The sequence below is a fragment of the Otolemur garnettii genome, unplaced genomic scaffold, assembly GCF_000181295.1.
Source record: "Otolemur garnettii isolate 467f Iridium unplaced genomic scaffold, OtoGar3 scaffold00006, whole genome shotgun sequence".
In the NCBI taxonomy this organism is placed as follows: Eukaryota; Metazoa; Chordata; class Mammalia; order Primates; family Galagidae; genus Otolemur; species Otolemur garnettii.
In genome coordinates this window covers 21365280-21437368 of record NW_003852401.1, presented here as the reverse complement: position 1 = coordinate 21437368, position 72089 = coordinate 21365280, and the positions used below count along the sequence as shown (strand labels likewise).

Here is a 72089-nt window from a genome sequence, read left to right as displayed (position 1 = left end):
GTTTTCAGGCTGGATAAATATAAGCTGAGATCATTCTTGCAAGCTTTTTCAAAGTCCAAATGTCTTGGTTATTTCAAGTTTGTGGAAGCATAAGCAACAGGTTGATTTGGTCTAGTCATTCTTTTATTATATAACAGTATCTTTTATCATCATGCATATACAAATCTGTAGCTGCTTAACCAGAGGCCATAAGTAAATGGATCATACTCCCACGTATTACAGTCTGTGCTGGGAGAGAAACTAATCAAGAATATGGAAAAATAAAATACAATAAAATGATTTGAGTCAGTTGGGTTCAGGTCCAGACTGAAATCCAGGAGTAGTTGAATTTTACTGTTTAAACTCCCTCACTTTTGACTTTTCTATTTGGTCTCATGAATTGATGAGAATTATCATTTCCTTAAAAATGCATGAAGGTGCCTGGAAGGCAAATCATTAAGCTCAGACTTTCAAAAATTATAATCTATTTATTTGAAATGGGTGATATGTTTACATGGATCAAAAGGTGGAAAGTGTTATGCAGTAAAATTGTTGCACTAGGAGCCCAATTTGCCACCCCAGAGGCAAGCAGTTTTTTAATCAGTTTCTCCTGCATCCTTCTATATATATAATTTTTTTCACACACACATTCACACATTTTGTAGGCAACTATGCACCTGTAGTTTTTCCCTTTCAAAAACTGCAAAATGTGTACCTGGAAAGATACATAATGTGCATAATATACAAATTAAGTATACACAGTATTCATACTTGGTTACCCAGTATGCAAAGTAAGTGTCCAAAATATGAATGTTCTGTATGGAGTCAGTATAATGATAAAGTGTAGCATACTGTGCTCCTTGTTCTGTATCTTCCCCTTTCACTTAATATCAGTTTCTGATGGCTGTTACCATAGTACTGTATAGCTTGAATATACCACAATATTTTTTTTAAGCAGTTCCCTATTGATGGACATTTGGGTTGTTTCCAGTGATTTGCTATAAATAAAGATACAACAAATATTCTTACATACACACATGCGTATACAAATATCCTCATATATACAAATATTCTTGTATATACACATAAGAAAATACAGCTGTGAGGCTATGGAAGTGGAATTTCTGAGTCATTTATAATTTTGAGAAATATTACCATATTATCCTCTTCAACTACCCAAAGGTTGTACCAATTTACATTCTCACAAGCAGTGAAAAGGATGACAGGGTTTTAGGGAGGTTTTGATTGTTAATTTATCTTTTCTGAAAAGAAAAGAAGCTACTTTGCTGGCCATCAGAGGTGGGCGTCAGAGTCCAGGTAGTCTGGCCTCCTTGGTGATGGCTTCCAGTCTTTGGGATTATCTCCTTTCTACATTTCACCGTACTAGCTGTCTTCTCTCCTCGCTGTCTTGAGACATTTTCCTAAACCCTCATTTTCTCTAACACTTGAGTTATCACTTAATTTTTCATAAATTTATATATTGTTCTCTCAATTAGACTGTAAACTCTATGAAGGCATGAACCACATTGAATATTTCTTTGAGTTCTTCACAATGCCCAGTATAATGCCAGGCCTGTAGGAGATGCTCAGTGAGTCATTGTGACTCACTGAGATGTTGGTAGGGGGTATGCAAATATACTTCAGGTATTAAAGTGGTACTCAGTGGTACTCAACCCTCCGTGAGTCATTGTGACTCATTGAGATGTTGGTAGTGGGAAATGAAAATGTACTTCAGGTACTTAAGTGGTACTTTCTGGGCTTGGTGCCTGTAGCTCAGCAGCTGGGACATAGGCCACATACACCAAGGCTGGTGGGTTCAAATACAGCCCAGACCTGTGAAACAACGATAACTACAAAAAAACAAAAATATCCGGGTGTTGCGGCAGGCACCTGTAGTCCCGGTTACTTGGGAGGCTGAGGCAAGAGAATCACTTAAGCCCAAGAGTTAGAGGTTGCTATGAGCAGTGATGCCATGCCACTCTACCAAGGGCAGTACAGTGAGACTCTATCTCTAAAAAAAAAAGTGGTACTTTCTGTCTCAGCTTTGGCATGGACGGGTAAATTGATCCTTGGGCTACAAAGAGGGAGAGCAGAGATGTAAGGAAACATACAGAGAAAAATCAGAGTGATGTGTTGAGATATGCCACAGTCCTGCTACAAAACTTTCTTCTGGTAAACGCATTTACTTCTTATCTTGAGAATTCCGGCAACCCAATGCTGGCCGTACAGCACCATCCTAACTCACATTCATAGTCATCTCCAGGGTCTCAAAGCATTGAGTGTGTTATTAATCATAGTCTAAGAATACAGATGAGGAATGCTTTGTTTCATTACATAGTGTGCTTTCTGAAGAGCAGTAGGAAAGCTTTCTCTTTGATCTTAATGCCAAGATGGTTGTTACTCCAAATGAAAAGTTGCCTTGCTTCCCCCTCCAATCAATCTTGGGAATATTATTAATTGTTTAACTGCCCATGGCTGGCTTAGAAAGTTTACTGCCAATTCTATTCTTTCTCCTATCTAATTTACTGAGCATTTACTACCTGCCAAGCTTCAAGATAAATACTGAGGATTCAAGAGGGAACAAAACAGAGATGGTTCTTGCTCTCCTGAAAGTCAGGAGGGGGGCAAGGGATGGATGTGGAACTTTATAATAAATAAACAAATGACCATTTGAGTGCAACAAAACCAATCGGTGAGGGGCCAAGCTAAATGATTAGAGTTAGGAAACAACTTCAAATAGGATGAGTTGACTGGGCACACTGGCTCACACCTGTAATGCCAGCACTTTAGGAAGCTAAGGCAGGATTGCGTGTAGCCAGGAGTTTGAGACAAGCCAGGGCATCATAATAAGACAGGTTCGCACTAAAAAAAAAAATAAAAATTAGCTGAGTGTGGTAGCGTACACCAGTAGTCCTAGCTACTTGGGAGGCTGAGGTGGGAAGATCACTTGAACAGGAGCTAGAGTTTGCAGTGAGCTACGATCACACCACTGCACTCCAGCCTGGCAACAGAATGAGACTCTGTCTCAAAAATAATTAAATAAAGCAAGGTAGGTGGAACAGGGGCTTCTTTGAAAAAGTGACATTTTAAACTAAGCTAGCCTAGCCACAAAAAATGGGGTGTACACCTAGCAGGATATACAAGGTACAGGGAAACCTTGAAGTGGAATTGAGTTCAGTGAGTTCAAGAGATTTAGAAAGGAGGCCAGGGATACCAGAGTGGCGAATGTGGCACAGGGCACCAGATTAGGTTGGCAGCTCTGTGCTCAGGCCCTGGGTGACCATGGTTAAAGAGTCTGGATTCTGTTCTAAATGCAATGGGAAATGGTTGCAGGTTCTGAGCAGGGGAATGATTGATCCCGCTTATGCTAAGAGATTACTTTTGTGGCAGTGTGGAGGGAACACTAACTGGGCATGGAAGCAGGGAGAACAGCTGGTGCTGAGGGGCCCCAAGCTTAGAAAACACTGATGGTAACGCCAGCGCGTCAAGCCCAACAGCCAGCATACCTTCCTGGCTTGTGCCCAGGGGAAAGAAGAGATGGTGCTTTTGTCTCTATTCACATTTCCCTTCCCTTTCCAGTCCCATCTCTCATCCGTGCTGTTTTGCTATATGTTATAGACCCTTGTAAACAGCCTTAAATCCTTTCTGGATATCATCAAATCCTTAAATATGGATTCTTTCTTGGTTCCAAAAATGATTTCATTATATTACTCGGAAAGAAAAAATGTCCTTATTGTTTCTCAAGAAGGTTAGCATTTCTGGGTGGGGTGATTGAAAGAATTAAAAGTTATGAAGACCGTTGGAACTTTCAGAGAAGGTGAATCTAGAAAGCCCAAATTGCTACTAAGAAATATTAATACATGTAGGTCATGGAACTCAAAGAAGTTTCTCTATTTTTCCTGGATTAAGTGAATGGGATACCCTGGGAAATACTGTGGACAGAGTCAGGAAAACCTCAGGTTTGGTGGCTATGAAGGGAGGTGTTACCACTGGGAAGCCAAAGGGTAAATGTGGACAAAGTGAAGCAAGACCAGAGGCTACTTCCGCAAAGCTCAGGTCCATTATGGGAATGCTCTGGTTTGAACTTCAAGATGTTACTGGCAATGAGTAAGTACCTACACATGTGTGTATGCACGTGGATGTGTCCACACACACACGCATCTATCAAAAAGAATATACAGCAAACATCTTTCGTGAGTGAGCTTAAAGTCTCTTGCTAGAGAGAAGGGGTGTTGACTGCCCAGTGTGGGTGTGGACAGGAAATGAATATCCTGGCTTTTGTACCCATATGGGAATGCATTATGCCCCTCTCTGCACACTACACTCCTTCCTATCTATCCCCTGCACAAGGTCTTACTATGTCCACTTTTGATCACTTCCAAAAGCATCTCATTCTCTTTGTTCTTAGTCTATCACATCATAGCTTAGATCTATTGGCTGGACCCTTGGAAGTCTTAGTTATCTCATTTGGCCCCAGCTGTTTTCCTGAGCAGTGTCTATCCATAATGATGTTGGAGACACATTGTATGGAGTGAAATGTTTCTTAAATCAGATGACTTAATTTTTTAGAAAGTTAATAATCTGTGTGGACAATTATGTACACATTCAGACACATATACACACAGAGAATGTTTGCATGCAAGAGAGATTAATAGTGGGTATGTCTGTTGGATACGAAGCAGTTACAGCCTATGGAGAAGGGAAAGAAGAAGCAGGGAGGGAAAAGTATAGGAACTAAAGCTGACAAAGAATAAAAAAGCAAAGATGCTCCCGTGCATCCTACTTTCAATGTGAAGTTTATCAGTGTCAGACCATCACAAATCCCCCAGCTAGAATCACATCCTTCTGTCCCTTAAAGATGCCTTTTCTCTCTCTCAGTCCCAGGTCTGGAGGGGCTCCATTTAATCCTTGTTTAATCAGCTTTTGATCACTCTTAAGAGGTTTCACTTTCATCAACCGGCTCAAGGTGGATCCCATTAGCTTCTCTAGAGTTACCCCTGACAATGTATATTTTTTTAGTGATACATATTTATTGTTTGTCTTAGGAGTATCTAGTTAAAGATAGAATCACAGATACAAACACTATCATAATAACAAAGAGAAACAATAGTAAATAAAAGAAACTTGGTCCGATTAGGAGGTTAAATCTGTTCTCCCATTTACTCGGTGTACGACCTTCAGCAAATTGTCTACTATCTCTTTGCCTCAGTTTCTCTATTTATAACATAAGAACAATGAGAGTCCCTACTTCCTGGGGTGTTGTGAGCATTAACCGGATTAATACACATAAAGCACGTGGAACTGCCCCAGCAATATTTAGACCTCTGAGAATGGTAACTTGTATTACTGCTTTTCCTGTCAGTTAGGAATTACCAAAGTAGCAGCAGACTGCACATTCTATCAACTTTCCTGGTCACTCCTCACCCACCCCACACCTGTGTGATGAAATGTTCTAACTCAGAACCACATCTGAGATGGTCAGGTCTGGATGACCTCTGGTTTGGGTTGGGAGTCCAGCAGTTTCCTTCCCTTCCTCCACCCAAGAGAGGAGCCAGCCAAGCTGGCCAAGCCTTGATGCAGTCCATTCCGTGATCATCTCCTTCCTGCCCTCTGTTCATCTTTTACTACTCTCCAGCAGCAAAAACTGAGGCCTTTAGGCCACCACTTTAGCTTGTTCCCCCTCTATTTGCTAAGGAAAATGCTCGGGATTACTGACAGGGGATAAAGAGTTTGGAGCCTAGAAAAATCTCCCCTAAGCCTTGAAAAAAAAATACCCTTGGACATTATACCTTCAAAAGGTTCCTCAAAATTATGTGACATTTTTTAGCCATTTGAACTTCCCTAGCCTGACTTCCTAGAAAAGCCAGAAATTCACAGAAATTGTAGGGTACTGATGGTCGAACAAAGAGGTCAGTAAATTCTCCCATAGAGTCCTCTCAGGAGTCTGAAATATGTATTTGTTCGAAACCTGTGGCCTGGGACAGTCTTCAGATATTTCCCTCCCACGCATTGGCCTTTGGCTTAGTTGCCCTCCCACAGCTAGGTCCAACTCAGTCACTGCGAAAGCCACATCTACATAGGTCCTACCAAACCAGCTGACAAGCTAACCTGCTGCCCCACAAGATGAGTTACTCTCCTGGAGCATGTGTCATGAGGTCTGTAAAGGTTGATCTACTTACAGCAAGTTGTCTCAAGGAAATGATCACACAGGAGTCCAGAACAGACCATGCAAGGTCATTCATGATCTCAATGTTTTGGAATATCAACACTTATTGGAAACAATCTAAATGGCTATTGCAAGGGAATGACTTAAAGAAAATTATGGCATGCCTATATGATGAAATACTTATCAGTCTTTACAAATAATCACAGGCTTTGCAATTACTGACAAGGAAAAATACCCATGGTATCTTTCATGAGTGATAAAAGCAGTTCACTGAACTGCATTCTAATACAATGGCATTTATCAAAATTACATTCATATAGATATGTCCAGAGAGCTATAGAGAATTATGTTCACCCAAATACTAATAGCAATAATTTCTGGAGTTGGATATTTCTGTAATCTTTACTTTCTTCCTTTATAATATGTATATATACATATATATTTTTTAATTTTTTTAACTTACAATGATACAGTGAGTTATTTTGCACTCTAGAAAAACTAAACTTTTTAAAGTTTAATTTTGAAGAGGAAAATTGGCTAAATTAATCACATTTGGGGAATGAGATCTTGGATTGGCCACACTAACCAGGCAGAGGAAAAAATAATGAACCTTTATTGAGCAGGGACTATGTGCCAGTAGGCCCTGCTCTAAATATAATTTCCATATATCAACTCATTCAATCATCAGTTGCACACCAATAGGAGGAGGTCAGGAACCAACCCAACAGAAGTGATTTTCCGCACAGCAGGGTAAGGTGAACAAGCTAAACATATGAAAATCAACAAGCTACGGGGTAAGTCCCTAACCTCCCCCAAGGGGGAGTGCAACAACGCCATGAGGCAATTCTTTTCTAATCCCCATTTTACAAATGAGGAAACAGGCACCACGAGAGGAAGTCATTTGTTTAAGGTCCTGAGGGATTGGTGAGGGGTGAAACGGAGATTTGGGCAGAAAGTCTGCTTCTGTGACCTCTGATCATGACTTCTGTACCCCTAGGCACAAGGCTCATCTGCTCCTGATCTGCAGGGAAGGTGGGAAGGTGTTGAGGTCTGAGGAGTGAGGAGGTGAGAAGACAGAGGTGGCTGCTGCCTACAGGGGCCAGGCCTTGGTGCTCTTCTTACCCCCGCTGTTCCTGAAGACTCCAGTCTCTCATTGGCCACTTGTTTGCTTAATCCCTCTAAGATTCTGTTTCCTCTTCCTTCTTAGGCAAGTCAACTTAGAATTCGTCAGTCCCCTTTCTATGCCACATACAGATCTAGTAACCCCTTCTATTATGGCACATACTGCCACATCACCACCACCACCATTCCATTTTAGGCTGAGTGACACAGACCCCAGCATCCTCCAGAGGGCAAGTGTCAGAGCAGGCTGGAAGACAGCCGGGCATTCTCTGTCTCAGCACTTACCATCCTGTACTATAATTCTGTTCCTTTGTCTTTCTTGCCCTGCACATGAGCCCTGGGGGGCAGAGACGATGACTCCAGCTCCTTTGCATCCCTGGTACATAAATATAACGTTGCTCAATAAATCAGCATCCCCTGTTGAGTGAATAACTGGAAATTACGGCCATGTGCCCCCACCATTCCAGGGTAATAGGCAGGGAAAGCAACAACTTCATATTGATTTCTTCATGTGTTTCTGTTTTCTATCTTACCCGACATAGAGTTCAGAGTGAGTATGGTCTTTCAATAAAGAAGTCACGAATTTTTACCTTGCACTTAAGCAAAAGGCTCCAGGAGATCCTATTTTACATCAGTTACCTAACCCAAGAAATTCTAAGCCTTCTATAAAAATTATAAAATATAATTCACAAAACTCTTGACTTTCAGTTCAAGCGTTTTACAGTCCTGGCTCAGAGCAACCAAGCCACATAGCTAGTTATGACAGCAGCTACTATTATCCAAAATAGCCATTACATACCAGATGCTGCTGCTAGACAGGCCCTGGCAGGGCCAGATGGGCCCAGAAGCCACCATTTGGAATTGTTGATTCACTTACAGGGACTTCTGTCATACATCAACTTAGAAGACTGGACACACCAGGCCTATGGTGCCAGCCAAGGACCCAGTGCACACCGTGCACCAAACATAGTATAAAATGTTAACTAGTTATAAATTTAGTCTAGAGTAGGAATGCTTTGAAGGTATAATCTACTTTTGAAAATAGAAAGATGAAACCTATGTCGGTGGGGGAGGGAATCTGTTTAATGTATGTTCTGGTTATTGATAACATTGCTATTTTCACCCTTGCTGTGAAAATATAAAACTAACAAAGGAAAACAGGAGAGCAGAGCAGCTCTTTGAGGTGATATCCTCGCTGCTCTCTGGAATTGCTGGTTTTCCTGTAAATAAAGTTGTCGATCTCTCATCTGCTTCTTCGTTTATTCCTTAGTCTGGCAATAAGAAGTGACTCTGACCTTGGTGTCAGCTGCGTTTCCTACTTTCTGCATAGCTCCAGCCCTCAGTTACCATGGTTTCTAAAGGCAGACCTGCCATTAACTGTCACCTTAGAATAGATCAGCTTGGCTTGGCGCCTGTAGCTCAAGTGGCTAAGGCACCAGCCACATACACCTAAGGTGGCGGGTTGGAATCCTGCTCGGGCCCGCCAAACAATGACGGCTGCAACCAAAAAATAGCCGGACATTGTGGTGGGCGCCTGTGGTCCCAGCTACTTGGAAGGCTGAGGCAAGAGACTTGCTTGAGCCCAGGAGTTGGAGGTTGCTGTGAGCTGTGATGCCAGAGCACTCTACCCAGAGGGACAGCTTGAGGCTCTGTCTCAAAAAAAAAGAATAGATCAGCTTATATCTGAGTGCTTCCACTCCCTCCACTGAGGCTGGTAATATCAGCTCATTTTAGTGAAAGAAAATCTAAGAAGCATGGACATTCATAAGCCATATCTTGAAACAGCTAAAGCTTGTTCTGGGGTTCTCACTTTCCTTTTCCCCCTCCTGCTCACTTCCCTTAAAGGATTGTGGGCACCAGTGTCATCAAACCCAGGGATTCCCACCAATTAGAGCAGGACTAGTTATTTCAGAACCACTGAAGAGTTAGAAAATGCAGAGTCCTGGACACACCCCTGGAGATTTTGAACCACAAAGTCGGGGGTAGTGCCCAGGCACCCCTATGTTTCTCAAGTTCCCCAGGGGATTCTGATATGCACCTAGGTCTGGGAACCACTGATATGACTCCAAAACATGAGTCAGCTCTTTTCTCTCTCACTCTTAACTGTATTTGAAGAGATGCATCATTATTACACTTTCTTCCTTTTTTTTTTTTTTAACTGAGTTGAAACCAATGAGTAATTGTGAGAACCCCTGATTTCCTCTACCTAAGGTTGAATTCAGGTGTCTCCTTTGCTTGGTCCAAGAACTTTCTCTAATTCTCCAGGTCTTAGGCCAGAGGACATTAGCGCCAGCTTTAAGGGATGGTTTCCTTCCTCAGTTTAGTCCTGGGAACATGCTGTAGCCTTGGTTAGAGAGCTCCCATGGGAACTGGCTGACTCTGGAGGTACAGTGGCTGGGAACCACACCAGGTTCATCTCATAGCATGCCTAGGTGTGGGGGTCCAACAGTCGTGCTTCCTCAGGCACCAGAAGCAGGAAGAGAAGACTTGGGGATATAGTTGACATCTAGAGGCTGCGTCAGCCATTTGGACTGTCAAGACCAAGGTGGGTAGACCTGATGCTGAAGGGCAGGAAGTTGTTAGAATCCATAATGGGCCAGGTATTGTGTTAAGGCAGCAGAAACTCTGAGAAAGCAGTGGCCACAAAGAAGAGAAAAGAGGTTCAAAGTGGAGGGAAAGACTGAGAAAATCAGCAGGTAGAGCTGGACAGATGCAACATGTAGAGACAGGCAGAAGAGACAGACTCCGTGAAGCACCCACAGAAGGTGACCAAGGAAGCAGCTGGTGCTGCTGCTGCCTTGCCTCTGACAGCTTCAGGTCTTGCCCACCCTTATCATACCAATTTGATTGAGGACACTTAATCAAATGTTTTATTTTTCTAATAACTGTTGCCAATAGTCTGCTATCAAACCCTCCTACACTGTTAGGTAATGAGGGACGTTCATCAAAGCTCAGTCCGATTTCATAATTTGCAAATCACTTATAGACCTATTATGACCCAGTTTTATCTAGTCTCATGTTTTCTAATAGCTTTTGAAATACAACTATCCCACACAATTCACCCATTTAAAGCATGTTTTGCAATGGGTTTTAGTGTGTGCCCAGAGTTGTGCAAACAACACTGCATTAATTCTAAAACATTTTCATTATCCTCACATGAAATCTCATAGCCTCTGGTAGTCATTCCCCTACTGCCTCTCAATTCTCCCAGTCTTAAGCAATTATTAATTATTTTCTGTCTCTATGAATTTACCTGTTCTGGATATTTCATACAAATGGAATCATACAATACATGGTTTTTTGTGACTGGCTTTGTTTGCACAGCATAACGTTTTCAAGGTTCATCTGCATCGTATCATGTATCAGAACTGCATTCCTTTCTAAGGCTAAATTATATCCCACAGCATGGACACACTACACTTTATTTGCCCATTCATCAGTTTGTGGACATTTGGGTTGTTTCCACTTTGGGGTTATTATGAACAATGCTGTTATGAACACTCACATAGATAGTTTTTGTAGACCAAATGTACAACACTCTGTAGACAGACAAATGTTTTCATTTTTCTACCTAGGAGTAGAATATTAGGTCACACTGTAACTCTATGTTTAACATTTTGAGGAACTGCAGTCTCAATTAAAATATCAACCCCATATCATTTTCAAATCTCTCTCTTTCACCCAGAACAGGCTAAACTTGTGGTCCTGCCACCTTGGAGTCAGGTCTCAGTCTGGTTCAGTCTAATGGTAGTGGCCTCTGATGAGAGTCAGGCCTCCAGTACCTCTTGCTTTCCTCCCTTCTGGAAGCCACAATAATGGGTCTTTGGTGATCTCTGAGGGCTCAGAGTTCTGGGATGAAGGGTGCCCCCATTAATTCATTCCTAAAAACAACCCTATAGCCCTTCATACTTCCAGGCATAAGACATCCAGTGACCCACCCACCTTCAGAAACTTCAAGCAAGCAGCAAGTGTTAATCTCTACATAAGGCACTCTCAAACTTTCAGGATGTATATCCCGCACCCCCTTCCTGTCCCCAAGAGTGAGAGGGGAAGAGGCCAGTACACATCCCTTCTAGTCCTTCAGAACCTTCTCCCTGCCTCTCAAATCCCCCTCTTCTACTTTTCGTTGTTAAAGGCCAGTGGACCAATTCAATCTCCCTTCTCTACCCTCATTTTCTGCTCCCACCTCTGCACCCGAGAGACTCCCTTAAATTTTTTCTTGCCCTATTAACAAAATTATTTCTTTTTCCTACTCCCTCCAAGATTTTGTCCATATGTACCGGCTTATTATTTTTAACTGACACATCATAATTGTACATATTTATGAGGAACAAATACCACAGTATTTGTTCCCTGCAGTATTTTTTGCTTAGTCATGCATAGCTCTTCTTTTTCCTTTCTTATTCTTATTTTAAATTGATGAATAATAATTATATGTATTCATGGAGTACAGTGTGATACTTCAATACATGTGTATAATGTGTAGTGATCAAATGAGGGTCATTAGCATATCTATCACCTCAAACATTTATTATTTCTTTGTGTTGAAAGCATTTAAAAATCTCTTCTAGCTATTTGAAAATACAGCATGAATTATTGTTAATTATAGTCACCTTCCAGTGCTGTAGAGACCTTTTTCTCAGTAGGGAGGTCTTCACTATTCAGAAGGATGGCATGGGGACAGAAAACTGAGGCAGGAAACTGTACCCAATCAATGACACTTCAACCAGTTACACTTACAATAAACCTTCTATTTTTGAAAAGTTCTCAGTGAATGAGCCAGGCCTAGACCTGCATCCTTCTGAGAACAAACAAGGTCTGGCCACAGCATCAATCTTCACCTTTCCTTCCCTCAACCTGAAACCAGTTCTTCCTTGGCAGGCAGGCTCAGGTGGGATTCTAAGCCACGTATGTGACTTGAAGGATGATGACCAGTGACCGACCTCCAGTCCCTGGGCTGACTGTGACACAAGGGAGGCTGGACCCATGTGAACTCCTCCCTGCTCTTCTCTCTGCCCCCAGCTGCCTGTGACCATCTCCCCACCCACGAGTCCCCTGTTCCCATTGTCAAGAGAAGAGGCTAGCCTCCACTCCCTCTCATCTCACTCCAGATAGACTCGCACCAAACCTTGGTTCCTGACTTTGAAAATGTTGCTAAGGCTGGTTCTACATAACTGCTGGCTCCTCACAGTTTTCACCCCTTCCTCAGCTCTTGCTCTTTGCTCATTTCCCCCAAATTCAGGTGTATTCCACTGTCATCCCCAGGCTGTATGCCGCCCCCCCAAGAGAAAGAGAGATTGAACTTTTTTTTCTGGACCTGACATAGTTAACATTGGTTTGGCACCTGCAATGTGACAAACACTGTTCTGGGTACTTTACACGAACATTTATATCACATTGCATCACGTCACATTACATCACATACATACACTGCATTGCATTACATTTGCATTACACTGCATGGGGGGGGACTGTTTTTGGAAGAAGGGACAGAAGTAGTTGTAGCATTTCTTCCCCCATTTGCCCTGCACTCACAGGGTGAGCTTGGGTAACCTCTGTAATCTCTTCCTCTATTACAAAGTAGAAGGGGCCTCACAGACTAGTTGTATACACTGGTGAGATCATTATGCTTGCTATCATGCAATATTTTATGACCTAAATTTAATTTTCCATTACCAAGTTTCAATGCTATGTTGAGGGGTCTGATTCTACTACACACACACACACATACACACACACACATACACACACACAATTTAGCCATGCCTCTCAGGGATCTTCTATTACATAGGGAACAAAGGTAAAGTGAATAAATTAGAAACACACATAGTCCTTTGCTAAATTCTTAAATTGTTGTCTTGCTGTTATTGTTTAGCAACCTAACCATACTCTCCATTACTGCTTTTTAAAAAATCATCACTGCCTTTATAAAAATAATCTGTGTTTATGGCAGGCTATTTAGAAATAAAGTGTCAGCAAAAAAAGGAAGGAAGAGGAGGAGAAGAAGAAAACTAAAAATTATCTACAAGCCTTGCACCCAGAAATGCCCTCATTAACACTTTGGTATGTTCCCTGCAGTATTTTTTCATAGGCTCATAGATTTATGAGGCAGGCTCATTTGCTAAGATATTAGTTTGAATTTTATTTAGCCCTTTTGTAGAAACTCCTGGGCCTTCCCTTGCTCTGAGATGGGAGAAACAGAGCTGAGCTGCCCAAAAGAAAGAGTGGAGAGGAGAGGTGGGCCTAGACTAGAGGAAGTTTCCCAGACAGAGGATGAAGAGGGCAGCTCACTGCTAAAGAGGGATGGGCACTCTCAGCAGGTAGTATGTGGCGTCCATAGATGCCAAACTATCAGAGCCATGGAGGGGACATATTCCATCCCTCAGCCCCTCACTACAGCCAGGAAGGCAGGGTCAGGTGAGGATGTGGCACCTTCTACAGAAACCACAAGCCTGGAGCCATGGACAGAGAAGCAGGGGCCCAAAGGAAGGACAGCTCCCAAAGACATGACCCCCATTCTTGTGGTCTAGGTAGCCACTCCCATTTGTAGCTGTTCCAAAACTTCTTTCTTGTTTAAAGGATGGAGTAAAAAGAGGATACAGAACAAGAGGAGGAAAGGAGAGCCCTGGTTTTATAGAAGAAAAACAAGGAGGCAAGGGAGGCTTAGAGGGGAGCCAAAGAGGAAGGACAAGAAAACATAGAGAAATGTAACTAAGAAAACCTACTCTGAGCATTGAAACCCCATCTCTGCTGAGATCACCCAAGGAAAATGGGGGCGATGGGGCCGGAAGGGGATTGGTCATATAGACCTGCACTTAATTTGGCCTTTCCTTGTCACCTGGTTTTAGTTTCACCACAAAACTTGCACTAAGGGCACTAAGACCTGAGCTCAAATTCAGCTGTGCAACTAAGAAAATGCTGCTTGGTCTCTGCTCTGTGTTCCCACATATACAATGAGTGTAACAGTATCTAGACCACAAGTTGTTTTGAGAAGGAAATGAGGCTGACTAGTGTTCCCCCCAAAATCATGTCTACTTGGGAATGCAACCTGGTTTGGAAATGACGTCTTTGCAGATGCACCTGGTTTAGATGAGGTCATTCTGGATTAGGGTGGGCACTCATCTAAAGGCAGTGTCCTTATAAGAAGAGGAGAGGACCTACAGAGATATGCACAGAGAAGAATGCCACGTGAAGATGGAAGCAGAGACCAAGTGATGCAGCTACAGACCAAGGAGCAGGAGCCACTGGAAGATGAAGCTGGGAAGAGGCAGGGAAACCTTCTTGCGCTGGAGCCTTCAGAAGGGGGCATAGTCCTGTGATTTCAGACTCAGCTTACTGAACTACAGAATAAGCATCTGTTATGGTTGCCCTGGGAATCTGGAAAAGTTGTCCGTGTGAAGTTCCTGGCACATAGCTAGGACATGCTGGTTTCTTTCCCTCTCTTACTCCTAGATGTGCACTCCCTTCCCTGGAGACACCGCTCAAGGGATCCCTGCACACAGAGAGTAGAAATAATGCTGAAAGTAAAACCAAAACTTCCCAATAGACTCTGCTTCCGTCAGTTCCTCAGACCTAGTTCTGGTTTGAATTATTCTAATGCTATGGCAAAGCTTGAGCTTCAGGGATACGGCCACACCTTTTTTTCTCTTCCTTAATATATCTCAGCCCCAATTCTGGCTGCTTTTCTGTTAGCACCCATCTTCTAATGTCCCGAGTAGAAGGAATCCTGGGTTGGAGGTACTGCTGGATGATTTTGGTTTTGCTGACTGTTTGCTTTGTTGGCTTCTGTAAGGGAATCTGACACAAGAGTTTGTTGCTTTGTTTTTGTTTTGGGTTTGTTTTTTTCCCCTCATCTTTGCCTGAGGAGCTGTGCCAAGTCCTCATGTGAGTATCCAGTGGGTTGAGACTGTCTCTTACTTTGTGAGTTTATATTGTAAACCATGATGAGGCTGCCATGGTGGGGGAAATGCATACCGTCTCTCCACCTCATATGAAGCAGGAGAAATTTTGCCTCAGAAAGTATACTTAAGGGCACAAATTTCCTCCTATGCAAAACTAGTAGGATTTCTCTCACTTGTTTTTATGCTTCTTACTCTTTTTTCCTCCTATGCTTATTATTCTTACTGGGCAGTCTTAGGAGGTGAGATATTTTCTTTACCACATATGTACACTGTAGACAAAGTTAACTATTCTTGAGATTGCCTCTCAGCTTAGAGTTTTTGGAAGGGTAATGGTTAAGAATTTAAAACCCTGCTTTCCTACAACTGACATCTGTTGCAGATTATGCCCTTGGCAGGCAGTCAACACGCCACCCTCGCCTGTGTTAATGTTATGCTCTAAGAGTAAGCTATTCGGGGGAAACTATCATTTTGTTAATTTATTGAGGTACCATTATTTAACAAAAGCCTGATTTGGGGCTCGGCGCCTATAGCTCAGCCGGCTAAGGCGCCAGCCATGTACACCTAAGGTGGCGGGTTCGAAGCCCCAGCCCGGACCCACCAAAACAACAATGACGGCTGCAACCAAAAAATGGCCAGTCATTGTGGCGGGCGCCTGTGGTCCCAGCTACTTGGGAGGCGGAGGCAGGAGACTCACTTGAGCCCAGGAGTTGGAGGTTGCTGTGAGCTGTAATGCCACGGCACTCTACCCAGGGGGACAGCTTGAGGCTCTATCTCAAAAAAAAAAAAAAAAAAAAAGCCTGATTTGGGGCCTACAAAAAGGTTTGTTTTTCCATATACAATAAGTAGAGAAAAGGTAGCAAAATTAAAGAAAACTGCAATTATTGCTATCGATTGCTCACCACCCGGGAACACAAAGAGGAGAGAGAGCAATGGATTCATGTGGACAAGTAAAGCTTCAGTAAGATCAGCAATAATCAAGACTTCTAGCGCTGAAATTCTATGGCTCTGTAGGGAATGATAGACACAGACTGACAAAAACACAAAGTAAAAATATTCAATGTGTGCAATAATCTGATAGTCGTAGCTTGAGTCAAATACTGATAGTCTTAAATGTCCTCTAAGCCCTTTGCCAGCCCGAGTCCATGAGCAGGTGGACAGTATTGCTCTTGCTGCTCTTGTCATGGGTGCCTGGTCTATTCTCCTTCATTGCCTGAGCTCTCACTGTCAGCCAGTCTTCCTAGTCTACTGCATCAAGACACCTTCTGCTCAAATTTCTCCCTTCTCTGAGACTATGCATTGAACTGGAGCTCCTGATAGGCAAGGACCACACCTTTTTAAGGTTCTCTGAGTCCTAAGTGCCTAGCACAGTGCCTGGGAACACACATAAGGTGTTTGTTGAACTAGGGGACTTGTTAACTTTCAATTAATTTATTTGATGAGATGTCTGGAGGATCACCAGAAATGAAATGCTTGTGTAATATACAGTCAAGATTGATTTGAAAAGATGTTGGAAATGTCCTCAGAGACAGCATTGTGGGTTGTGCTTCAGAAAGTATTATGGGATTCGCTTTACGATGCATTGGACAGTGACCCCTGGATTGTTGAGTGCCATTTTTATTCCACATACCCATGTCTGAATCCACCTTGTGCCTACTTGTTGCATAACTGGGTTACCCTATCAGGAGACAACTGCGTTCTCATTCCTCATGTTGTACCCCACTCCACAGCAGCTGGACTCCATCATCTTCCGGTCAACTTACAGAAGTCCAGGATAGATAAGGAATCTGAAAGTTTTTCTAGTGCCAGTCACCTCTATGCCTTCTAGCTGTCTCTAACAACCCTACAAGCAGATTCCCAGTTCTTACTCTTCCCAGCTCTCTATTATTAGCCACTCTGCCTTGGGGATTCTCCCCCACTGGCTGGGAGCTACCAAGGGGAAGCTCCTCATACTCTCCTGGCCACCTTGGCTCTGCCTCCCTCTCTGGTCCTCTGTTCCTTTTCTCTAAATTTTGAGGAATTCCTGAGTTCAGACTTTTTCTTTTTAACCTCTCTTTTTATATTCTCCCCATCAGACAGTTTACTCTTTCCCCAATATCAGCTAACATTTCCACATTAGAAATAACTTCTTTATCTATAGCCCTAAATTATGTCCCAAACTCTGGACCTACAGTTTTCTTGAATGCTTTGCATTACCTCATGACTCGAACTGAACCCATTGTCCGTGCTCTAAAACTAGTTCTTGATTTCTTCTTTCCCACACATCCCTTTGGCTCCAATATCATCATGAGAGTCTAGCCTTAAAACCTCAGTCGACCTTGTTGCTTCTCTTTTTCTCTTTATGACTGATCAATTGTCAATTGTTCTGTCAATCATCTTATAATACGTTTCTTTTTCCTGTCCCTTGCTTCCCTTTTCTGACCCTATGTAAGGGTTTTGTTACCAAATATCGAGATCAATATAATGACCCTCCAGTTGAATGTCTGGCTGTCAATTCTACTCACTCCCAATTCTATACTGAAAAACAAAACCAGGTTTAATCTTTTTCAGACACTCCCCTGGTGTTGTCACTCAGTTTTTTAGTGACTATCACTATTTCCCCCATTAGCAGCTCTGCCTGGCACTAAGCCCTTAACATTCTCATCTCTACTTAAACTTCCAGCCAAGTTAATCTGCCCATTGTCCCCTCAACAAGGCTGTGTGTCTTCACCTCTGAGAACCTGCTTCTGAGCCATCAGCAGTGCCCACTAGAATAGCTTCAACTCCAAATCTTACCAGTGTTTCAAAGGCCCAGTACAAATGTTCAAATCCTACCCCTCTGGAAAGTCTCTCTTTCTCTAGTGGACCTCCAGGATTTTTGTAATCACTCCTTTTATAGAAGTTCTTAATAATTTTTTCATTGGTGCAAATTTTAACCTTCTAACTACATTATAATGTCTTTAGGTCCTTTTCTTAGATGAACACTTCTATGAATTTTACATACTAATATAAAGATTTGCAAAAATGGGAAATCATCATTTATTGACTAAAAAATTGAGATTAACTCAAATTTACAGGCTCCATTAAAATGAATAGACTATCATCTTAAGGATGCAGGTAATCTGTCTATGTGACAGAGGGTCTAGAGATCAAACAATTACTCACATGCCTATAAAAACAGAGCACTGGCTCTCAGATCCCCTAAAACCTCAAATGCCTATAGGGACTGGCAAGTATCAAAACTATGTGAATCCAGCTAACACTTTGGGGACCTGGAGCAATCTGTGCATCTTGTCCAAAGAAATCCAAGTTCAATTTTTTTTTTTTTTGAGACAGAGTCTCACTTTGTTGCCCTTGATAGACTGCCATGGCATCATAGCTCACAGCAACCTCAAACTCCTGAGCTCAAGAGTTCTCTTGCCTCAGCCTTCCAAATAGCTAGGACTATAGGCACCTGCCACAATGCTGGGCTGTATTTTGAGATGAGGTCTTGCTCTGGATCAGATTGGTCTTGAACCTATGAGCTCAGGCAATCCAAGTTGCTAGGATTACAAGTGTGAACCACCTCGCTAGCCTTCCAAGTTCAAATTATTTTAAAACATGGCAAATTACAGTTACTGTCTTGGGCGCTTGGCTTCAAAAACAGTGGTTAAATCAGATATTTTAGAATTGGTATGTATCTAGGTCCTTAAGGATAGCTATGGCTCTGCTAGACACTTAAGGAGTGGGAAGAGCCACAGGAGATAAGACTGAGAATGTTCAGCAAAAATAAAGTGTTACACAAAAATGATACTTTATGCTGGCTATTATTGCACAAAAGAATTATTTGCTAGGATTCTTGAGATGTTTCCATGGAGTCTCTATACCTCAGTTGTTCTATAGGCCAGAGAATTCTTGAAAGCATTGGCTGTGTCTTATTCACCTCTGTATAGTAGAGTTTGAATAGTAAATACCAAGGAAAGGTTGAAAGAAATAAAGAAAGAGAGAGAGTGAGAGAAGAAAAAGAAAAGAAGGAAGGAAGGAAGGAAGGAAGGAAGGAAGGAAGGAAGGAAGGAAGGCTGGCTAAGGGAAGGATTAATGGAAAAGGTGGCCCTGAGTGAGTTTTAAAAACTAGGTAGACTTTTTCCAGGAGAGATCTGTGTGGGGTTAGTGAAAGGAGTGGTCATATAGGAATTCATGAGATTTTTAGACTAAAGATTGCCACTTACCCTTGTGATAATGACAAGGAAGGAAGGAGAAATCAAAGCTTCAGCACCACGAATTTCACTTCATCTATTACTTTGTGAAAGAGGTTTCAACAATGGAAATAGCAAGAAACTTTGCTTATAGCAACCAAGAAGTGAAACTGCTAACAACTACTACAATTTTTGATCTTCTTATAAATTTTGCTTAGAAAAGATTTTCTTATTTTCTGCTTACATACCTGTCCTCAGAATTTACAGATGTTGTCTTGATTTCTCTGGAAACATATAACTTCCTAATGCCATTGAATAAATTGATGTAAATACTTCTTATGTAGAATAAACAGAAAAAAACAGGGCACAGTAGCACAGGCCTATAGTCCCAGCTACCTGAAAGGCTATTGAATAAGAGTATTGTTTGTGGCCAGAAGTTCAAGGCTTTACTGAGCTATGATCCATAGTTCCTGTGAATAGCTATTGCATTCCAGCTTCAGCAACAAGCAAGACCCTGTCTCTGTAATTTAAAAAAAAAAAAGGCAGAATAAGAGCTAAAATTTTACTAGGGAAAATGTTAAATATGAGGCAGACAAAAAACATCTTGAGAGGTACAACTATTCTGTAAACTTTTGCTTGGGAGGCTCAGGGAAGGATTTATGGAAAAGATGACCCTGAGTGAAAAACTAGGTAGACTTTTTCCAGGTGAGATGTGTTTGGGTTAGTGAAAGGAGTGGTCATACAGAAATTCATGAGAATTTTAGACTAAAGATGCCACTCACCCTTGCAAGTGATGATGATAATCTGAAGAATGCTTTACTATTGACAAAATACCTTGTCCCAGGACCCACAAGTATTTCTGTTCACTATCTGTGGTTTGGTCAAGAGAACTAGATGTCAGAGAACTTGAAACTTTCCAATTTCTACCCACTCCCAATACAATTCCCATGAGTATTTCTGTTCACTATCTGTGGTCTGGTCAAGAGAACTAGATGTCAGAGAACTTGAAAATTTCCAATTTCTATCCACTCCCAGTATAATTCAGATGAAAATAACACCCTCTTAGAATAGATATTAAGCGAATTTTTAAAGGGGAGATTAAAGAGGTGGCATGATTGTTTGAACATGTTCATTTTGTCTCCTGGAAAAAAGCCATCATGCTGTTCATTCATCCAGCTTAAGGAGTGCCTTCCACAATGAGTTAATTAATTTTGGCCATGAACTCCCAAAAAGACTCCTTTGGGCCTAGCTTGCCTACGGATAAAAGAATTTATACTTCACTAGCATTAAAGGCTCTAAGAACATACTCCTTCAGAAAATGTGGCTCTCCTAAGGAACCCAGAAGACAGGGATTTTATACAGATTAATCCGTGTTAGAGAGACATTGATGAGAAGTTTGAGATACCTTGAAAATATTCTTCTGAGTAATAACCTTGTACACAATCTTACTGTTGAAAAGAGGTCACCTTCCACCTCTTATGGAAACCCTTGCTTCAACTTAGATCCTCTGACAATACCAGGGATGATGACCTCTCCAGTCCATTAGCAAGCTGTTCCTTTGTGAGTAGCTACTATTGATGTGAAGTTCTTTCTTGCACTAGACCAATATAAACAAATTAAGATTTCTGTTTTTCCTGTAGAGGAAGGAGCCAACTGGAAGCCAGTAGTTCAGATTCCTGAGTGTTACACTAAAGTGTCATGCATGCAACCACTCATCTCTTTGTTCATTCAATAAACATTGTGAAGGCCTAAATAAGCACAAAGAGTTCTTATTCTAGCAGGGAAGACACAAGTGTAATGACCTCAAGGACTTCAGTAATGAGTCAAGTGCCAACATGTGAGGGTAGATACAATTGAGGACAAGGGACAGCCAATCTATTTCCTAACTCAGTAAGGCAGTTAGGAAAGTCTCATGTTGAATGGAGGAGAATATAAGACCATATAATGAGAGATATCTACATAAAGCTCATGAAGAAATTGAGGTAAAGGGTAAATAAGAGCAGAAGAAATAAAAGGGGATTAGAATTCTCCAAGCAGCTATTAGATCCTGTTTATAGAATGCACATGTATTTCCATGTGACCAAGGGAGGCGGGGCCAGATCAGGCCATAGTAAGGAGAAAACTTTACTTGGTAAATAATGTGAGCTAGTGAAGACTTTGTAAACAAGAGTGACACAGTTAAATTTGATTATTTGGGACATTATTCTGCCTGCTGTGCTGTATAAAAAAAGTATTAACTGTATGCATATTTACTGTTACAGGGGTACAGCAGTGAGGTCTCTGCCCTCTCAGTATCAATCCTTATATTCTTTTGGCAAAGTATATGGTATGTCAGATGGTAATGACTACTTTGAGGGGAAACGTGGTCAAGGATTGTTGGGTATGTTGGGGGTGGTGTGGGAGGCTCAGCAGAAAGAGCAATGAAAGTATCTGGGTATAGGGACATGCACATGGCAGCAAGGTCTTTCCTTAGAAGTTGGATCTGGGGAAGAACCCATATGGATGTAAGCAGGTTTAAGGCTGGCAGAGAGGGAATTTCAGTGTTTCAAGGAACTAGATTGTGATGAGTGGGGGTAAGAAGGTCAAGGGCTCTAGATGACACCTCTCAGCCCTGAAAACACCTTACCCTGCTGGGAGGAACACAACCATAGTGAGGTCCTCTACAGCATGGGGCCCAAGAGGGAGGACCCTCTTGCCTGAGCTATCAGAAGGACTGGATTTTACCCCATGTGGAAGGTTGAGCCCTCAAAAGGTTTTGAGAAGCATATTTCACATATTTTTCAAGAATCTTTCAGCCTCCTGTGTTGAGAATTACCTGTAGGAAGGCAAGATCAGAATCACAGAGTCCAGGTGCCAGACTATTTGCAGAAATCACCATGAGAGATGATAATGGCTCTGATTGAAATGGAAGCAGTTGGCTCGGCACCTGTAGCACAGTGGATACAGTGCCAGCCACATGCACCAAGGCTGGCAGGTTCAAGCCTGACCCGCCGCCAGCTAAACAACAATGACAACTGCAACAAGAAAACAGCCGGGAGTTGTGGCAGGCATCTGTACTTCCATCTACTTGGGAGGCTGAGGCAAGAGAATCACTTAAGCCCAAGAGTTTGAGGTTGCTGTGAGCTGTGACACCACAGCACTCTACTGAGGGCAACAGAGTGAGACTCTCTCTCTCAAAAAGAAAGAAAGAAAGAAAGAAAGAAAGAAAGAAAGGAAGGAAGGAAGGAAGGAAGGAAGGAAGGAAGGAAGGAAGGAAGAGAGAAAGAAATGGAAGCAGTGGAAGTGAATGGAAATGGTCAGATTCTAGATGTCACTGTAGGAAGGGACTCTAGGATTTGCTTATGAGACAGATGTAGGTGAGAGAAGAAAGGAGTTAAGATGATTCCAAAGTCTGTGTCCCTTTACCTAACAGATGCAATCAGTGTAACTGGTTCTCTGTACCCTCAGTGAATCCTCAACAATAAAAAATGAAAAAGTTCAAAACTGAAAAAAAGTTAAAGAAAAAAAGTCTGTGTCCTTCACCTCAGTAAATGGAGGATGGAGCAGAGGGAAGCAAGAGAAGGTAAAAAAATAGCAGTGAGGAGGTTTGGGAGTTTATGAGGACAAATGACAGGAAGCTGAATTAAGGCAATGGCAGGAACATGGAAGAAAGAAGGGGCATCATCCACAAAGTATCTAGGAGGTTGAATTAATAGGACTAGGGGACAGATTAGATATGCAAGATGAGAAATGCATAGGTGTAAGATGACCCTCAAGGTTGTGACTTAAGGTGGGTGTTATTATTAGCATTTTAGGAAAAAAAGGCACAAAGAGTTTTCGTAAATTATGGAAGGCTGCTAGAGGCTAATAATTTGCAGAACCAGGATTTGAATTTAGATGTGTCTGATTGCAGAGCCTGAATTCTTAACTGCATGGACTATACTTTTTCCTAGAAAAAAATATGACGAGGAAAGGAGATTTCTGGGTGGAAATTACCTTTATAACAGTATGTGTCCCTCAATTTGCTCAAGGAGGCATTGTACCAAGAAAGTCTCCTTGGAAGGGTGAGAGAGAAGGGGAAGGTAAAGCCCACGGAGAGTGATGCAGGAATCTTTTTTTGTTGCTAAAACTATGTTGTATGCTATCCTTTCGTGTTCTAGAAAAAGGATTGTTGGCATGGCCTGTTGGTGCAGCTTAAGATGATACCTTATCTAGGTATATTTATATTTCAATTAGAAAGAGTATTTTCAGGTCCAGCTGAGGCAGGAGTTCTCAGCCTGTGGGTCGTGATCCCTTTTTTCCATTTGTAACAACGCAGCAATTAGGAAGGTTGAGAACCACTGAGCTAAGTTGTGCAATGAACTTTTCCCTGTGGAATGCACTTGATTGGGTTCTCAAGGTGTTCCATGGTGGGCGCCTGTAGACCCAGCTACTCGGGAGGCTGAGACAAGAGGATCACTTGAGCTCAGGAGCTAGAGTAGCTGTGAGCTATGACCACAGGGCAGTCTATTGAAGGCAACACAGTGATACTCTGTCTCAAAAACTAACAAACAAAAAACAGTAAAACAGCTGGCAGAGGACCTCCCATTGCCCTATATCTACTACTTCATTTCCCTTCTCCCTATTACAGCATTCTTCTCTAAAGAGTTGCTTATATTTGTCTCCACATCTTTACCCCCCACTTCTCTCTCAAACCCATTCAGCTTTTTTGCCTGTACCAAGTTCACCGACACTGTGCATGTCAGGATCATGCTTGACCTCCGCACTGCTGAATTCAACTCTTAGGACCATGTGGCTCTACTAATTGCTCCCTCTTTGTAGCCCCAAGTTTTAAAATATAGATACTATAATTATGAAGTATAGTAAGGCCAACAGATTAAGAGATGATTGCCATGGGAAAGATAGTGCATTATACTCATAGATTCCAAGAGAAGAGGTTCTGCCACACCACAGGGGGCCACACCACCAGGAAGCACTGTGGTCAGCCAGGTGGCAGGGGGTGAGGAGATGTGGGCAAGAGCCTTTATTGTGGTTTCCACAGGAAGGCATGGGTGAGATAGAGTAAACAGATTTAGGATTAGCTAATGTGAATAATTTTAGCAGGCTCTGGGGTTTAGGAGCTGTCCCTAGCTTTCTGGTACTTGGCCCTGCAGTGATGAGGGCATGTGGATAGTGGCTGGGAATATAAAAGTTCCCAGTGAAGGAGGTAGTTGGGGATATGGGCTCTGTTTGTTTGCATTTGAAAGGTGTGCTCATGGGGGAAGTTCTCTACTGTCTCTTAGACTAACCACCTGGGATTGGCAGTCCCTTTTGCATCAGCAAGGTCTGGAATGGTGAAGCATGAGAAAACAGAAAATAAAATACGTGGTTAATACTCACTATTGTTTGCCATTTTACCCTTCCTCGCAATCTGTATCCTGTAGGGGTATAGTACCCCATGCTAAGACATGGCAGTTTAGCTTCATGTGCTCCCCATGGAAAATGGCTCTAAGATGGAATTCTTTTTCTCTGAGGACTTGCGTAGGCCTGCAGAACCTTCATACCAATCATTATGTCTGCAGTTTCCTTTCTCTGTGTCAATGAACAGAGGAGTCCAGGGAACACCAACAGTATCCTGTCCTCACAAAGATCTATAAATGTTGGGATGCCCCACATCTCAGTCCTTGGACAGTTTCTCCTATAGCTCAGTGGGTAATACCATGCAGCCCATGGCTTTAAATAATACTTATAGATTGATGACTTCCAGACTTATGTCTCTGCCCCAAACTCCGAACTACCTGTTGTCCACTTGCCTGCTAAACATCTCAACTTGGATGTGTAAGAGGAATCGCAAACCAAAGCTATAGAAAACATAACTCTTAGTTTCCCTTCCCTAATCTGTGTCCCCTACAGGCTTCTCCATTTTAATAAATTGTACCTCCTTTGCTGTAGTGTTGCAAGCCCCAAATTTTACTGATTTCTCTATTTTTCTCAAACTCTATAGCCAACCTGTCAGCAGTTCCTTTCAGGTCTTCTTTTAAAAATACATAAGCTAAATAAATTGAAAGATGCTATATTCCTGAATTAGAAGACTTAATGTTATTAAGATGGCTATATTTCCCAAATGGATCCATGTATTCAATGTAATACCTACCAAAAGTCTAGTTGCCTTTTTTTACAGAAATGAACAATCTGATCCTAAAATTCATATGGAAATGCAAGGCAGCCAGAATTGATCAAAAAATATATATTGAAAAGGAAGAACAAAGTTGGAGGACTTATATTTTCTGATTTTGAAACTTACCACAAATTTACAGTAACCAAGACTGTGTGGTATTGCCCTAGGACAGATATATAGTTCAATGAAATAGAAAAGAGAATCCAAAAATCAGCCCATATATCTATGGTCAATTGATTTCTTATAAGGTTGCCAAGAAAATTCAATAGAAAAAGATTAGTTTTATCAACATGTTGTACAGAGACAACTGTATGTCCACATGCAAAAGAATGGAATTAGAGCCTTACTTCATGCCATGTACAAAAATTGACTCTAAATGGATCAAAAATCTAAATATAACAAGTAAACATATTAGTTCTTAGAAGAAAACATAGTTATAAATCTTTGTGACCTTAGAATAGGCAATGGTTTCTTAGATATGGCACCTACATCAAAACAATGAAAGAAAAAATAGAAAATTAGACTTCATTGAAATTTGTACTTCAGAATTAAATAAAATTTAAATTACATTAAAACATTTATGCTTCACAGGACTCTGTTAAGAAATTGAAACGATAATGTGCAAAATTTGAGATAGCATTTGCAAATTGTATATTTGATAAACACGTGGCAGTTTCCCAAAAAGTTAAACGTAGAGCCACCAGTTGGCTCACCAAGTCCACTGCTACATGCGTACCCAAATATGTATACAAATTTGTACGTGAATGTTCATACCAGCATTATTCATAGTCAACAACAAACAGAAACAATACAAATGTCCATCAATTGATGAATGGATGAACAAAATGTTGTATGTTGTACAATGAAGTATTATTTAGTCATAAATAATGCAGTACTAACATCAGCTATAATACAGATGACCTTGACAACAATACAGTTAGTGGAAGAAGCCAGTCACAAAAGGCCACATATTGTACAATTACATATATATGAAATGTCCAAAATTAGCTACTGATAAAGACAGAAAGTAGAGTCATACATTCCAGCGGATGGCAGGAGAAGGAAGGGGGAAATAGAGAGTTTCTGCTAAGGAGTAAAGAGTTTCTTTTTGGGGTAATGAAAATGTTCCACAATTAGATAGTGGTGCTGGTTACACAACTCTGTGAATATACTAAAAACCACTGAATTGTATACTTTTAAAATGTGTATTTTAAATATATACACATGCATATATACAATCCTCTTTAGTACATCAATTATACTTCAAAAGAGTGGTTGAAATTTTTTAAAAATAATTTTAAAGGACAAAAAAAGAAATCTTTAAAATCTCTAACAGACCACTTTGTACCTCTACTAGCCCCACTGCCCTAATGTAAGGTGTGATGATTTTTGCCAAGACATTTCTACTGATCTTACTGCTTCTAGTCTTGCCAACCAACTCCCCCTCCCAGTAACAGCCTACTGCCTGCACCAAAGCTGGGACCTCTTTTAAAAATGTAAATGAGGTTATGTCATCCTCCTGATCCAAATCCTCCACTGGCTTTCCATCACATTCAAAGCAGCTCTGCTCGTAACCTGATTTAGGTATATGATTCACACAGATTTCCCTTGAAGAAATCGCTCGGCGACTAATAAAAGTTAGAAAGCCTCTTTGAGGGCAGAATAGCTGACAGTGGTTTTCCCTCTACCTTTTGCTTCAACCATGAAAAGTCCATGGATAAAAAAAGCAAAGGGGAAAGGTGGAGCAGGATCCAGGTGGGGCACAGTCATCAGAGCCAGTTCCTTGCCCTCCCTGTCTAGTCCTTTTAGTAAAAGGGAGCTCAAGCGACAGGCAACCTCAGTCACAAAGAGAACTTGACTACTTTGCCTGCTCGGTCAACTAGTAAGTATTTATCAAGAATATAGTTCTCTTCTGCTGAGCACTATGTTTGAGTATCTAATTCCTGGACTTCCAGTCCCAGTAAAGAAGACGGTGTGCATTATTCATTTGGCAAACAAGGTTATGGGAGTCAAGAGAAAGACAAGGGGACACAGATAACACCAGTGTGCGTGATTCACGAGGACTGAAAAGCCCGTTAGAAAAGGAAGAAGAGCTTCCCACTTGGGTTGATAAAGAGTTCCTCACTTCCTCTTCCCCCTCCCGTCAACCTATAACTTCTCTTCCCAGCTGCCTTCCACCACATCCCCTAAAAGATTTGTCATGTCTCTGTTTTCAAAAGTGAGCAAACAACAAAGTAATGAGACCCAACAAAGATGCATAAGAGACTTTCAATTATCTATTTCAGATCAAGTGCAGAACATGCTTTTCCTACTGCTAAAGCTGAGCCTGGGATTGCAGCTTCATCAGACAGCAGGTAAGAAAGGACAAAGGGAGAGGCCTGAGAAAGAGGAGCAGGTGGTGGCCCTCAGTCAAAGCCAATAATGAGAATGCGGTCCTCGGGCTGAGGGCTTTCTTTGAGAGGAAATGTGATTTCTGGCTATTACAAGCACCAGGAAAAGAATAGTGCCCAGGGTGGCTTGTGCATGTCAATGTCCCTGAGGAAATGGGGCTTGAGGCTATTGATCTGCTTATCACCACTATCTGATAAAGGTGATGACAAGAGCAGACCACGTACCTCTGAACAGATACAAGAGATCAGAGGTTGAGTTTCTCAAAGGTGAGATGCCAAGCAGCTCTCCCTTCCCTTCTGGCAGGAGAGTAAAGAGACATTGGCCGGGGAACTCCATTACCCTGAAGATAATGTCTCACAAACACTCTGCCTATTATTAGATAGTCATGGGAGTTCCTCTTTTAAAAAGCAACAGTAGCAGCCCTTGGTCATTCAGACATCAGTGCGGATTACTTGACTAGAAAACTCAGTCTTCCTAAAGTCTAATGAACAATGAACTTAGATGCATGTCTTTGGACTTGAAGAGAGGAATTCTACTAGGGGATGTAGAGGAAGGAAAGCAATTCTCAGACCATTTGAGGGTAAGAGGACCCTGAGTGCATTATTTTGGATGAACACCAGGAGGTAAGAGAGTAAGACAGAGATAGGGACAGGGAATTAGGTCCTCAGTGATACAAGTCCAAACCTCACTTAGGAATCAGCTAATATTCTACCCTTGATTGAGAAATAATGCCTCCTTTGGAACTTGATAACCTTTTGAAGAGTTTTCTCCACTCTTCTTCTAGCTGGTATGAGACCAATCTTTTCCCAGTCACATTCCTCTCCCTCCTGTTGGGCTTCCCAGTCCGGTACGGCGCTAGAAATATACAGTAAAATTTATTCTTTTTTGTAAAAATATCTACTAGATTTAACAAATGCATGGTTATTTAACCACTACCACAATCACTTGCCAAACAAACAAAAACTCTCTCCTAACTCATAAGCCCAAGCATCCACTAATCTACATTTTGTTCTTATAGTTTTAACTTTTCCAGAATGTCATATAAATTAGGTCAGTCATTAGATACTCTGTTTTGTACATTTGAGATTCATCCATATTATTGTAGGTTACCAATAGTTCATTTATGTTTGTTGTTGAGTATATTCCACTACATGTGTACTACATTTTATTTATCCATTCCCCAGTCAAGAGACATTTGGGTTTTTCCATTTTTGTTTGATAATAAGTAAAGTTGTTATACATCACTTGGATAAATATCTAGGAATGGGATTGCTAAGTCATATAGTAGGTATAGGTTTAACTTTATAAGAACCTGTCAAACCTTTCCATAGTACCATTTTTGCATTCCTACTGTCAGTATACGGGGTTCCAATTGTTCCTCATTTTCTCTAGTATGTGATATTCTTTTCTTTCTTAACATCATTCTAATAAGTGTGTAGATTATATCATTGTGGTTTTAACTTGCAATTTCCTAATGGATAATGATATTAAGTAAATTTTTATGTACTTATTGGTCACCAGTATATCTCCTTTGGTGAAGTGTGTAGGCAAATCATTTGGCCATTTTTAATTGTGATGTTTATTTTCACTGTGAAATTTTGAGAGTTCTTTATTCCAGAAACAAGTCATTTATCAGATATGTTACTTGCAACTATTCTCTGTGGGTCTGTGGCCTTTCTTTTCATTCTCTTTTTTTGTTTGGTTTTTTTTTTTGAGATAGAGTCTCAATATGTTGCCCTTGGTAGAGTGCTCTGACATCACAGCTCACAGCAACCTCCAACTCTTGGGCTTAAAGGATTCTCTTGCCTCAGCCTCCCACGTAGCTGGGACTACAGGTGCCCGCCACAATGCCAACAGGCATTTTTGTTTGTTTGTTTGTTTTGTTTTGTTTTTTGTTGTTGTTGTTCTTGTTGTTGTCATTGTTGTTTAGCAGGCCCAGGCCAGGTTCAAACACCAGCCCAGGTGTACGTGGCTGGTGCCCTAACCACTGAGTTACAGGTGCCAAGCCATATTTTCATTCTCTTAACTATGTTTATACAGAGAAAATACTTTAACTTTGATGATGTCTAATTCATCAAAATATACCCTTACGGATCATGTTTGTGGTGTCATATCTAAAAACTCTTTCCCTAACCCAAGATCTAAAAGATTTTCTTCTGTATTTTATTCTGCACACTTTATATGTAGGTTTATGATCCATTTTGAGTTAATTTTTGTATAAGGTATAAGGTATAGGTTGAGGTACATTTATTTTTGTATATGGATGCTCAGCCCAACTTGTTCAATAACTGCCCTTTCTCCATTGGCTGGCCTTTGAATCTTGTCAAAAATCAATAAGTCATCTTTATATGAGTCTATTCTGTTCCATTAATCTATCCTTTTGCCAATATCACATCTCTTTGATTAGTATTTCTATATTGTTTATATTTTCTTATATTTTTATTTCTAAACCTAAGGACATTTTGTAACCCAGAAATATTTTTTCATACCTTAACAAGTATGAGAGGAAAGAGCAACTCTAATCTTCCTTTTCTCAATGAAGTTTTCCACTTTCTTCATGCTCTAGAGGTGGATGAAAACCAGAGGGCATATGTTGAGGTTTGAGATTACTCTGGGGCAGGGCCCACAGCCTGTGACACTCCACTTAGCCTGTCTTCAGCTCCAAAGCAACTTGTGCTGGCCACTGAGTAATAGAAAGGAGAAGAATCAGGTTGGGGAAAGAATTTCTAAGCTAAGACAAGTCTCCATGCAATGTTCCCCCATTGATCAGACCATGAGCCAGGTACACAGAGCAGGATTTTGTCCTAAGCCAGAAACTTCAGAGTTTTATGAAGAAGGTGGCTGTAGAAAGCAGCCCCACTCCATGCTCACCTCTCAAGTACGTTGTGTAGATAGTCTGAAAAAACTCAGACTTTTTTATTGTTAAATGAGAGGAAAAATATAAAATGAGCTTAAAGGAAAGCTATCTTGGGAGGCAATGCAAATAATTTGTTTTGTGTTTCTGGAGATGTGACAGGTGCTGACTCCCATTGACGCCTGGCTGCAAATGAAAAGCAAACTTCCCCTGAGAATATTCAAAACAGCTCCAGCATTACTCAAGTTAGCAGCTTTAATCTGGCTAAAGGACCTGCTGTGTAGAAGTTTTTTTGTGTTTCCATCAAGTCCTTTGCCCTTTAACTTCAAGCCCTTTGCCTAATAACTTCAGGTGTTCAAAGATAAGTTGAAGTTAATTTAATAACCATGTGGCACATGGAATAGAAAACATATGTCTTTGCTTTAGCATTAAGCTAAGAAAAGTTTATCTCATTAGTATACACGCACTAGTGGATACATCGTCCTATCTGTAGAGGTATTAGCAGCACAGGGATGAATGTGCAGTAGGGCCACAGAGATGAAGTTGAATTCTAATTCCATGAGCTGCTACTCTTTGACCTTGGGCAAATTGTGTCACTTCTTTAAGCCTCAGTTTCTCCATCTGTAAAATGTAGATAGTAACTTCTACTTTGCAGAGTTGCTGGGAACATTAACTGAGATGGTAATGTAAGGGTTAGTGTTTGACTTACCATAGTTGTTAAAAGATGTTAACTATTACTCTACCTCCCAATAATCGTCTAAATGCAGAGCAGTATTCTAACTCTTGTTCTCAAACATTAATATGCATGCAAATCACTCTGACCTTGTTAAAACACAGATCCTGATTCTCTAGATCCAGGGTAGTCCTGAGATTCTTCATTTCTACCTAATTCACAGGTGAAGTTAAGCAGGACACTTTGAATGGCAAGATGGTAAATGATGTTTGCAAATGCAAATACAAATATTTGTCAAACTAATGGTTCTCAATGGTCTGCACATTAGAAGCTCCCAGGAAATTTTATTCTAATTGTTGTTGGTCTTACTCCCAAAGAATTTAATTTTAACAGACTCAAAGTGGGGTCTGTAGTTTTGCCTCCCAGGTGATTCTGGCATAAACTAAAACTGAGGCCCTCTGTTTAGTGATTCACACAAAACTGTCTGCAAGAGTGTTTTGATTGCCTCAGTAATTTACAACAACTAAGAATGTTTTAGGATTTCAGAAGTGTTTTGCATTTCCTAACCCCCTCAATGTATACGAGGTAATCAAGCTCGAAGTTTTGCATGTCTTAGAAGCTTTAACCAGTGCAAAATTAGACCAAACAACAATTGATCTTCTAGTTTTTCTGAGCTGCTCAGATACATGATGCATGCTTGCTAACTGCTCTTTTCTCTTATAAATATTAGAGGGAAATGCCACCTATCTTAGAGTAGTGTGCTTTATGCCTACCACCCCTAGAACATGCTCTGCACAAGGCAGAGGAGGAAAGCAATCAGAAAATGGACTTTTATCAAAGGCCCAGGAAGTACAGAGGGGAGTTCTGCAGTAAGCTGAGGGGAATTCCAGAGGAAGTTACAGGCTTGCCCTCTCTCAAGAGAAGAAAACATGGTGTGGTAAATAAATCTGCTAAATAGATTAATAGAGTCTCTACCAAAGGCTTCTATTCAATCCTTGTTGTCATTTAGACTCAGCAACTAGCCTTTCTTGCAAGCCTCATTTCCTTGACTGTTTGCTATTTTGTCATGTCTAAAAAAAGAAGGAAGTATTATGAGAAGAGTAAAAATAGTAGTAAATATTTTTCCCCACAAGTTTTCTCAGTGTGAAAGTAGTAAACCCAAAAGTGTTTTGCATTTTCTAAACCCCTCAATTTATATGGAACAAGTAAGCTCAAAGTCTTCTGTGTCTTAGGAGCTTTAACTGAGGCAAAATTAGACCCCAAAAAACCAATTAATCTTCTAGTTATTCTGAACCTGGTGCATAGAAGATGGTTAATAACAGTTTTGATGAATGAATAAATAAATGTTATTCTTCCCGAGAAGGGTGGGTTTGGTATCAGGTGGTTCTATCTTAGGTATAACAGACTTAATAACTCAAGTATTTAGAGATGGTTTTTATCCTAAAAGGATCTACATTAAGAAGTTTGCTATTAGGACGGCACCTGTGGCTCAGTGAATAGGGCACTGGCCCCAGATACTGAGGGTGAAGGGTTCAAACCCAGCCCTGGCCAAACTGCAACAAAAAAATAGCCAGGCGTTGTGGCAGGCACCTGTAGTCCCAGCTACTCAGGAGGCTGAGGCAAGAGAATTGCCTAAGCCCAGGAGTTGGAGGTTGCTGTGAGCTGTGACACCACAGCACTCTACTAAGGGCAATAAAGTGAGACTGTCTTCTAAAAAAAAAAAAAAAGAAGAAGAAGTTTGCCATTATAGAGACCCTGAGAGAGTTATCACAAGTGTAATGCAGATTCTGAAAAATGGAATCATATAGAAACCTGGCCCTGCAAGTACAGCTGTGCTTGACATTGTTTTAGGTAGAAGTACTCCCCTGTAGCCCTGTTCCTGCTCCTATCCTGCACACAAGGAGCTTGGTGGATGTGAACTCCTCTCTGTACCATGAATCTCTGTAGAAGGACACATGAATGTGCTGAAATGAGGGGGTAGAGGCAAGATATAAGCTGGTCAGTAATTTTTGATAAATCTCAATTTTGTACATGTCACTATTGTGTCATGTGGCAATTAAGAAGCCAAGTTATGTGATCTCAGGCAAGCCACAGTTTGATGAAAGGAAAAAAGAAGTCCCTATGATCAGGCTCATCGTTCTTTCTTCCTTTTTCTGCCATGTATTTGCAGAACTCTTAACGGAACTTAGTATGTGCTAAATACCAGAGATATCAAAGCAAACTCAACCTGCTCATTGACTTCAAAGACTTACCGGATAGTGGGAAGAAAATCTTGAATTAGAAGAGAATTGCAACATGGACCATTCAAACAGCAAGAAAAAGTTACTTAGACTACATCCTGAGAAATCAGGTCCAGGAATAGATGGGCTTTCTTGGCTAATAAAGAATCACCATGCATTCCATATATGAATTACCACTTTTCCAAGAACAAAAGAAAGGAGCTAATGTTTGCTGGGGGCCCACTATCGCAGACCTAAACACTTCACATCTATCACCTCGTTCAGTGTTCACCACAATAGTGAGAGCCAGACATCAACTTCATTTTACAGATAAAGAGGTTGAAACTCATGAAGGTTAAATGACAAGCTCACAGTCAAAGGACTCTAATCCTAGTACAGTCAAGATTTGGACCCAGGCTCCTCTGTCACAAAATCCTATGCTCTTAGACCATGTTTTATACTAAAAGAACCTCTAGAGTAACTAGTGCTTAGATGAAGCCCCAAATATTCATTGAATGGATAAATGAAGAAATTCATGAGTAAGTGAATCAGGTTCTATGGAACATAATTTGATGGAATCTTCTGTGATGATTTGGAAATTAATTCAAGATCTTTCTATATGTCATTAATAATGGAAATAGCATAATTTGTGAATAGTTTTTCATGCAGACAACACCTTCACTGCTTTTGCCATGTTTCACTACTACTTATGCTGTCATTATTATTATTATTATTATTTGCAGTTTTTGGCCAGGGCTGGATATGAACCTGCCAACTCCAGCATATGGGGTTGGTGCTCTACTCCTTTGAGCCACAGGCACCACCCTATGCTATTATTTTTTATAGAATTATTTAAATCAATTCTAGTTTTAATTTTTTTTTTTTTTGGCAAAGCAGGATGCCCCTGTTGTAGATGGAAAATCAGTATCACTTGTACTGGGAAATAGAGGATTGGAACCAAAATAAATGCAATGAAAATAAAGGAGTGTTATCAAATTCTACCCAGGTACTATTACTTACCTGGTAAGCTTCCTGTTTTATTAAAAAGAAAAATAGCCAGATGTGAGAGTTGCAAATTATATGTAAAAGAGGGATTGAAATAGAATTACAAGGCAATAAATTCCCCTCTGAATAATTGTACTTCCTTTAGGTCTTGATTCTTCTCCATTTAAAATCATCTTACATACTTCTGGTGGTGTGTGCCTCACAGTACAAAGTTTGAAAAATACTTTGTGAGTGGAAACTACAGATTTTGAAATCAAACATCTGGCTGACTGTGAATTTTAAGTTTACTAACTGCGTGTCCTGAAGTGAACTTCTTTGAACCAGTTTCCTTAACTACAAAACCATACTGATAGTGCATATTTCATGGTCATATTTTCAGTATTAAATGATATAAAGTGGTTAGCACAGTGGCTGGCTTGACACATAGTAGGTGTACATTAAATATCCTTTCCCTTTATTTGACATCACTGGGGGCTTGTATGATGTGATAGAACATTTGGCACTTAAAAATACTTGATCTGATCCTGGCTATGCAATCTTGGGAAAGTTGCTTAAACTTTCTATGCCTTGGTTTCTTTTTTTAAAAAGAGGATAGCAGTATTGCTGACCTCACTGGCTTCCTGGGAAGACTAAATGAGATTACCTGTTAGCAGATTGTTTAACACATAGTAAGAACTCAACAAATGATATATGCTGTTGTTACTGTCACTGGTGAGAGGAAGTGATATTTGGCAAGGAAAGATACAAACTGGTCCATATAGACTAGAGACATTGAACCTATGTAATAGGATGTGAAGGCAACTAAGTAAAAGGAGCTCAGACCTTGCTGGAAGGGGAGTCTTAGGAGACATTTTGTTGTCATGTGAGGGGAGACCTGAATGACTTGAGGGCTCCCAGGGAGAGGGTAGGAGAGGCCACCAAGAGCATGCAGTACCTGTCCACCAGCAGCTCTTGCCAGGCTGCCTGAGAAGGCACAGGAAGGCAATCAGCTGCTCAGCTGGGAGTCTGTAGAGGAGAGAACTATCTCAGAGCAGTGGGTCAAGAGTTTCACTCCTGGGGGCAGCGTCTGTGGCTCAGTGAGTGGGGTGCCGGCCCCATATACCAAGGGTGGCGAGTTCAAACCTGGCCCTGGCCAAACTGCAACAAAAAATAGCCAGACATCATGGCGGGGACCTGTAGTCCCAGCTACTCGGGAGGCTGAGGCAAGAGAATCACCTAGGCCCAAGAGCTGGAGGTTGCTGTGAGCTGCAATGCCATAGCACTCTACCGAGGGTGACACAGTAAGACTCTCTCTCTAAAAATAAAAATAAAAATATAAAGAATTTCACTCCTGCCCAGGTGGATGGAGCAAAGGAGAGAAAAGACCCCAAGGGAATGCCCAGATCATGAGAGTCATCTCCTGGAAAATGGGGGGCTGAGTCTCAGCTTCCACTTTGTAAGAATTGGAATGTAAAGTAAAGACAGGCTGTGACAAAATGTCTTATTTTCTTTTCAGCTTTATTCACAGTGACCGTCCCTAAGGAGCTGTACATAGTAGACTATGGCAGCAATGTGACCCTGGAGTGTGATTTTGACACTGGAGGCCAAGTGAAACTTGAAGAAATAAAAGCCATTTTGCAAAAGGTAGAAAACGATACAGCCTTGCCTGCTAAAAGAGCCACTTTGCTGGAGGAGCAGCTGTCCCTGGGGAAGGCCCTATTCCACATCCCTCACGTCCAAGTGAGGGATGCAGGGCAGTACCGCTGCCTGATCATCTGTGGGGTTGCCTGGGACTACAAGTACCTGACTCTGAAAGTCAGAGGTGAGTGGTTTCCACAACAAGAATCCACAGAGGCATCTCTCCTAAAGAGAACCTGCGTTAGCTGCAGGAACAGAAATTCACCACAAGTCCCTGGAGCAAAAGGCAGAAGGTTGATTCTAAGGAGGTAGACCTATTTCACACAAAACAAAAGCACCTTTTTGACATCTGACTATAAATCAATTGAAGTTAAAGTAAATAGGGGTAGGAGCTATAGGAATAAAATAAGGCTAGAGGAAGGTAAGAAAAAAAAAATGAGTCCCTGAAAGGTAAGAAGGTGCTAAAGATAAGCTTTGCCTCAGTCCAGATTTTCCCCTAGAACGTCTCTGACTTGATATTAAGCTACCCTTTCCAGTAGTTTATTTCTCTAGTCCACAGTTTTTTAAAACATGGTTTGCCTGCCATTAAAATGTATTAAAATATCAATTTAATGAGGAGCAACCAGATGGATGCTCACACACACACACACACACACGAATGACTAAAATGAAATAAATAGAATAGATCAGAGGATATCACCCAGAAGGGCTGAGTGTGTTGTTTGGTAAAAATCTTGTTCCAGAGGGGTGTGTGTATCTGTCTGTCTGTCTATTGGGTCATGGTATAAAATTTGATTTCTTATCTGGTTCATAAAAAGTTAAAAAGTTGGGAAACTCTGCTCAAACCCAAGCCCTCTCTCTAGCAGATTAAGTAGCGGAAGTCAGAGAAGTGAAGGGGGTAGCTGCAGAGAGCCCTTCGAGTCAATAGCTGTTCCCACTCCTCTGGATCCAGGGCTCTCTCCACCCCAACACAAGCTGAGAACCAAAATCTGAAGAGAATCTTCACATTCTTGTTCGTTCTGGGAAAGATCATATAACAACCGTAAAAGAATCAATTTAGCGTGTTTGCTGGCTTATATTTCCCAGGTTCCATTCAGTGTTCTGAGTCAAACTAGACAAGTATTTCTCTGGCCCCTCCTTGTTCCACTCCTAAGGGCTGACATGGTCTGTATTGCCTTCTAGAGGGTGGGGATTTTGGCTCCCAAAGACGGTTAACCCTGGCAGCAATGGTGCAGCTTTATAATCCGCTACAAAGAAGGACAAACTAGGACTGGACACAAGAGGAAATGTTTTCTTCTGGGTCCTTGGGCAGGTGATTTCACTGTTCCTCACCTCATGCTTTTACTGGTGAAAGGAGGGCCTACCACATAGGATTATTGTAAATGCTAAGAGAGATGTTGAACATAAAGAACTCAGTATGGCGCCTGACATATGGTAAACATCTAGAGAGCAGGTTAAAAGATCCTCAGTTGTTACAGGGACAATGACCTCCTCACACCTCAACCATCAATGAAATGAAACCATAATTGAGAAACCACAAGAAAAGCTATTAGCTTAAATGCAACTGTTTTGTTTCTTTGTTGCATTTCCTCTATCCAAGCATCAGCTGGGTGAAACTCTAGAAAACTGAAGTTAGTCTGAGTTCAATTAATATAAGGAAAGAAGGCTATGCATTCTCAAGAGCCTCACCTATCTGCACCCCTAAATCACCACCCTTGTGTTTATTGATCTGTGTCTCTGAATGTTGTACTGGGGGCCAGTCATCCCTCTCTTTCTCTCAGGCTGAGGACTGCCTCCATTCCTGGGGAGTCACTCTATTTCCATCTTCTAGACCAGGGATTTCTCAGAGGGAAGGAATAGACTTGTTCCTTAAAGTCATCAAACTGGCGTGTGTGTGTGTGTGTGTGTGTGTGTGTGTGTGTGTAAGTCACAGAGACTTTCTAAGGGATATCTGGGCACAGGCAGTTTCAGGAAATGAGTTTCTAGATCCTCACTTTCCCCAAGTACCCCTTCCCAAAATTGATAAGCTGGAATGTGCTTGCCAGGCAAGGTTCTTGGGGATTCCCCTAATATACTTCCTCTTTTACTATTGCTTTTTCCTACTTCATAAAGAGCCTATGTCTCACCAGCCACGAATACAGTCCATTACCTGGAGAGTAAAAATCTCCATAGTGCTGAACAAAAGTAATCAGAAACACTGACACCTGAGGGAACTGTCAGGCCTACCAAATCCTTTTGCAGATATGAAGGATCAAATTTGCTCCCTTCAACAAAATTGAAGGAAATCCTAACAGAGTTAACAGCTGATAATGAAAAAATAAATAGGTTTTAGCATATAAATCTTGTCATTCAAAGAATGAAATGACATTGCTATAACAAAACTGCTTCCACTCCCACTGACTTACTCATATGAACAAGATTCTTTAGCCCTTCTAGCTCAAAAAAAAAAAACAAACTAGAAATAAAATTGGTGTTGAATTCTATCATATAGAGTTGTTCCGACCATGTCACATGCATCCTCAGATTCATGAACAATTGAAAAAGAGGTCCCTATCCATCTCATTAAGAGATGTGTTTCCAGTAAATTTTTATCTTTTATGCTTATTATTGATACTTATAATATTTTAGATTTTGATGAAGTAGATGCTGTTAATGGAATTGGATCTCAGTGCAGAAGAAAACTCTGAATGCGTAAAGCTTCATAGTCACAAGAAAAAAATTTTAATTTCAATAGCTATAAATATTTTCTTGTAAAGACACATAAGGACAATGAATAAAGGAGCTGCCCAATCAAAATGTTATGTTTATATCTTTTTATAAAAGCTATAAATCATTATGATAATGCATTAAGGTAAAATTCTGTAGGGAAAGTAAAATAGGAAGTGAGATTCAAGAAATGAAAAGAAACAATGTAAAGCTCTGACTTTTAAACTGAAATTTTGGTATGTCACTTTCAATGGATGCTGGTGTGTGTAAAAAACACCTTCTTTTTAAAAAAATCAGTTAGCTTTAAGATCCATAAAAGACACTTCTTTGATATTTAAATGCCAGTGGATACATATGTAAGAATGAAATAATTGTTTCACTGAAAAACATAAGTATTTGTAAGATGCTAAACATTATCTATTTTTCTAGTCTAGAAACTTGTAGAGAATTCTAAAACTCAACTTAATATATGAGAAGGTACATACTATATCTTTCTTTCTTTCTTATTGTTGGATACAGAGTCTCACCCTGTTTCCCCAGGTTATAGTGCCATGGCGTCCTAGCTCACAGCAACCTCGAACTCGGGGGCTCAAGTGATCCTCTTGCCCCAGCCTCTCAAGAAGCTGGGACTCTAGGTACACATGCCACTATACCTGGCTTATTTTTCTATTTTTAAAATTATTTATTTAATTTATTTTCTGCAGTTTTTGGTTGGGGCTGGGTTTGAACCCACCACCTCTGGCATATGGGGCCAGCACCCTACTCCTTTGAGCCACAGACACCGCCCTGTTTACTTACTTTTTGAAACAGAGTCTCACTATGTCACCCTCGGTAGAGGGCTATGGTGTCACAGCTCACAGAAACCTCTAACTCTTGCTGGGGCTGAAGTGATTCTCTCGCCTCTCGGCACCCACCACAACACCTGGCTACTTTTTGTTGCAGTTGTTATTGTTGTTTTAGCTGGCCTGGGCTGAGTTCAGACCCTCCAGCCTTGGTGTATGTGACTGGCGCCATTAATATTGTGCTACCAGTGCTGAGCCAATTTTTCTATTTTTAGCAGACAGGTTCTCGCTCTTGCTTAGGCTGGACTCAAACTCCTGAGCTCAAGCAATCCACCCACCTCTGCCTCCCAGAGTACAAGGATTATAGGCATGAGCCACCTCGTCTGGCCCATCATAATTCCTTTAGGAAGAATACAAGTAAAAAAGTTGAAGACCACTGGTACTTGGGTCTTTCTCTAAAGAAAGCAGGATAGATCAAGTCTTAAAAATCACTCTGCAGCCCTGCCTGCAGCTGGTAGGCCACAACCTGGGTTCCCACCCACCATCTCCTCCTACTCCCCATCAAGCAAACTACACAGCTCCCAAGCATGCCCTGTAGGCCCCAGTGCCCAGCATTGTCCCACAGGAGACTCCAGGAGTACCTGCCCCAAGGCCACTAGGCCCTTGGTCATCTAGACTTTGTCATCACTGCATTTGTCATCGCTGAGTTCTCTCCCTGCTGTCCCCACCATACTCTTCTGCCATCTTCTAGGAAAAACCATAAGATCTAAAAGTAGGGGTTGAAGGAAGGTTTTAGCCTCTCCCCACACCCTTTACTCCCCGGCCCAAAGAGATGGTACTCATACCAGAAGAGACTATTGAAAGATGATTTGTTTTATTTTCTCTGATCTTTTCTTTTTTTTTTTTAGAGACAGCCTCACTTTGTCACCCTCCATAGAGTGCTGTGTCATCTCAGCTCACAGCAAGCTCAGATCTTGGGCTTAGACGATTCTCTTGCCTCAGCCTCCCAATTAGCTGGGACTACAGGTGCCTGGCACATTGATTTTTGATTGCAGTCTGGCTGGGACTGGGTTTGAACCCACCACCTTGGTACATGGGACTGGTGCCCCACTCACTGAGCCACAGGCACCACCCTTCTGTGATCTTTTCAATCCTTAGGAAAATGGGAAGGAGGAGTGAGCAGACAAACTTGACCGTAAAAGACAAAAGAAAAAAAGTCAAGAAACCCTCACCTAATCCACAGAAAGTAATGTCTTTCCCCTCTCCTTGGAATTTCTTGGACATAATTTTTTTTAAGTTGTTTTTGAAAATAACTTTTTTTTTTAAGTTGCTCTATTGTGGAGCAGAAATTGAAATGCCTGTTTTCCTCAGTGGAGTCAACCTGAAAAGCTCCCACCTTCTCTGGATGTGCCTGGGCTTGGACTGGCGAGTTGTATGTGTAGTGAGATTTGGGGTGGCCCATATCAGAGCTGTGTGCAAACATCCCTGCTGTGACAGCATTTGAAGCTGATGTCCTGTGTCTACACACATTGCCACTGTCATGTCCTCACTCTGCTTGCTGTTGCCTCACGCCAGGCCCCATCCTGCCATGACAACCTTCATCCTAACCTTGAAACCCCAAGGCTAAGTCTGTTTCAAACTGTTGGAGAACAGAGTCAGCTGGCATCTGGAACACACTTTTTCTCAGCTTGAACATATCCCCCACCCCAAGGAAAAGATGAACATCTGGCAGCTGAGTCTTGGAAACGTTTCTTACGTTGTCTTAAAAGATCTCTGAGATCTCAAGGAAGCTTTGTCTCCTTAGAAGGTGGAGAAAGGTACCATTCTCCTAGGGTCTCCTGGGAGCTCCCTATCTTGTATCCCTCTTCTGCAAGCTATCTATCTCTGCCCATTGTCTAGCTGACCCTGCTGGGAATGAGGGATGAAGATGAGTTGGGGCTGGGGGGATTCTGCCAGTTGGTGAAACCTTCAGTAAGAAAGTATATGTGTGCATGGAGTGTACCTGACTTCTCAGCTTTTCTTCTCTTTTATTTTTTTTTTCTTTTCTTTCTTTCATTCTTTTTTTGGAAACAGAGTCTTGCTCTGTTGCTCCATGCTAGAGTTCTGTGGCATCAGCCAAAAGCTCACAGCAACCCCAAACTCCTAAAACCTCAAACTCCTAGGTTCAATCCATTCTCCTGCCTCAGCCTCCTGAGCAACTAGGACTACCACTAGAACCTGCCACAATGCCTGGCTAATTTTTCTATTATTAGTAGAGATTGAGGTCTCACTTTTGCTCAGGCTGGTCTTGCTCTCCTGAGCTCAAGGGATCCTCCCACCTCGGCCTCCCACAGTGCTAGGATTATAGGCTCAAGCCACCATGCCCACCTGCCCTGACTTCCCTCTTTTATCCACTGACTGCTTGGGTTGGGCTGTGAATGACAATGGGAGTCTGCGGTCCTCAAAACCTAAGGAGGGTGATGAAGGACTGACTGGTAGACTGGTATTGACAGGAGGTACGTGGGTTACAGGTATTAACTGCGTGCTCACTCTCAATGGGAACTGGGCAACATGCAGAAGTTTGTGGTCTCTGCTCAATTACTGAAACTTTCCTGGCTTCCTTTTCAACTGGTCCCACTGTTGGCCCCAAAGGCCGGGACAAGGAGACAGCATCCCAGGCAGCAAGGGCTTGTCCTCTATTTTGGGCACCTCATTGCTTTTAGCCTGTGCCCTTTGCCCACCTTTCCCCTCCCAGTGGTTAGTAATGTGAAGCCCATCTCAATTCCTGTGACCTACTTGTCTCATACCAGTGATGACAAGTGTCCGTCTCTGCTATGATGGTGGGTTCTGAGGCCTTTCCCTACCTGGGCTGATGCCTGCCCCATGTTGTCCCAGACACTGGGCTCCAGGACCCCCTCCTCCTCCTGTTCATTCCTCCTTTTTATCCTTCAGGTCACTCAGCCCTGTACTAAATCTAGCACCACAGAAACCTCAGTGTTTGTCTTCTGCTGGGTTTGGGGGCACAAGCAAGGCTTGGGGTGTGGGGAAAGCCTGTTATTATCTAAAGTTTACTCCCAGGCCAGGATCTGCCATCCTCTCCCACAGAAAGTCCAGAAAGAAGAAACCAGCCCCTTTGAGGGAGGGAGGTTAGGACTCTATCTCAACATAGGTTGGGGTTGGGGACTTTATTTTTTGTAACACTTTAGGATTTAATGTTTAAAGAGTAGTTGACATCATCACTTTCTGAAGACACTTGAATTTAGGACTATGTACATATGCCAGGAGTGGCAGGGCCATGGGGTGGCGGGTTAGCCACTTCACACCTGCCATCCTCCTGTGAAGATCTAAGACCCTAGACACAAAACAACAACCTGCCCAAACCCTCTTCATTCTGTCCCCTTCTAAGGTTGTCCCTGCCAACACAACAGCTGAGCACCAACATCAGGTCTGTGTGCCTCAGCCATGCTTCTCTTTCACTTTCTCCTGTGCCTGTGAGCAAATGCACACTGGCAGAGAGGGGACATCCTGCACTGCCCTAGCCTGGGGCTCAGGTAGAGGTGTAAGCTGCCAAGTCAAAGCTGTTAAATGTTTTCGTTCTATTCCATCATAGTTCTTTTCTCCTTCTTTCCTGACATTTGATTTTTACAAAAGAAACTAACCTGCTGGCTGGCGCCTGTGGCTCAAGTGGCTACGGCACCAGCCACATACACCTAATGTGGCGGGTTCGAATCCAGCCCAGGCCTGCCAAACAACAATGATGGCTGCAACCAAAAAATAGCCGGGTGTTGTGGCGGGCGCCTGTGGTCTGGTCCCAGCTACTTGGGAGGCAGAGGCAGGAGACTTGCTTGAGCCCAGGAGTTGGAGGTTGCTGTGAGCTGTGGTGGCACGGCACTCTGCCCAGGGGGACAGCTTGAGGCTCTGTCTCAAAAAAAAAAAAGAAAGTAACCTGCTTAGAAGGCCCTGGAAGTGGGAAGAGAGGTAAGGAAAACAGCTAGTTAGGAGGGTGAAGGTTTTTTGTTCGTTTGTTGCCAGATACCTGGGAATGGTGATCTGGATCATCTGGTACCCTCCTGAATGGGATCCCAAGGATCTCCAGTATGGGGCAATCCCTGGGTTTTCACTAGACCCCACCCTCTCCTCCTTCAGCCATGTTGATGGCACAGAAGATAAGAATTTATTTCTCACTGGAAAGGAAAACTTGTCATCTGGCTTTTCAGAGAAGGTTTCACCTTCAGCTCATGGTATGTTATCCTTACCATGTGCTAGGATATCACATTTAAAGGACAAAAACAAAACAGAAGGAAATGTAGAATACTTGAATGAGCTTGTGTTATAACATTAATATTATTGAGAATATCTGCTTTCCAGGCTTAAGTGGCTCATTCATTATTCTGGTCTTGCTTTAGTCTAGCGGTTCTCAAGCTGTGGGTTGCAACTCGCAGGAACTGTATTAAAAGCTCACGGCATTAGGAAGGCTGAGAACCACTGCTTTAGCCCTTTGTGATTTGTGGTAATTATGCTTTTCTTTTTAACAGAAAAAAATGGATAAAATAACAATTTGAAAAGGCAAAAAAAAAAAAAAGAACATCCCAAGTCTATAGAATACATATTACTTTTAAGTGCTTGATGTGGAATGTTCATCAGAATAGCTATCTAGCACAATTGCTGTAGAAAATATTTTTTTACGAGCAGTTAGTTAAATGACTTAAATTCTTAGATTACTTCCACCTCTGAAATTCTAAACTTTGCTCATCTTTTCCTAAGAACATTACCCTCAGTCCAGCTTCCCCTTGTGGGAAGCAATGCCTTTTCAGCCACTTCCCAAATGAGAAAGCGACTATGGAAGCATTTTTGATGTTGTAAAAACGTAGGATGTGGGCTCCTGTCCCTTCCCCAAATCTTGCTGATTGTTTAAGCTGAAGATCTCTCCCCTCCAACTGCTTCTTCATTTATGCTTCCCAAGTCTAAGGCTCATCCAAGCTCCTGATTCCTGGCCCTGGAACCTCTGAACTCACCTCTCAAGCAGGACACCAAGGTCAGCTTCTTGTCTAAAGCAACCTGAGTAGACCCTCACCCACAGCACACTGATCCTGTAAATCTGTTTATTCTACTTTACTTCCCCTAAAGGACTGAAAGCTTGAAGAAATAATCTACAATATGATAGAATTAAATGACTATAAGAGGATATTGAACCAAGGAGAAAAAGTATAAAGAAATAACGTAAGAGAGAAAGTGAGTAATCAAAATGTACACTTCAGATGCTGCTTAATTGCCAGAGATAACCCAAAATTTGGCTGCAAGGAGATTGGTTAGTCTAACCAGGTCAAGTTTACCGTAAGTTTACTGCTTCAGAACCTGATTCTCCTTACCTACTGGTTCTAGGAAAGTGGTTCTCAACCTGTGGGTCTGACCCACAGAAACTGTATTAAAGGGCCGCAGCATTAGGAAAGTTGAGAACCACTGTTCTAGGAGCTTCTAAGCCCTCCAGGAGAACATATTCTTCTTTCTGTTTATGTCACTCTAACCCCAGACTTCTGCAGTTGCATAAAAAATCATCTTCTCGGCTCGGCGCCTGTGGCTCAAGTGGCTAAGGTGCCAGCCACATACACCTAAGGTGGTGGGTTCAAATCCAGCCCAGGCCGCCAAACAACAATGACGGCTGCAACCAAAAAAAAAAAAAAATAGCCAGGCATTGTGGCAGGCTCCTGTAGTCCCAGCTACTTAGGAGGCTGAGGCAGGAGACTCGCTTGAGCCCAGGAGTTGGAGGTTGCTGTGAGCTGTGGTGCCACGGCACTCTGCCCAGGGGGATAGCTTGAGGCTCTGTCTCAAAAAAAAGAATCATCTTCTCATGGTAATTCCATTGAAGAATGCAGAATACTGAAGCACAAAGAGCATAGGTTCAAGACCCTCACCTATCCCAGATCCCTGCTATTTCCCTATTTATAGAATAGGAATGTGAATTTTACCTACCTCATAGGGTCTTTTTGTGGTTTAAATGAGATAACATATTAGATACATTATGTATATACATTAAAGAGCTGGGGTCAGTTTTAGAGCCATTTACAGGTTTCAGACCTCCTTTCTGATTCCTTGACTAAGCAGCTATATATATAAGAATGAATAGCCAAATGGGAAAGGGACACTGTGTTTTACATTAATAGCTGGATGAGCACATGATTTCCCCTTCTCTTTTTGGGTGCTTCTCTGATAGTGTTGCTGGAGAAGGTGACGTAGAATATGAAGCCTCTTGTTTCTTGCTCTGTCATCTTAATCTGAAAACCTGGATTTGCAGATTAGATTGTAAACTCATTGATCCATTCCACCTTATGGATAAGAAATCTGCCCCTCCGGCTCAGTCAGAGGCAGAAGTTGGAACACTATGAGCTAGAAAGACATCAGATTTTGGGGACACACCACCAGGCCCAGCCAGGGTATGCTTAAGCACACAAAGATGAGGAATTCAGGGAGGGCCAAAGTATCCACAGGTGATAGTCAATATGCAGTTACCCTGCTTCCTGCTGGGAAGGAAATCCGATCCAGTGGGTGTGTTTGGCTATAACTAATCAAACTGGCAAATTATAACATAGAGACACACAGCAAAAGAGGTGCACAGAGGGGCAAAATTGTGGAGAGGGGCAGGAACAACCTTCCTCCTCCATAATATGTAAAAGGACATGGCATGAAGCTCAACACATAGAAAACAATAAATAAATCATACATAGTAGGTATTTTCTACATTCTGCATTATCTTAATCTGAGAGCCCGGGTTTGTTGTTGTTTGTGGTTGTTATTTTAATATGAAATCACTTTTCACAAAGTTTGTATGCATTTACCCAGCAACTTAAGAGAAAGGAATTATTCCATCACACCTATGCCTTTACTTTAGGATTACCTTTACTTCAAAGATTGTATTGAAACTCCATTTCTTAAAAGAGTATTCTCCATTCATTCCCGCTTCCCCTTGTCAAAAATCAGTGGGTTACTTTCCATGCTCCCTGACAACTGCAAATGGTGTTAATACTTATTTGTTTCAGGATATTATCTAAGATTATGGGCAGTTTGTTTTGAGTCTTCCTGTCCCTCTCAGTATCACCCTTGTTTATTTTATTTATTTTTTAAGCTTTTGGTAGAATTATTATTTTATATCTTATTTTAATTTTTTGTAATGTTTTTATTTTTTAATTGACAAATAATTGTGTGTCTCCTGTCCGAGACTTTGTACCCTTTGATCAACATCTTCCCTTCTCCATCCGTCCGCACCTCTGCCTGTGGTAGCCACCTTTCTACAGTTTCTATGAGATCGGCTTTTTTAGATCACACGTATAGGTAAGATCATATAGCAGTTGTCTTCTTGTGGCTGCCTGATTTCATTTAGCATAATATCCTCCAGTTTCATTCATGTTATAAAGAATGACAAAATTTCCTTTTTTTTAAACCTTGTATTCTATTGTGTACATATGCCACATTTTATTTATCTGTTCATACACTAATGGACACTTAGACAGATTCTGTATCTTGGCTGTTGTAAGTAATGCTTAAATGAACATGGGAGAGCAGATATCTCTTCTACATACTCTTCTCAATCTCTTTGGATATATACCCAGAATCAGGATTGCTGAATCATATGGTAATTCTATTTTTAGTTTTTTGAAAAACCCTTATATTATTTTCCAAATTGGCTACATACTCTTATATATTTTAGCTCTCTAAAGGGCAAGGAGCCATTTCTGATTAAGTTACTCAGCATACACTGCAAAGAAGTATGTGTGTGCATAAACTCTTTGTGTGTGTGTGTGAGTGTGTCTGTTTCAGAGAAATACATAATAAGTACACTTGTACTTATGAAACTCTTGTCTGTTTATAGACATTGTATAGGTCTTTATTTTTATCCTCCTAATCTCAAAGAGAACAGAGGAAAAAAGGAAGTAGAAAGTAAATTTTCAACTAAAGATGTTTGGAAAAGTACTGAAAAAAATGATATGAGGATTATCCAGTGATTTTATTTATCCATCTTTTTTCCAGCCCTCAATTAGTAGATAATTGAAAACTCTACAGGAAGCCACCAAGTGTGATAGCTCAGAATGCTGCTGAGATCTAGAATCAGAGTTCCAATGTTCAAATATTGGCCTGTACCAGTTATAAGCTATTTGACCCTGACTGAGATATTCAACCTTTTTACCTTTTGTTACCCCCAACAAAATTAAGATTATCAACAATGCCATGTTTGTTGTATTGAATTAAATCATTCAATGTATGTAAAAGACATAAAATGTGTTTAAAATGATAACCATTGTTACTTAAAATTGATAGTGAAAATTCTATCCATTTCTCATGGCATTAAGTCCAGAGCTCTATAGGAGCCAGAAAACAAAGACTTATTTCTTTTTCTTTTTCTATTGTCCAGCTTCCTACAAGAAAATAAACACTCACGTCCTAAAGGTCCCAGGGACAGATGAGGTAGAGCTCATCTGCCAGGCTGAAGGTTACCCCCTGGCAGAAGCATCCTGGCCAAACATCAGCATTCCTGCCAACACCAGCCACATCAAGATCCCTGAAGGCCTCTACCAGGTCACCAGTGTTCTGCGCCTAAAGCCCCATCCTGGAAGAAACTTCAGTTGTGTGTTCTGGAATGCTAATATGAATGCCACTTCAGCTGTTTTTGACCCTGAAAGTAAGAGCTGCCCCTACTTCTTACATCTTTTAGTCAGGGTTCAAGCAAGAAACAGATGGCACATTAAAAATGAGTACTTTCAGGAGAGTATAATACAAAGAGTATTTGTGAAGATGTGATCAGCATTTAGAGAAACTACAAGGATCTGTAGAGAAAATAGAAAATAATGCAGCCGCTGTGACTCATGCATAGCACCATGAGTGAGCAGGATGAGTAGGATTTTGCTGCCTTCACTCCCAGTCAGCTGGTTAAGGGTATTTCCAAGAAAGTTGGTCTCTTTCAAAAATCCTACAGAGTCATAACTGGCTATGCTGGATATTTTTGGAAGGGATCTCATACTTTTGAATTTCATACACCAGAAAAATTTCAAACAATCTTGGGAGATAAGCAATTTCTTATTTGCTAAGTAAGACCACTTATTTGCTATATAGGAACAACTAATGCCTAGTATCACAATCATTTAATAAGAGACAGTGATTTTATCACCAAGTATATAAGTTTTCTATTGTTCCTATATAAAATTACCACAAACTTCACAGTTTGACAACACAAGTTTATTATCTTATACTTATGAAAGCTGGAAGACCAAACATGGGTTTCACTGGGCTCAAATCAAGGTGTCAGAGGGATTGCAGAAATGCTAGGGGAGATTCCATTTTCTTGCCCTTTCCAGGTCCAAGTAGCCACCTGCATTGCTTGGCTCATGGCCCCTTCCTGTGTCTTCAGAGCCTCTGCTTCTGTCACCACATCTTTCTCTAACTTTTTTGCTTTTCTCTTCCACCTTTTAAGAATGCTTGTGATTACATGAAATATCCTTCTTCCCTGGATAATTCAGGATGATTTTCCCATTTCAAGGGTTTAATTTTATATGTCTGCAAAAACTTTTTTTGCCAGGTAAGGTAACATATTCACAGTTTCCAGAAATTAGTATATGAACACCTTTAAGGGGATCCATTATTTTGCCACAGAATAAAGGATAGTCCCTAGTACTGATTAAAGTTGGCTTTATAGAAAATCCACTATGTTGTCATTGTATTCCACATTTTGTCCTTAGCTAGTCAAGACAGAACCTGTGATATGAACTTGTGTAGCATGTAGTTATCTAGATAGTGACCCCAGGGGGCAGAAATGAGATTTAGGAGTTTAAGACAGGAAAGAAAGAAAACCAAATATAAAGGTATGTGATCAAAGTTGTTGGTATGGACAACAGGAATTCAAATATTCAAGGACCACATGAGAAGTATGTAGATGCCTCTAAGATGTTTACTCAAAGAACTTCAGGTGGAAGGACTTATCCATCTGCTTTCACCCTCATTGACTGACAGAAGTCCCTCAGGAGTGTGAACCCCTTCTGCTGCTGAGCTAGGCATGTATGTGCACTGAATGAGCTCCCACATTTCTATCATCAGAAAAGTCCCAGGGCAGAAAGCAAAGTACCCACTGAGGTGAATTACTTACCTTGCAGTGTGCGGAAGCCCATCCAGAATTCTAACCCCAGATGGCTGAAATCAGGGCTCAGGCTGACAGGAAGTGAGGCAGGAATGCACTTCCCCATTTATACTGCTCATCTCCTTTCATGCCCCACATTGAGCCCACTCTGTCACTCAGCCTCCAGCTGAGAGACAGCCACAATCTCTACAAAAGAAAAGTTTGTGGAACAAGCTGCAGTGCCCACTGCTGCCATTGACCCCAAGCCAGGACTGATATTGTCATTTCTCTTATCCACCCCACATTCTATGTTTCCTGCACCCAGATGGAATCGTTTCTTTACCTGATAGGGTGATCCAGACTTTCAGCCCTGAGAGACCTGAGCCCTTGGTCACCTTGCCCTCAGCAGAGTAGAGTTGCTGCAAATATCTTTTCATTATCACTGGAGGTGGAAGTAAAAACAGCCAGTGAATCAGTTGATCCCTAAGTTCCAGACATAGTCTTCATTGCCTCCATTATGTAGCAGCATTCAAGACCTTCACAGTTATCAAGATTAATTACTCCACCAGCATGCAGTTCTGTTGTTTGCCTACTGATCTGCCTGTGTGAAGAGTTCAAGCTGACCATGCAGTAGCTATAACTGTGGATACATTAGAACAAGTACAGTATCCCCTGGTAGGACAATTCCCCATAAGAAGTCAGACCTTTGATCTAGGAGAACCTAAACGTGTGCAGATGAGAAGCAAAAATTCTGTAAGTGGGTCATTGGAAGTAGGGTTAAGAAGGGCCAACCTTCAGCACTTGGGGAGCCCTGGCACTGAAACAGAACATACTTGAGGTGAGATTGTCACTGGGGAGAGTAAGGCCCCACATAGCCCCATCACCATCAGCCATATTCAGCTATGGCTGAAACCAGGGGTGAGGCAGACAGGGTACAAGATCTACTCCATCCAAATTAAAAGAAATTTTTTCACGCTTGGGCACTGACGATCCACAGACCATATTTCGAGAACTTTGAAGTGACTAAATACCCATTTCATCATTCCTTTCTTAGTATTTTCTTATGGAAAAAATCCCCCAGGTATAATTTTCAGAGGCAGCTCGATGCATTGTCATCCCTGCCCTCTTCCTACGTCCCCATCTAACCACACTTCACTGCCCAATTTCAATATTAAAGTGAGCCCAGCTTCTTTCTAACTAAATTATCATGATAAAGTGAGGACATAAGAGAGGAGACATATGAGAAACTTGATAGAAATAAAGGCATTTTAGAGACAACTTTGGGTGAAAAAATGAATTAGGCAAGTTGGTCTTTTAACATTATCAAACTCTTTTTGTATCACAGTTGAGATCACCAGACTTGTCATCCCACAAAAAATATGTTATAATTAATTCATACTGAAGCTTTACAGGATTAAATATTAACAATCCCACAGGAAATTTTCCCCCTAGGATGGTTTACTCAACTATCTTTTGTTATGTGGAATTTCATGCCTGGTTAAGTATAGGCCCATACTTTGGGTGAAATATAGTTTGTGGTTTTCCCGAAGAACACTTATACTATAAGAACCACTGCAGGGAAATAAAGGCCTGTGTAAGATGGATTCAGAGATAACTAGAGTCTGCCTTTGGCACCATCAATTACTTCAGTGGTTTGGGGGGCATGGTAGAAAAGTGGAAATGCAGACTGATCATTGCTCGGGCAGCCTTTATGCTATGAGAAGTTAACAACAGAGTAAACTGGCCTCTCTCTCCATGGGAGCCAATATGACTGACTAAATAGTTAACAAACAAGGGAAGGGCCTATGGGGTCTTCATCAGATCTTAGATCTCCTAGGGTACCACCCATAAGTGTGTCCAGCAGAAAGACAGAGACATTTTTGTATAGCTGGAGATTCTCCACCTGTTTTTTTCCATCTTTTCCAGCTTTATATTCATCATCCTATTCCCTGGCATGGATCCTCTGCTCAATTAAGTGCCCGTTCCTCACCAAATACTCTCTGAACTTCCTTCTACCTTTCCCACTTGCATGCCTTTTTTGCTCAGTTTTTTTTCTGCAAGAATCTCATCGTTCCCCCTCTCTAACAGCTCCAAGCCCACCCTCTCCCCAGGGCAGCTTAGGGAACTCCAGTCTACAAAAGGGTCTTTCTCTTGTCTTGTCTCTTAAGATCTATTACCTGTACCATTTGTTCATTTGACTTGTGACTACATCTGTCTTTTCTCATTTACTGCTATTCTACTTTCCATGTGTTTTTACTGTTCACACAAGTCTTCTTGGTATTCACACTAAAGCAAAAGCAGAATGCTTTGTGCATAGTAGGAGCTCAATAAATGTCAGATTGGTAGCTGAAGACTTCATCTTAGATAATCTCAGTCCCATCATCCCAGTTGCCAGACTGTGTAAACAGCCAGATCAGAGCAGCCAAATGATATCTGGGTTTGTGGCACAAATACCAGCAACAAAAATCACCGAAGTTACACATCCTCTCATAGGTTCCTTGCTTTTATTTCTCAGAGGCATTTTTAAGTTGTCTTATGACTGTTCTCTTTTCTTCTCATTCTCATAAATTGACCTGCTGACTGCTGTGAACCACCACAAGCTTCTCCAGAACTTGATGAACAAACAAATCAAGCTTCTCTAGAACTTGATGAATAAACAAAACAAACACAGAAATGAGAATATGGAGGGTGGAGAGTGACTCCAGTGACTCCAGAATAAATGACTGAACATCTTAATTTTCAGGCAGAAGTTTAGGAGCGAGGAGATCATTTTCCTTTTGAAACAGGGTTTCTTCTTCTCTCCAGTTGTTATATTTTCATTAGGAAAGGTAACGGGAATGAAGCACAAAAACTCTATAAAAAGATTCTTGTGGGGCTGTCAGGAAAGAGAAACCCTGGAGGTGACTCTAAGCAGTGGTCAAGAGCATTGGCTCTTGCCTCTGGAGCCAAACAGACTTGTGTAGAATGAGGGTAAATAATGGTAGATACCTCATAGGGTTATTGTGAGGATTAAATGAAATATGGTTGGAAAGTGCTGAGCACTCAGAAGATATAGCAACAGGAAAAAAATATGGCACCTCTAGCAAGATTCATGGCTTCCTTGTGAGTGGATGGGATTTGGTAAAGACAAGGCAATCATTTTTTACTACTGTGTCATTATATCATTGTTAAAGAATATGCAATTATTAGGCTGAGCACAGTGGCCCACACCTGTAATCCAAGCACTCTGGGAGGCCCAAGTAGAAGGATCACTTTAGCTCAGGAGTTCAAGACCAGGATAAGCCAGAGTGAGACCCCCCACCCCCATCTCTACTAAAAATAGAAAAAACTAGCCAGGTGTGGTGGCAGGCACCTATAGTCTTAGCTACTCAAGAGGCTAAGGCAAGAGAATTGTTTGAACCCAGGAGTTTGAGGTTACTGTGAGCTACAATGACACCACAGCACTCTACCTAGGGTGACAGAATGACTCTGTCTCAAAAACAAAACAAAACAAATATATATATATATATATATATACAATTATTATAAAATAATTATGGCTAAGCTACCATAATTAAGAGACTCCAAAATACAGCAACCCCAAATAAGACAGAAGTATAGTTAGCTTCCATAAAGTCATTCTGTGATCCAAATTCTTTCCATATTGTTGCTCTACCATTCTCCAAGGTGTTGTTAAATTGTCAAAGCTAGCTCATGGCCAAATCTATGTTTCAGTCCTCAAAAAGAAAAAAGAGTGGTGGAAAACACAGTCACTGTTTTAAGGCCAAGACCCAGAATGTCCATTCTGTTGGCTGGAACTTAGTCTATATGGCTAGGCACACCTAACTGCAGGGAGGCTTGGAAATGCAGTCTCTGAGAATCCATGTGTCCAACTAATAACCTAATACTAGGAAAGAAAGAGACAACGAGTTAAAGGAGTAACCAGCAATTTACCACAAGGTAACTAATGACTAGGAAGATCAGGCTAGGTGGACTAGAGAGACAGACAATTCAGTCCAACAAATCTTTGTTGATATTTTTCATATAACTGGTGCTTGGCTCTAGAGAGGATTTAGAGGTGACTTAGATAAAGCTTTTGCCCTTCAAATACATCCAGGCAGATTAATGACCTGTTGGATGTTAAACTTTGGAAAGTCTTCAGGAATAAGTAGACCTTCTGCATGTGGAAGGAACTGAGGGGGAATCTGCACAGGACAAGAGTTTGAACAAGGCACTGAGGTGGAGACCCCTCCTGTTGGGGGCAACAGTGAGAAGCCCACTGCTCCTTGACTCATAGAGCTATAAGCGAGTGTTTAATAAGCACTTGCTAGAAGTGAAGACATAGATTATAATCAATATAAGTTATCTAGGGTGTAGATGAGCCAGGCTCCTTATCCTTTTCTTCCTTAATGCTCATCATACTCTCTGGACAGAGACAAATATATGTGAGTACTGAACTTTGAGTTAGAAAGATCTAGGGTGTGCAACCCTTGTTCTGCCACTTCCTTAATGGTGGTTATCTTAGACAGATTATTTAGCATCTCTGAGCCTGACTTCCTCAACCATAAAGGAGAGACTCAGACTAAATGATATCTAATCCCTTCTCAGATAAAACAATCTAAGGTTCTTAAATGGCACCATGTGGGGGAAGGGAGGTGGTTGGCAGGACTGAGCCCTTCCTCCTGAGCAGTTCTGTCCAGTTTTTCCTGAACCAGCCTATTATGTTTGTGGCATATGAGTGACTTCATGAGTCAAAACTCAAGCTTTTGAAAAAGGGCACAACTTAACTTGGGTACCCTTTCATCTTCCTATTGTGAACACCCCTAGAGCCCTGCCCTTTGTCAGGCTGGAGCCCTTGTTCTAACCTGCAGATATCCAGAGCTCTCCATTAACAAGGTTTTCCCCAGCCTGCATAGTTATTCTTCTCATCCATATCTCTAATAAATTCACCTTTTCCTCAGTGCCAACACCTTGATCAGCTGAGACAAGGCAAAGGATCGTTGTAGTAATTCCCACTAAGATGTGAAAGACGGGATTCTGTTTCTTAACATTACTTAGGATATTCAATTTTTTCAAAAGGATCCTGTTAATCCTTGAAATTGAATAACTAATGACATAACTAATAGCACCGAGAGTGCTTGTCAGTAGAGGAAAGACATTTATGGCCTGAGGGATCTTTCCTGGAAAGAAAGAGGAAGGGGAAGGAAGAAGAAGAAAAAGAAAGAAATGTTAATAGATAGATAGATGATTGATAGATAGATAGATAGATCGATAGATAGATAAAAGGAGAATATGATAGACATATTGGAGTGGCAAATGGCCAGAATCTGGAACCAGACATCCTGAATCTCAGCTAAGTCACTTACTATCTAATTTTGGGAAAGTTACTAGCCTCTCTGTCCCTCACTTTCTTCACCAATAAAATGGAGACAATAGTAAAGCCTACATCACAGGGTTGCTGTGAGAAGTAGAGGAGCTAACAGGGGCCAAGCACTTAAAATAGTGCCTGTCATGGAGCAAATACCCAACACAACTGACCATGGTGGTTATGACCCGCTCATATGGCCAACTTGTTGGTCTACCTCTACGCTGCCATGTAATGGGATTCTTGTGCTTTTCCTTCACCCAGGTTGGATAGAACCCAAGCTCCCTACAACTTCGCTGCTTCACATTCTCATCCCTTCCTGCACTATTGCTTTAATTTTCATAACCACAATGATAGTCCTAAGAAAACGGCTCTGCCATAAGCTGTATTCTGGGAAAGGTAAGTGAGTTAATTTTATTCATGGTAACCAAATGGACTGGGTATCTGCAGCACGAGCCCCTCCTTTGCCCCAGAGGCCTTCCCTTCCCAGCTTCACCCTAAATCCACCCACGGCTTATGGACACTTTGATCTTGTCCTGATGATTTTTTCCCCCAGAAGAAAATGGTTGTGGTCTTCAGTAAGCCAAACTCCTTCCACTGAATTTTTTTAAAGGGAATGTTTTGTTTCTGTGTCTAAGAGAGTTTACCTTGCTCGTTGAGCCAAGAACTTTTCATCTGCCTCGTGAAAATGATACTCTTTTGGCACTAGACATATTGCCAGGCTTTGCTGGAGGGGGGTTGCCCGGATGCTTTCCGAGGATTACTTCAGTTCTCCTGCCTTTTTCCCATTCTGGGTATTAGCTTGTTTAAACCTACCCCTGTCTCCCAGGAATCCGAATCTCTTGGTTAGGTAAACAAAGGAGAAAGATTTGTGAAGCCGCATGGGGATGAAAAAAGCAGGTGGTCAGTAGTGCCCTGGGGTCTTTTAGCAGCTCCTCTGGAGCTTCTCCTTAGCCTGTTCCGTTCTCACAACCCAGTCCTGTCCTATTGTGCCAGCTAGGAAAGAGCCTGCCTGCAGCCTCTTAACACTGGACAAGAGGACTCAATTGCTCCTGGGTCTGTCCTTGGTTTCCTGGTAGGAGCCGCCCACAGACCCCACAGGATGTGTGCAGACCTATCTGGTGCTTTCCTAAACCACCCCTTTGACAGCAACAAATGTCTCCAAATGTCTATACATGGCCTTGTCTGTAGAAAAGGAAATGACATGTGAGAATAATTCAATAGGAGTTTGGGGCAACACTATTTGAAGACTAGGGGAATTTTAGGTGTTTGTTATCTTACATTTTTAGTCATAACTTCTATATCCCTCTACCATAAAATGTGTCAGCCATGGAGAAGGGTTGAGAACTGCTGGCACTGTGACTAGAGCTTTAAACCTCTGATGATGGGTCTGGGCCCCATGCTGCCATTTATTGACTCTATGACCATTTATGAATTACCTAACTTTTTCTATTTGTAAAATAGAGATGGTCTTTCTATTTGTAAAATTGGAAGAAGCAATAGAATGAACATTTTACAGATTATTGGCCCAACTTCAATGCCACTACTGTAGTCGAAACTGCACTACAGTTGGATCTTCCTATTCCTGCCACAGCCAATATGATCTCTTTTCATTTTTAGCTAAAGAGGCTTTTAAAATCACAAATATACCTTTTCTCCTCTGTTCAGACCTCTTCTGTGGCTTCCCATTGCTCATTAGATGAAGTTCCAACAAGTCCTGAGAGTTTTGACATGTCTGTACCTTTTATTGTATCACCCTCACCTTCCTTGTCCAAACTCTGGCTATCCAGGATTTTCTAGTCTTCAGAGGCTACCAACTCTTCCAGTTTCCTGGAAGTTTTCTCACATAGTATTCTCTCTTCTTAAAATGTTTCCTTCTTGTCCACCTGAGTTGGAGTCATCCTTTAAATCTCAGCTAAGGTGTACCACATCTAGCCTGCTCTGACTCCACCCACCTCACCAAACCATACATAAAATTCCCTATTAGATGCTTCTGTAGTGCCTACTTCTCCTTTCAGTACACTCAGCACACAATTACACATTAAGGGTCTGTTTTAATAGATTGGGCTACAAATGCAATTGTATCCCTTTTAATTTTCCAGTTAATTCTTCAAGCACCTACCTGCCCATCTGAGCAAGAAGTTTAATGTCTCCCTCTTGCAACATGTACTTCCTTACCTCCCACAGACTTTCAGGTGTTACTGGGGAGCTAGGTTAGTCTACTAGAGGCCCTGGTTTTGAGATGTTGCTGTTTCTGCTCCTGCCATGCAAAATCTCTGTTCCTTCCAGTTATCTCCATCACTACACAAAGATACCCTTACTGGTGCAGATCCACAGCCCCACAGTGATATAAGATTACAGCTCTTATGCCTTCCCCTCATATGCTGAATTGGTCCCAAAACAGAACCCTAATGGGCTGAAGAGACAGGAAGGGCTTCCTTAGCAGCCAGCTTCTTCCACTCTAGGCTCTTATGTTGAACCTGGGACACCAGTCCTAACTTGCTTCTCCAAAGTTCCTCTTAAGGCCTCTGTTGTCCTCGAATTTCTTACACTATTGGAGAGTCAAGTAAATAGGTAGCAGGTTAGGTCCCTTTCATTCCACAAATCTCCTTGGCTTCTAAACACATTTTCCCGCCTATGTGACTAGCTCTGCACAGTAAGGTGTATTGAGAGGAGAGCCACTGTTGGTCCAAAAAGGGTCCTATTTACCATCTATTTACCTTTTTCCCCTTAAAGGAACTATGCTACAGTTCAGGGCTCTAATACATGCCAGGTAATGTTTTTGGCATTGCACATATGTTGTGACCTGCTAAGTTCCAGAGAGAAGTTGACAACTTCTATTGTAAAAATTATGTCAAATTCTGCTTTATCTGACAGTCCTTAAGTTTTATAAATACAAGGAATGTGTTTCCCTTATTCACCAACGTATGTGCAATGCCAAAAACATTACCTGGCATATAATAGATGTTCAGTAAACTTTTAAGCATCAAGTCTACTATATGCAAGGGTGTACACTAGTCTTGTCCTGTTTGATTTATAATAGCTATCTGTGGCTATTTAAATTTAAATGAAATAAAAATTCAATTCATCAGTCACAATCTAGGGGCTCACATATTATAAGTGCTCCATAGCCACATGAAGCTAATGTCTGCTATATTGGACAGTACAGATATACAATATTTCCATCATTGCAGAAAGTCTATTGAAAATCACTGTTCTAGACACTTCATAAACTTCTTTTTATGTAATTTCACAAAATTGCTTTAGGGAGAGAATGGTGGCTTTGTTTTGTAGATGAAGAAACTGAGGCTCAGAAAAGCTACATGACTTTCCAAAGTCAGACAGTTGGGATTTGTTTGTTTGTTTATTTTTGAGACAGAGCCTCAGGCTATCCCCCTGGGTAGAGTGCTGTGGTATCACAGCTCACAGCAACCTCCAACTCCTGGGCTCAAGCGAGTCTCCTGCCTCAGCCTCCCAAGTAGCTGAGACCATAGGCGCCTGTCACAACATCTGGCTATTTTTTGGTTGCAGCCGTCATTGTTGTTTGGCAGGCCCAGGCTGGATTTAAACCCGCCACCTTAGGTGTATGTGGCTGGTGCCTTAGCCACTTGAGCCATAGGCGCTGAACCAACAGTTGGGATTTGAATACAGATCTGTCTGACTCGAAAACTTGTGGCCTTTTTGTTGGAAAAATGCTTGATAAAAATTGGCTTGATCTAAATAATATTATCATTGGGCAATGGAACAAGAAAACAAATCTCAACCCAAAAGGGGTTGACTTATTCATTGACTGCCTAGACCAATGGTAAAGCCTAGTTAGAATTTAGTAGGAATCACCAGCTCTAATACCTAGATCTCTAGATAGGAACAGCATTTCTCAAACATTGTGGTAAAGGATCAGTTTGTTTGTCTGTTTAGTTTTTTGTTTGTTTTTTAAATTTCCAATATGTTGGGATCAATAATTTTATAAAGCACACTATCAAGAATCACTAAAAAAATGTAATGGAGAGTACAAACATAATGTTTATTAGACTCAATAAAATATTTTACATTTCAATAAATATAATAAAAAAAAGCATAACATAGTAAAAGAATTACTAAAGTTTTTAATCATTTATACTCAATGTCTATACTTACCTCATCATGACCTGGTAACAAACAGTTTGCCTACCAGTATCGGACCAAGAGCCAGACTTTGAAGACTAAGCCAGAACTTCACAGGAATTTAAACCAAAGGTCAAATACACTAGTTTATGGTTGCCTAAGTCCCACAGAGAATGGAAGTGCTGACCTTAGGCATTAAAGCAACCTCCACTGAAAAGCCAACATTTGAGAGCAACCCACTGGCTCCTTCCAAATGCAAACCCTCTTGGGGGAGACTACACTGCTGAAATTCTAGGCCAAGGTCAGGATGATCATGAGGTAATTATTGAAACCTAGTGTACACAATAAAGCAGAATTAAGGATACCCTGAGTTCAAGAACCTAGGCAATAGCAGAGGCTGTACATGGAACATGTTTTGAAATCAGGAGTTAAGAACAAAGAAGTGAAATCAAGGAAACTTAGTGTTGAGCAACATTGCCTAGTGTGATCTTTGCTTCTGCCCCCTGAGATACTTTGAACTAGTGTATCAGTCATTCGTGCTTTAGTGCAGATTAATAGACCTGATCTTCTGCTTTGTGCCAGGGTAGGCAAAGAGGAAGTAGCCATCAAGGCTAAAACAGAAAAGAGATGGAGAATTCTGGAGCCAGATATCTCTTGGATTGAATACCCAAATTAGAAACCTTGGAGTGAGTAGGGGTCAGGGCCAGATAAAGGAATCAGAGTAGGAGCCTTCTTTGTTCACAATCTTTACCTAAGAACCAGCTTTTACATTATACATTAGCAAGCCTGAGGTCCCAGGGCACAGGTGGATTTTTTTTTAAAGATAGGTCTCTTTCTGTTGTTTAGGCTAGAGTACAGTAGCATGATCCATCATAGCTCACTATAACCTTAAACTCCTGAGTTTAAGCTATCCTCCTGCCTCAGCATCCTGAGCAGCTAGGACTACAAATATGCATCACCACACCCAGCTAATTTTTTTTTTTTTTAACAGGGATGGGATCTCACTATGTTGCCCAATCTGTTCTCAAACTCTTGATCTCAAGCAGTCCTCCCACCTCAGCCTCCCAAAGGGCTAGAATTATAGGCATGAATCACTATGCCTGGCCTACATGTGGATTTATTTGGATTTTCTTTTGTTCTTCCATATTTTAACCTGCAAACAGAACAATTTTCTCATTAATTTTATTCTAATCCTGGGATTTTTCTTTTTCAGACACAACAATAAGACCTGTCACCACAATAAAGAGGGAAGCAAATACAGCCGTGAGTGAGCATGATTTTACTTTACTTTTGCAGCTCCTTTATTCTCTTCGTTTGAATTAAGAAATAACCACGATTCTTTTAATACACAAAAAGCAACTGAATAATAGTTACAACTTATACAGAAAGTTCCTATTCAGTGGCATTCCAGCTAAGGCTTGTTCTTCAATCCTTGTGTTTCTCCAATCCTTTCTTAGACAGCAAAGATGATGTCTGTTGTATGTGCACAGTCCCAGAATAATCATACTGGCTTCTGCTCAGATGTATTCTTGAACATTTCTAGGCAATATTGCACAGGACCTCTGACCTCACTTCGTTAGAAACATGATCAAATTTTGACAGCTAGAAGCAGGTACTCAACTGTACTGAAATCAACCACTGATGTTTTTGCAACAATAATTGAGAAGTACATTGTTGGGGCTGTGAAGCAAGAGGAGTTTTAGACAGATAGAAAACTCTTCATAGCTGGAATTTGTGAAAAAGGAAAGACATGCTATGGAGGTCACAAGCAGGTTGCTGAAATCATTCAGGCTGGTTGGGTGAAAAGCTTGGACCCTGTGGAAATGTGGAGTTTTGGAGCTTTGGCGTCAGACAGGCCAAGTCATGTCAGAAAATGGGTATTTCTAGCTTTCTTGAGAAAAGCCGGCTTTCTTTTTGTAATCTAGAAATCATATGATTTGACACATGAGTTTAAGTTTACCAAAACTATCATAGGCAAAACATAGAAGTTTCTAAATAACTTTGTATCAGTTGCTTGAAATATTCAGAAGTGTTCATTTTAGAATTCTGCTGAACAGAGCACCAAAATTCCAGAGGCACCAATGTGAAAACAGCCCTAGAAAACCTTCTTCAAATTCCAGAGTCTGTGTACCACTCACACATAAGACATCACAGTCATAAGCAAAAATATGACTGAAAGGAATGAAACTGGCTTCTAGATCCTTCTCAGCTCCCCCTCCTGACCTGAAAGCCATTCTTGAAAATACATCCTGTCACATTATGTGCATGTCCTAGGCACAGAAGCAAGGAACAAATGCAACTTAGGGCAGGATCATCCTTAGGTCCAATTACACTGAGCTTCTCTGAATCAGCAATGATATTTTCTTGACTCAGAAAGGAGGGAGGGTAATTGGTGGGACCACACCTACAGTGCATCTTACAAGGGTACATGTGAAATTTATTAAGTGTCGAATATAAATGTCTTAAAACAATAACTAAGAAAATGCCATGAAGGCTATGTTAACCAGTTTGATGAAAATATTTCAAATTATAGATAAAACCAGCACATTGTACCCCATAATTGTATTAAAGTACACAGCTATGATTTAAAAAAAAAAAAGTTTCATATCAACACTGCCAGGCCTGATTAAAACTTTCATTTCTTGAGAAACAAAAATTCTATATTCCAATGAAATGGTCTGCTTGGCCTGGAGGTGAGTTTCCAGAAGAGGCACCAGTGTTTGTCTAAGTTTCATGGAGCCTTTGTATTAATGATTCCTCCACCTGAGAGGAAATGTTGTATGGCCTGAGAGCAAAGATGATGAACTCAGTTACCCACCAGGGCAAGGCAGATGATGAAATGAGTGAAAAGGACTTGGTGTAACAAGATAGGTAGTGGTGAGACTGCAACACACCAGAAAGCATATGCCTCCTCACCTTAACATAGCCTGCCATTGCCAGAGAAGATGGAAATACAGATGTTTACATGAAATCTCCTAATTACTAAATACTGGCTGAAAAGATTTGAAAATATCAAACAAGCAAAATTAAACATGCTCAGAGGTTTGCAACCTCTGTCCTAGAGAGAAAATGCCATCAGAAAAAGAGCTTAGGGTCTGAGTAATAGGGCAGAAAAATCTATTTGGGGAACTGAGGAATACTCAAAGGCTTGTTAAATGTCCTAAGTGTCTTATCCCATAGACTACCACATGATCTGAATATTGCATTATTAGAGAATAGCTTTTTTTGATCAACAAGGTATCACAAGCATTTTTAATTTTTTTTATTATGGGTACATAAGAACTAATTTAACATTTTAGTTAGTAACTCCTGGGAGAGATGGGGAACAGGACATGAAGGTATTATTTTGGAATGGAGAGATCATTCTGAGCTTCAGTATTTGGAAAGCTAAGAAAGAAAACTAGTTCCTATTGTTGGAGTAAGGAGCACTGTACACCAATCAGGCTTCTCCAGAGAAACAGAACCAATGGTAGTAGAGTGAGGAGAGAGACAGACAGAGAGAGTGTATGTGCGTGCTCATGAGAGAGACAGAGAGAGAGAGATTGAGAGTCAATCCCATTTACAAGAACTACCAAAAAAAAAAAAAAAAAACATAGGAATAAATTTAACCAAGGAGGTGAAAGATCTCTACAAGGAAAACCACAGAACACTGGTAAAAAGAATTAAAGAGGATATAAAAAATGGGAAAACATCTCACCCTCACAGATTGGGGGAATCTTGTTAAGATAATCATACCACCCTCAAACAATCTGCAGATTCAATGTAATCCCTATCAAAATACCATCATCCTTTTTCACAGAAATAGAAAAAAAATACTAAAATTTGTATGGAACCAAAAAAGAGCCTGAATAGCCAACACAATGCTGAGTAAAAAGAACAAACTACATGTCTTTAAAATATATTACAAGACTATAGTAACCAAAACAGTATGGTATTTGCATAAAAACAGACACATGGACCAATAGAACAGAATAGGGAACCGAGAAATAAATTCATATGTTTACAGCTGACTGATTTTTGGCATAGTCACCAAGAACATACATCGGGAAAAGGATAACCTCTTCAATAAATGGTAATAGAAAAATTGTATATGCATGTACAAAGGAATGAAACTAGAGCCCTATCTCTCACTATATACAAAAATCAACTTAAAATGGATCAAAGACTTAAAGGTCAGATCCAAAACTACCCAAAGAAAACTTAGGGAAAACACTTCAGGACATTGGCCTAAGTAAAGATTTTATGGCTATGACCTCAAAAACATAGGCAACAAAATCAAAATAGATACATGGAAGTATATTAAACTAAGAAGCTCTTCACAGCAAAGGAAACAATTAACACACCAAAGAAAATGGGAGAAAATATTTGTAAACTATTCATCCAACCTGGGACTAATATTCAGAATATACAAAGAAGTCAAACATCTGAACAGTAGAAAAAAATAATAATAATCCCATATAAAATGGGGAAAACACATGACTAGGCATTTCTCATTAAAAGATATACAAATGGCCAACATCTATATGGCAAAAATGCTCAGTATCTCTAATCATCAGAGAAATACACATCAAAACCACAATGAGGCTCAGCGCCTGTGTCTCATGTGGCTAAGGCGCCAGCCACATACACCCAAGGTGGCGGGTTCGAATCCAGCCCAGGCCTGCCAACAACAATGATGGCTGCAACCAAAAAGTAGCCGGGCACTGTGGTGGGCCTGTAGTCCCAACTACTCGGGAGGCTGAGGCAGGAGACTCGCTTGAGCCCAGGAGTTGGAAGTTGCTGTGATGCCACAGCACTCTACCTAGGGGGACAGCTTGAGGTTCTGTCAAAAAAAAAAAAAAAAAAAACACAATAAGAAATCATCTTACCCCAGTTAGAATGGCTATAATTAAAAAGGCAAAAAGTAATAGATGCAGATAAGGATACAGAGAAAAGGAAATGCTTATACTAATGTAAATTAGTACACTATTATGGAAAATAGTATGGAGATTTCTCAAAAAGCTAAAAGAACTACCATACACAGAAATCCCAGTACTGTATATTTATCCAAAGGAAAAGAAATCAGTATATCAAAGGGATACCTGCATGCACATGTTTATTGCCGAACTATTCACAAGTGATGTATAGGAAACTCCTGCCCCATTTTATAGGTGAGGAATCTAAACAGGGGAAAGTTGAAAAGCTTGCCCAGGGTCACATGGCTACTAAATATAAGAGCCAGTAAATTGTTCCAGGTTTCCAAGTCTAGGGTCCACACATATATACACTGCGTGTCTTTTGCTTAATCGGTAAGAATCTGTCCCATGACTCATACCTCTTTATTTTTTCTCTGAATTATATGTAAAGTCTATACCACTTTTTAAATGTATTTGTTTATACACAGAGTGGATAAAAATATATATCCCTCACGAACACATGATTACAGCATTATTTTCTGACTGTTTCTGTCTATATTGTACATGTCTACCTGGTCAATGTAATGAAAAGAGATTGTCTATGCTTCTTATAGCTTACTCTGTGATAAAGTTAAAGAATTTTCACCAAATTTGGCTCGCTACTAAGAAAGAAATAACCTATAACAACTTTGAGAACATTTTTTCTGAGTATAAAAAGAAAAAAATAAAATAAAAATATTTTGTAATTCATTTCCCAGAAATTATCATGGTTAATTTTTATTTTTTTAAGACACAGAATCTCATTTTGTCACTCAGGCTGGAGTGCTGTGGCATGATCATAGCTCACTGCAACCTCCAACTCCTGGGCTCAGCCTCCTGAGTAGCTAAGACTACAGGCATGCACCACCATGCTTAGCTAATTTTTTTATTTTTGTAGAGCTGGAGTTTGACTATATGGTCCAGACTGGTTTCAAACTCCTGGCCTCTCCCACCACAGCCTCCCCAAAGTGTTGGGATTATAGGTGTGAGCCATCATGCTTGGCCCATGGTTAATATTTTGATATTTCTCAGGCCCAGCCAGCTCAGGGCTCTCATTCTTTCACGTACTTTCTCTGCAACCCTAGTTCTACCTCACCCTGAAATCATTTATTATGAGGAAAGTGTCCAGGTTTAGGTTGCCCAGGGGCCATCTTGCACCCTGATATTCTGACTCAGCATCATCTTGAGAAATGGCATCATGGGACTTGGCCTGGGCATGCCATTGCACGTACTTCTGACAAGACTTTTATTCAGAAGAGTATTTTCACTTCCCATTTAAGAAGGGAAGGGCTGGAGGGTGGGGTTGCTAACACCTGTAATCCTAACACTGTGGGAGTGGATTACTTTAGGCTAGTCTCAAACTCCTGAGCAAGAGCAAGACTTTGTGTCTACTAAAATAGAAAGGAAAAAAAAAATTAGCTGGGCTTTGAGGCAGGTGCTTGTAGCCCCAGCTACTCAGGAGGCTGATGCAAGAGGATGGCGTGAGCCCAAGAGTTTGAGGTTGCTGTGAACCATAGCACTTCACCCAGGGTGACAGAATGAGACTCTGCCTCCAAAAAAGAAGGGAAGGGCTTACTAGTTTTGCTTCACTAACCAACAACTGAAGTGACACCTGATTATTTTGAATGTACCTAGTATGTTAAGCAATAGCTGCTCAGAGCTGGGTTTGCCACTCTATGGCTCTGCCCCTAGACAGTTTTTATTCTTATGGGAATCTATATTCCTGTCCCCACAACTGGGCCTTCAAGGCCTTAACTTTAATATTGCAAAATAAAAATGCTCAGATAAAACAAAATGTGGCCAAAGGTCAAAGAGAGCTCATTCCCACCTTTCTCCATGGTGGCTGTGGAGGTGGTTAGTGTTGTGTCATCATGTCTGGGATGTCTTGCCTTTATGCACACCATAGGATGCTCTTCTCTGTAATTAATTTGTAGTTGGGTGTGGTCATGTAACTTGCTTTGGCCAATTAAATGTAAGAATAAGTGATGTGTATTATTTCTGGGTGGAAGATGTAAGAGCCGGCACCTGCTTTGCCTGTTTTCTTTTTCCATCTGGCCTAGTGGCCAGCAACATTCTAGACAGTGATTTCTACATCAGCCTCCATCTCTGAGTAACTAACATTAACAAAGCACCCTACTAACCTTCCACATACATGGAACATTAGCAAGAATAACCTTTGTTTATACACTGATTTGTTACTACAGCATAACCTAGTCTATTCTGACTGATACAATAGGGGGAAACTGGAATTTATACTCAATAGACTTTGTGTTGCCATTGAAAATTCTATTTCTGAGCAATAAAGATGTAGGGACATGTTTTCTATATAATAAAAAATAGGAAAAATAGTAAGATATAAAAATATACTTATCATATCATTCATCTTCTACTAAAAATGTTTTGATGGCCTCTTTGCCTACTTGCCCTGCTGGTGGAGGACCATTCGCTGTCTATGGTGAATGTATCTTGCTCTGTAAGCCTATGTTAGTCTTACTCTGTCAACCTACCTTTCTCTTCTCCAATAAACTTTGTTTTATGCTTGCCTTTAAAAAAAAAAAAAGGTTTTTACATACCACCCATACCACCTTCTTCAGAGAAATAGAAGTAAAAACATAAAAATGCTCAGAATCATTGTATTCAGGTTATGGAACCTTATAGCATTTTCTGCTTTTATGTTTCCTGAACTTTCTTTGTACCTTATTACATTTTTACGTGCCTCAGTGTATTATTTTTAAGTACCCTTGGATGCCTGTTAGATGAAGAGCGATGGTTACTGAAGCTATTTTAATCATCCACACTCACTTCTAGAGGGAGTAGCCACTGCATTCTATAGAACTCTCCATTGCTCTTTAAGGGAGGGCAATGCTACACCTTCTTTAAAGCCCACCTACCAAAGTCTTAGTTGTCTTCAAAGATTCCTGACAGCCAAGCTATAAAAGATGTCTACATCCAAGGATTTAAAAGATAAGGTGATTTGTATAAAGTCATCTCATAGCTTAGTGGTAGAATTGGAACTAAAATTCAAGTGGTAAAATTGGAACTAAAATTCAAAGGGCTGAGAGTCTTTGTCTGTGTCATTCTTCCCTTTGCATTTATGGAAATTATTCTTATGTCTAACCATACTTGTGTTGCTATTTGGGACCATGTCCTCTTGCTCTTAGGCAGATAATCAAACCGTCAACCAGAAAAACTTCAGGAGTAGACTCTGGTACCATAGATATGTATCATGCTTCCTCTTAAAAAAAAAAAAGAGTTATTCTCATCATCAAGCCTTGGTTTGTTAGGGCTTACAGATCATGTAGCCTAGCTTCCTCATTTTAGAGATGGTAATATTGGAGCTAAAAGATATTGTCTTCCTTGAGTGAAATGTGGCAGACAAAAAGAAAAAAATCAAAAAAAGTCTTGCGATTCCCAATACGGTGTTATTCATTTATTCATTTATTTACTTACAAATGTGTAGTAAGTATCTGCTATTTGCAAAACTCTGTAAGGCCACATGAGAATGATAAAGGTGAACTAAACATATTATAATATCAGTCATCAAAGAGTCTTAGCAATCAAGTAATAAGGACACAATACTCAAAAACTGTTCTCATCAGTCTAATTTGGGTCAAAATTAAAATAAAAGAGGACAACTTTCTATATACACTCTAGCAAGGGGTCCTCTATGTGTTTTATTTTTTTGTTTGTTTGTTTTTGTGGTTTCCTTCTTCCTCTTAAGAACTTCCACCTGAGCACTGACCACAATCTCAGCATTCCACCATGAAAGTGTTTCCTTTCTCCTTCCCTATTTCAGTGGTTTCCAGTTGTTTTCTTTTACCATTATAGTCCTTTTCAAAAGTAAATATTAGACAGAACTTTGGTGGAATTAGAGTGGAGGATATAAACACCCTATCATATGTCACTGCAAAGGTTCTAAGTACTTTGTGCTTCTTGGAACATATTTGGAAAATCAGATAACTCTCAAATTATCCCTTTATTTTGACGCCCACCTTACCTATTCATCCTTAAAGTCCCCAGAATGGTGTGAGAAGTCTGTGTACTTTTTATGGTTCTCTATGACTTATGCAAGGGATACAAATATACACAAAAGTTCAGAGATGGGGAAAAAATCACTTTGGGCTGGGGATAATCAGTGGAGAGAAAGGTTTCATAGAGAACATGATATTCGGACCAGACATAAATGGAAACAGCAGATTGTTCTAGCTAGAGAAAACACCCAGAAAAAAAGGCAAAGAGGTAGAAAGGTGGAGCATCTGCAAAGAGGGGCATGTGATCCTGTTTAATAGAAATCAAGGTATGAGATAAAGTGGATAGACTTTCATAGGCCTTATTGTGAACCAGGAAATCCAGGTGAAGTGTAGACTGACTTACTAGACTTGAATGCTTAGCAGGAAACAAAGGGCATGCTCAGACTCTGAGGCACATTTAATAAAAAGACTATTTACAAAGGTGTGTGCAGCATTAAGAGAAACCAGCAAGGGTTGTTGAGCATTTTGAGATTAACAAATGGCCATCCTATATCCACGTGTAAAAGAATGAAACTGGACCTGCACCTTTCTCCACTCACAAAAATCAATTCAAGATGGATAAAAGCCCTTAATCTAAGGCATGAAACAATTAAAATTCTCAAAGAAAGTGTAGGGAGGGTGGCTCGGCGCCTGTGGCTCAAGCGGCTAAGGTGCCAGTCACATACACCTAAGGTGGCGGGTTCGAATCCCCAGCCTGGGCCCTCCAAACAACAATGATGGCTGCAACCAAAAAATGGCCAGGCGTTGCGGTGGGCACCTGTAGTCCCAACTACTTGGGAGGCTGAGGCAGGAGACTCGCTTGAGCCCAGGAGTTGAAGGTTGTTGTGAGCTGTGATGCCATGGCACTCTACCCAGGGGGACAGCTTGAGGCTCCGTCTCAAAAAAAAAAAAAAAGTGTGGGGAGGGTGGTGTCTGTGGCTCAGTGAGTAAGGGCACTGGCCCAATATACCAAGGGTGGCAGGTTCAAACCCAGCCCTGGCCAAACTGCAACAAAAAAATAGCCAGGCATTGTGGCGAGCACCTATAGTCCCAGCTACTTGGGAGACTGAAGCAAGAGAATCGCCTAAGCCCAGGAGTCAGAGGTTGCTGTGAGCTGTGATGACACAGCACTCTACTGAGGGTGATAAAATGAGACTCTGTCTCTAAAAAAAAAAAAAAAAAGAAAGAAAGTGTGGGGAAAACACTGGAAGCTATCGGCCTGGGGAAGGATTTTATGAGGAAGACTTCCATGGCAATTGCAACAACAACAAAAATAAACAAATGGGACTTAATGAAACTGAAAAGCTTCTGTACAGCTAAGGTGACAACAACCAAAGCAAATAGACAACCTACACACTGGGAAAGGATATTTGCATATTTTGATTCAGACAAAACTTAATAACTAGGATCTACAGATAACTCAAATTAAAAAACATAAAAAGAGCCAACAATCCCTTAGCTCACTGGACAAGAGAGATGAATAAGACCTCCTCTAAAGAAGACAGATGAATGACTAACAAAGATATGAAAAATGCTCATCATCCCTAATTATTAGAGAAATGCAAATCAAAACCACCCTGAGATATCATCTAACCCCAGTGAGAATAGCCCTCATTACAAAGTCTCAAAACTGCAGATGCTGGCATGGATGTGGAGAGAAGGGAACACTTACACTGCTGGTGGGACTGCAAACTAATACCTTTTAGGAAGGAAGTATGAAGAACCTTCAAAGAACTCAAACTAGACCTCCCATTTGATCCTGCAATCCCATTGCTAGGCATCTACCCAGAAGAAAAAAAATCATTCTACCACAGGGACACTTGCACTAGATTGTTTATTGCAGCTCAATTTATAATCACCAAAATGTGGAAACAGCCTAAATGCCCACCAACCCAGGAATGGGTTAACAAACTGTGGTATATGTACACCATGGAATACTATTCAGCCACTAAAAAGATTGAGATTTTACATCTTTTGTATTAACCTGGATGGATGTGGAACACATTATTCTTAGTAAAGCATCACAAGTATGGAAAAACAAGAATCCTATGGGGTGGTGCCTGTAGCTCAAGTGGCTAAGGCGCCAGCCACACACACCAGAGCTGGCAGGTTAGAAACCATCCTGGGCCTGCCAAACAATGACAACTACATCCAAAAAAAATAGCCAGGAATAGTGGCAGATGCCTGTAGTCCTAGCTACTCAGGAGCTGAGGCAAGAGAATTGCTTAAACCCAGGAGTTTAAGGTTGCTGTGGGCTGTGACGCCACGGCACTCTACCCAGGGCTACAGCTTAAGGCTCTGTCTCAAAAAAAAAGAATCCTATGTACTCAATTCTGATATGAGGATAATTAAGGTCCTAGTACACGGTGGGAAGAGGAGGATGGGGAGTGTTAAGAAAGAGAAGGAGGGAGGGGATGGGGGTCAGGGGGTGTGGTACACCTTTTGGGGGTGGGACACAACTACAGGAGGGTTCTTATCTAACAAAAGCGATCAATGTAACCTGGTTCTTTGTACCCTCAATGAATCCCCATCCCTCCTCAAAAAAACCCAAAAAAACAAATGGCCATCCTCAAGCCTAAAGGAGAAGGTGGAGGGAGTAGCCACCAGAACCCTTGTGATAAGGGTTCACAGTAGGACCAGGCAGTAGCTCCTGGTCCACCTACCGGGAGCTACTGCCTTTAGTAGAGGAACAAAGTCAGCCTGCAACCTGTCTGAGAGGTTGCTGAGGATAAGATAACCCAGCGTCACTCTCTATTCACTGCAACCTTCTTTCTCCCCTAGACTGACCTCAGCCAAAGCTAGATGGAAGAGCCCAGTGATGTAGTCCACAGTCTTGCTGGGATGTGACTAGGATACAGCAGGGCAGAGAATGAGCTAATAGAAATATCCTACATAACAAGCAACTATGAAAGCTTTTCAATAGGCAAGTCCCATGAAATGTGCTCCAGTACAACTGAGCTATCTGTGGCCCACAGAATGGAGAAGGTGAGGTCTGAGCAGAGGGGTTGAAGCCCTGGACTAGGGCAGTGGTAGCAGGAAAAGAAAAGTTTTAAACCATTCTGCCTCCAGATAGACAATATTTTTTTTTTTAAATGGTTTCTCGTTCCATTTTAAATTGTAGAGGTTATATGTTTTCTAATCAGATAAAATGATTTTTCTTCTTTGTGGACTTTTCTTCCTAGATCTGAACCTGTGGTATTAGGAGCCCGGGTGACCTGATGGACTATCCTCAGGAGGCTTCTGGTCTCTGAAGAAGAATCCACTGGCCTGAAGAGCTTGCCACTTTCACTTTTCAAGTGCCTTTGGATGACCCAGCACTTTAATCTGGAGCCTGCGACAAGACTAGGCAGCACCAGCTCCTGCGTGCACAGAATTCAAGCAGCCTGCCCTTTCACTGACCCTAGCTCTTACCTCTGCAGCCTGTGGCCCTGAGCATGCACTATTGCACTTTAGAAAACTACCCCACTGGATCCTGGAACCCAGTGAGGGTCTGAAGGCTCCTTCTTGCTGCCAGACTGAAAACAAAGGAAATTATTTCTCCCTAAATTTCCAAAGTGATTTCCAGAAGCCAAGATATATGGAAATTTCCAGTTACATTAACAGACAGAGCCTATTGTGACTATAAGCTCACAGACAGGGCTTTGTACAGACTTGAGCCATGATGTTTTATGGCTTGCTGGAAATCTTGGTAGCATCTGAAGCTGTTCTCATTAACAGAAAGCATTTAAGTACACATCAAGTGTGCAGATTGTGGGGTAAAGACATCAGCATTTTGTGTTGTTGAGGTATACATCACAAAGCATTTGTTTTAACATGGGCTGAAATGATATCTAACATTTTTCGTTTTTAACTACATCTTTCCTTTAAAAATTCTTATTTTTTTAACCTTAGAAATCAATGATGCATTTCAAAATATA

The 72089-nt window shown here is 41.1% G+C and overlaps 1 protein-coding gene across 1 annotated transcript; it reads left to right on the top strand.

Annotated features, from left to right (window-relative positions):
- The first annotated feature begins 14979 nt into the window (after positions 1-14979).
- Positions 14980-71687, top strand: PDCD1LG2 (programmed cell death 1 ligand 2). Its single transcript, XM_003783041.2, has 7 exons — positions 14980-15151; positions 27741-27809; positions 36093-36398; positions 48086-48352; positions 55389-55523; positions 60442-60491; positions 71355-71687. Exons 2-7 carry the CDS (start codon positions 27755-27757, stop codon positions 71358-71360), a joined length of 819 nt encoding a protein of 272 aa, XP_003783089.2. The 5' UTR covers positions 14980-15151; positions 27741-27754; the 3' UTR covers positions 71361-71687.
- The last annotated feature ends 402 nt before the right edge of the window (positions 71688-72089 follow it).

Coding starts and splice junctions, on each gene's coding strand:
- PDCD1LG2 (XM_003783041.2), top strand. CDS start 27,755: ATGCTTTTCCTACTGCTAAAGCTGAGCCTGGGATTGCAGCTTCATCAG. Junction 27,810..36,092: donor GCAGCTTCATCAGACAGCAG/GTAAGAAAGGAC, acceptor TTTTCTTTTCAG/CTTTATTCACAGTGACCGTC. Junction 48,353..55,388: donor AGCTGTTTTTGACCCTGAAA/GTAAGAGCTGCC, acceptor TCCTTCACCCAG/GTTGGATAGAACCCAAGCTC.